The 72,089-nt window shown below is 42.4% G+C and overlaps 1 protein-coding gene across 1 annotated transcript; it reads left to right on the plus strand.

The window, feature by feature from the left end:
- The first annotated feature begins 208 nt into the window (after nucleotides 1-208).
- On the plus strand, nucleotides 209-39,559 carry kcnk3a (potassium channel, subfamily K, member 3a). The gene is made up of 2 exons (XM_067242074.1): nucleotides 209-500; nucleotides 38,652-39,559. Exons 1-2 carry the CDS (start codon nucleotides 218-220, stop codon nucleotides 39,557-39,559), a joined length of 1,191 nt encoding a protein of 396 aa, XP_067098175.1. The 5' UTR covers nucleotides 209-217.
- The last annotated feature ends 32,530 nt before the right edge of the window (nucleotides 39,560-72,089 follow it).

The following is a 72,089-nucleotide window of genomic DNA, read 5'->3' on the forward strand; positions in this document are numbered from 1 at the left end:
CACGCGTGGCGGAAGATGGGGGCTGCCACATGAAAGGGGGTGGTGCTGAACGAACAGCTCCAAGAGAAAAATTTACGCCTCGACGAATAAAGTCATCAGATATCTCTCGGCGTGCCACTGTCCCTCTCAGTAGAGCCAGCCTAGCCATGAACCAGCCAAGTTCTCCATCCTCCAGATCTGCGTTTAAACTTTTGGAAAACATCTACTCACCCTGACCATGAAGAGACAAAACGTGAGGACCCTTGCCCTCATCATCTGTACGTTCACGTATTTGTTAGTTGGCGCGGCTGTTTTCGATGCTTTGGAATCTCAAAAAGAGAAGGCTCAGAAGATTAAACTGGATGAAAGAAAACTCGATCTTATGGACAAGTACAATCTGACTAAAGAAAACTTCACTGAACTTGAGGGGGTTGTATTGCAGCTTAAGCCCCACAAAGGCGGGGTACAGTGGAAATTTGCTGGGTCTTTTTACTTCGCTATCACAGTGATCACGACAATAGGTAAGGTCATCCTATGTGACACAACTCTTTATGAATGTTGTTGTTTATAACATATCCTACACCGATGCTGTTGTGTAGGTAAGGATAATAATAATAATAATGGTTGTGTAAGCCTTCAGTCAATATAGTAGGAAGCTTTATCTTAATTTCCTTGGTTTAAGATCGGACTTTTCGGAAAATTCTATATTCTTTTGCGAAACAGTTTATAGAGCATGGATGGAGTTCACACACGTAAATAACTAGAACAACCCGTTTTATAAAGAGACAGAAGCACAAACATTCATCTTGATTGGACTAACTCTTGCTGGACAAACAGTTTAGACAAAGTAAATATGAACATGAGCAGGTCATCATAATAATTTCCAAGCGACAACAGGAACAATTGCTGCAGGGTTTTGTTCCATAAAATGACTCAGCTGAAGCAGCACAAACTTATTTTCTTATTCTAAATATTACTATAGTTTAACCAGGGGAACACGTTATGAAAATTCCAGTAATGCCACAAGTAGAATTATAAAAGAGATTCACATTTTGGGTCATTTACATTTTCGTTTGCCAGTAGCCCTATGTGAGATAAATGTTGCTGAACGATATTTAGGTGGATTTTCAGTTTCCTGTCAGCTGTAAATTTGCACTTCAGAAGTGCAGAGCAGGCGGTCTGGAAGATGACAGCTCCATGGGGGACTGGAGGAGGCTATCCTCGTCATTTGCATAGCATTTTTAGCCTTTCTATTCTGGCCATGAAGGTAGGCAGAGGGTAGGAATACACAGCATCATCAAGATGCACCACGTTCGCAACTTCTCCTGTAATCTTTAGTCGTCCTTTATTCGTTCATACCCTCGCCCCCTAAAACTGCCTTTTAATCCCATAGTCTATCCTCAGTCGTTCCCTCAAACCCCAACCTAGTGCCTTACTGGCACGCGATCACACCCCCATTCTCACACCTGTCCCCACCTCCCATCTGGATTGGGGACTGGTGACAGTTGTTGCTGATGACCTGAGGTGTAACCCTATCACATGCAGGCCACTAATTGCACTCTAACCTGATCTGGGTGGCTGTAACCACATTCTGTAATTGTGAGCCCACAGGTTGGGAGCGACACTGTGTTTGGCTTTTCACTCTACCATTAACTATTGATGACACCAAACACCAGACCTGTTCTGTTTCACTGGCCTCCCTGCACACACAGGCAGCACTCAGGATGATGTAAACATGTACACACACACACATCAACACACACATGCACATATACACACACAGTCCTGATTTCCTGAGCAACACAGCTATAAAACACTTGCAAACCAGAAGACCTCCTAAACCTCTGCTCATCATAAAAGGATGGTCTACAATTCAAGTCTAATTCCAGCTAACATACTTCGTCCAGAAACTTGACTCAGCTTTCAATATGACCATCTAGTGTTTGGTAAAAGAACGCAGCCTGTGTGCACTTTTGAAACATGATTCCTTAGACAGAATTATATGATGTTTCAGCAAAGCCTTTGACAGGAACACAGATGGATTTAGCGATACCAAAAATCTAGGAGGAAACTGGCCTAAACTAGGAGTGTTAAACTACTCAGTAAACCTTTGTGATGTCTCCAAAGACATTTTTAGGGAAAGACTCAATTTGTGTGAAAAATGTATTAACCTGTGTGATCTATGGTATTTCACCACTGCATGAAAACGGCCTCGACAGCCTGAATACAACTGATCCCAGTGAGCACTAATAACTCAGCCTAAATGGCTGTCTAAAGAAGAGGAGGGAGAGAAGGTTGCAATCAGCAATCACTCTCCACATACTGAGAGGGGGAGGTGTCCATTTACTTACCATCTCCTGGGAAAGATTGTTTCGTTCATGGAAGGAATGTCGCAAAGGGAGAATAAATAAGCATAAAGCTTAAAAGTGCCTTACAAGTTGCTGGATCACTGGGGCTTTTGGCATGGGGGTCGTTGTGATAAACTCTGGGAGAACTTTCACATCTGAGCTTCCCTCGTTCAAGGGCCCTACCAGCCTGCTGTTCCCATGTCACTAAGCACCATCTTAGCACTGACCGTATTGGGGCCTATAGTCCATCATGTCAGGCTGTAGACTTAACACATGGTGTCCGTTTGCACTGAACATTGAAAGAGACAGATGGTGACAAGAGCTCTGCTGCTTTTTCTCCCCTTGTTTATGTTTTGGATGATAGGTCTCACCTGCGACTATGTCTATGACATCATTCAAAACAGGATTCAAGGCGAGAACAAATCAAATTTTAGCCTGGTTGTCTGGTCAAGGCAGCTGGCTTGTTTTATTTATTTGGTGTATAGAGAACTGTTAGACCAAAGTGTTATGGCTAATTGCATTAGCTTAATTTGAAGAGAAAGAATTGACCTAAAACATAAGGCGCATCTCTCCAAAATAAGCCTTAGTTAGCTTAACCCCTGACCTTTTATGTAGTCTTCAAAGCAAATACCATGCACAACACACTAATTACTCATGTACACATCTTAAAGGGTCATTTATCTTCACAGAGCACAGTATGCCAGGAGATTCTTTTCACCTGAAAATTTCTGTAATTGCATATATAGTAATTCTTCTGTAAGTGTGTACAGTAATACCTCTGTAAAATCTGGACTCATACTGTACTAACTCTCCCATCCAGGTACCTTTTCCATGGAATAATTCATTTCCATTGTACCATGGAAAATATTTATTCAGGACTATACTGTATGTATTAGTTGCGTGTACACACTGAGTATAAATGCAAGTGTTGTTTTAATACATACTGGAGCTCCTTTTGTGTTGTTGGTTTACATAAATACTTGTGCCTGTATGAACACTGTTGATCTTGGCAGCATAAGGCAACTCAATATGTGGATATGAGAGCTGTGCAAATGTGATGGCGCTGTTAATGGCTGATATTCATCAGTATCCATCTGCCGTGGAGATGACAAAGAGAGACAGACTGTGTTCAGGTGCTGTGGAGAGAGAAGGATGACTGTCCAGTTTTAACCACTACAAATTGTCCAGTTTCAGCCTACTTTATATGCAGACATTCTACATTCTAACTGTGTTTTGTACTGTGAAACAAATAGGTATTGAAAGTAATCCACACTTGTGCTATATTAATAGTGGTTAATATGCCTGGATAAATATGTGTGCATCTAACTCTATAACCACACCTGAAGACAAATAGCCACGATTGTTACGCTAATATATATTTATTGGAATTGCTAAAAAGCACCTACTGTTTAACTGTTTAGTTAAGAACAAGAAGTTAGACTGTAGTTGAGTGGATAAAAAATTTAACTCTTAACGCAGTCTACTTTCCCATGTGGGTAGCGCCACCTCAATCTCCTGAGGCAAGTCTCACGGAAGTTCCCTACTCTGTACCCATGTAAGGTCCCTGCGAGTGTTATGAAGGTTAGTAGCAGTGTGAGGGAGAAAGATCGCGATAATGGCCTCCTCTGGCGCTTACATAAAAGGGAAAAATAGAAAATAAACAAAAACTTGCATAACCCGATGTGGTGTGCCGTAGCGAGGCACTTCTCTCCTCGCACATGATCAGGACGCTCTCTGATGAGGAGTTACAGGAGGCCTCGTATGACTGGTACTGTACTGTCACACATTTACATTTACATTTATTCATTTAGCAGACGCTTTTATCCAAAGCGACTTCCAAGAGAGAGCTTTACAAAGTGCATCTGGTCACTGATCATAACAACAAGATAGCCACAAAACATCGCGAGTAGCCAAAACATGAAGCACACATTGTGAACAACCAAAGTAAGTGCCAAAGGGAAGAACCATAAGAGCATTTAGTTAAACAAGTTACAATTAAACAACATGAACCGCTATAAGTGCAAGTGTACCTGTGGAAAAAAGCAAGCAACAGTAATAAAAACAATATATCACAGCGAGAACAAGAATTTAAAACAATTACCACTAACCACAAGAGCAACAAGTCTCTAAGCACACCAGTCAACACCAGTCCCACTGTACTGTCACACACCAGTCCACACCAGCCCTCACTGTACCAGCTAACAAGGCTGGCACAGGAAACAGAGACATCATCAGGGAGTGGAAACACACACACACACACACACAAAAACATGCATGCACACACACTGCCTCACTCACACACCTTTAATATGACTCTCCAAAAGCTGATTAATCAATCCATGTCATCTAGTGAGTGGGATTTGTCAAAATATGTCATGTATTTTGAGCATGGACTAGCTCCTTTTCCTCCGGTTGACAGAGAGTGAACTAATGCAACAGACTGTATGAAGCTACCACAGCTTGATGTCATGTTGTCATGTCCTGCAGACAAAGCTACATGTGAAAAGGGATGTAGGGAGATGTGGGTCTTTCTCTTTCTTTCCGAATGCTGAAGCCTTCAACTGTACTGACTAACATGGTCATTGATTCACTTCTTACTAGTTACTTACACACTTTCAGCTACTGGTTGCACTATCAGTAATATTGCACTATTGTACTTCACTGTACTTCACTTAGTTTAGAATAGGTTTATAGGGTTATCAATAGGTTATTATGTGTATTTAGGGTTTAGTATATTGTATTTTTATATTTATCTGTATATTTAGGAGGTTTACTAAGCTCAGCCTAGATGTAATTTATGTTCTGTGTACTTATATGTTATGCCAGGTGTTTGCGTTGTCTTGTCTTGAGAATTTCAGTTCCCAGTCTGACCTTGTGTTGTTCTGTGCATCTGACAATAAAAGACTTGAACTTGAACTAACTGACAGGGGACAAATATTTTCCACACCAAAACAGGACACTGTCCCTCCTAGGCCAAACAAGCAGTGGGATCAGATGAAACTAAAACTAAAAAGCTACAAAATCTCCTGCCTAGTAGTTTGTGATTTCAAGATTATTTTAGTGGATAAATATAGAGCCCCAGCTGAATGAAGGAGTCATGCAAATCAAATGAACGACCTAACACAGTTTTCCAACCCACTAGTTTGTTTTAATCGGATTTCAGAACTCATTTTTCTTCGCTGTGTTTTCTTTTTTTCTGAACAATGGCCATAATTTCGTGGCCCAGAATATTTAATTATGGCCCTCTCACCTACCCTGAGTTTTTAGTGACTTGTGGACAGGTAATATAGCAATGTGATTTATGCCATAATCCATGGACTGGAAAGTAGAAACTAAAAGAGCTGAGTACCAGCCCTTGAAGAAACAAGACATGTCTTAAAACTGAATGCCAGAACTTTGTAAAGTACACCATGCTTTGAATTGGTTCTGGAAAAAGAGTAAGGTGCGACATCACAAAATATGTTCAACGTTAATTGATTTAATTTTCTAACACAATGCTTAAGGCATATTTAAAATCATTAAATGAAAGTTAAAATTGGGATAAGACTGGTCATAAGATAAGGTTTGGTCTTGGAATGAGGTTTGGTCTTGGGATAACTGTTCTAGGGATAACAGGTCTTGTAATAACTGGTCTTGGGATGAAGTTTGGTAAGGTCTCTCTCCGCTGACCTTAAGAGTGAAGGAGTGGAAACAACTGTAAAGATGACAAACTATTATTGCAGTATGCAAGGACCAAGAAAGATAGAGATTGGGGAATATTTCAGCTCAATAAATATCTGTATTTCTAGGGGGAAATGCATAGCTGTGTTTAGCTGTGCATGCCACCCAAAACCACAGGCAATATCAGTGTCACTATCAACCTAGTCAACTAGTTATGCCTGGAAAAGGGAATGAAGCTTACAATGTATTTTTCATCTCAAATGCTGTTGGTGATTATTTTGTTCTGACATACTCAGCTGTTATGATCTGAAATATGTGGTGATTCAAGAACCCCATTTTGTTATTCTAAAATGCAGTGTGTGTGTGTGTCCACTCTGCTAACTTAACTCATGGCAGGGAATCTGTGACGTCTTTCCTGCAGCTGGAGAAGGGACAGTTTGTGTGTGCGCGTGTGTTCTTTTGTGCATGTGTGTCTTTGGTAGAGCAGTGTACTATAATCCCAATGCACATCATCATCCTTCTCTGTTAACCGAGTGTGGCATAGTCTGTTAAACTGAAACAAAGGACAGTAGAATACCAGACTTAGTTTTTTCACAAAAACAGTCAATTTAAAAGCTCTTATCAACACATGCGTGATACACGCGTGCACACTTTGTCACACACACACACACACATACAGGCACACTTAGCTCTTTCACAACTCCATCGTTTAGATTGTATCAGCTCTTCTACTCTCCTAGTGTTTGAATGTGGTGTGCCTCAAGCGTGTCCTCTGTCACCCTGTCGCAGGCATAGCAGGTTACTCATCACTGTGTAAAAAACAGCAAAAAATTTACATGAAAAGTGAGAAGTTCCAGTGATATATTTATGACTCACATAAATGAATTTCCACTGTTGCTTCCTTTATCATAACAACCTGGAATCACTGACTCACTACTTACCTCAAAAGACAGCTGCAACCTTCTAAAGATCCTGGAAGGTCAGAAAATGTTGAACATGAGGTTCAGAGGCCCAGTGATGACAACAGAGCCACTGCTGTCACTAAACTTGCTACAAGCATATGAATGGTTTGCGGGATGGTGCCAAAATTGTATTTGCATTTTGCGTCTGTCTCTAGTGACTGTGTTTTCCAATTTGTCTGCATCTGCATTATCTACATTGGATAAAATAGATTGTTGTGCACACAGACGCACACACACATTGTACACATGTCTATGCAACAGCATCAGAAGATTCCTGTTGCTAATTGAATTATGCCCATGGACAATAGAATGAACCATGTGCTTGTACCCTTTTCACATATTTACATTCAGTCATTTAGCAGATGCTTTTATCTAGAGCGACTTACAGTAAGTACAGGGACATTTTCCCCGAGGCAAGTAGGGTGAAGTGCCTTGCCCAAGGACACAACGTCATTTTTCACAGCCGGAATCGAACCAGCAACCTTCAGATAACTAGCCCAATTCCCTAACCGCTCAGCCACCTGACTCCCGCACCTTCAATGAAGTATGATAACAGGGACAAAAGGGGTGCAGGCATCTCTTGTCCAGTGTTATGTAGGACAAGAGCTAGCGTGATACAGCTCCTTTTTCTTACCGTCCCTATGTGGCATATGGGCAGCCCAAGGGCACTGGCTAGCGTGCTCACCAAGGTGAGAAAGACACTTTGGACTCAGCTCGGTTCATGGCCACCCATCCAATCACTGACTCTTTAACACACATAATTGTGCTCTGAACGCGCACTTGATAAAACCCTGTCCTCACCACAATTGGGGGAGTGTGTTTTGTGAGGGAGCATGTTTTGATCAGCATTTCCAAGAGTAAGGGATGGGGGTCGGAGACTAAAAGAGAGAGAGACAGAAAGAGAGCGAGGGGATGAAATAGGCATGAGAAAAACACCATTTGATCTTTTGCTAACATGTTGTCATTGAGCCTCACAGATACTGTAAGTGGACAAAGGAGGAGCTGACAGTGAATTGAAGGTTTAGAGGAAACCCATCCTTAAGTTCATCCTAAGTAAGATCTATTACCCAGTTTAATTGCATTTGACGTCTCTGGTCATCTTAGTGGATGCAATGGCATTGGATATCTTTACATGATGGCTCTCAGCCCACAGAAAACTTAGCCAGAGTGGGGTTTGGGTATCCATGCCGTTTGGGTTGGTGATCTTGCAATATCCTTTGATGCCAAGTGTCATGGCTGAGTGTGTGTGTGTGTTTTTAGGGGGTGCTTCTGTGGTACTGTGTGGGAGTGTAAATGGCACGTATGTGCTTGTGTCGTACCCATGCAGCACAGCCAGCTGCCTTCTGCTGATACACCTTCTCACTGACCCCAGAGGGTTCTGCCTCACCCCACACTGTTCTGAAAAGACCTGGCGCCGGTCCAAACAGCTCACGTCCCCAACCCTACACCCCACTGGACACTTCATCCAGGTGAGGAGGGGTTGTGGGTAGCATGGTGTCAGGTGTCTAGTGGGCCAGGACACCATATCCCACCTCTGTTCCATGCCATGGGACTCTGCACTGGGTCCTCTTGCTTGTGTAGTGATGGGAAGGCGATAGGAGGAATGGACCGTGCGTCTGTCTGTCTTCTGTCTGCCAGGGCGTCCTCTTCATCAGTGGCTCCTGTCGATGGAGCAGATGTCAGTCTGGAACAGCATCGGTTTCCTGAAAGCCACTGGTTGGCTGAGCCCATGCCAGGGCACGTCCCCTTATCTCCCATGTTGGAGTGTCTTAGTGGAATCAGGTGCTGCGGCCGGATGACTGTGTTAGACATGCGGCTGTAAAGTGGGGAAACCAATCTCTCCAAATAGGAGAAAGGGAAAGAGATGAGAGAGGGTGGGAGGGAGTTGATAAAAGGATAAAGAGTTAATGGAACGAGAGAGAGAGAAACAGAGAGAGAGAAAGAGAGGGGATAAAATAAGGCGTTAGAAGGGAAGAAGGTTGGGGAATTGTCGGAAAAAGGGAGAGCTAGGGAGAGAAGCAGCAGCTATTTAAAAAAAAGAGCATTCAACTGAATAAAACATTAACTGTCTGCAGTGGAAATAACTAGAAGTCATCGGCAGGAATGAAATAGCCACGTCATTCTCCAGCAGGCGTCAACATGTAGGTCTTCATTTTAATGTAACTCTGACATATTTGCCACCCTTTGTGTCAGGCGTGTTTTCACAGGTGGACAGCAGCCACAAATAGAGGTTTTGATGCTGCCCAGAGAAGTGCATCATCATCACTCTTTTTGGCATATTGTTAGTAACAAGGCTTTGCAGATACATTTACTTACTAGCAAGCAGTGGCAAGTTTGGACTATGGAGACAAAAAGTACAAAAGTTGGCACTGCAGGTTGTGTAGCACAAACATTTTTAGCTTGGTAGGAGATTTGGCAGCTGTTTCCCTATGCTAAATTCAAACTCTAACTAAAATTACTTCATCGTTAAATATTTTAATGCAAGTCTTTGCTATTAAATTATGTGTCCTAAGGTTCTTTTTTTTGTTGAAAACTCAGTGAAACATTTACATGTTCCCCTCTCCTTTTTTAGTTTCCCTCTCTTTTTTACATGCTCTCTTACAGGCACACACTCATACATTACACACACACATACATACAGTCTGGATGGCACCAGTGGAACACTGAAAAGGATGGTCATTTAAGTGGACTGCCTAAAACCCTGTAAAGAAACCGTCTCACAGAGTTGGTAAATAATCAATGACAACAAATTTGAGCCTTCCTCTACATTGGAATGAGCTACATACCCTTTAAAGATATCCTACATGGTTGTTTTTATTACTGCAATCTGACAAATACTGAAACAAAATACAGTTAAACTATGTTATTATTGTGTACACAGAGAATAGTTTAGGTAAAATCTATACTTTTTTGGGGGGGCTTTTTATCCTTTTGGCACCTTATTTTACCTCATTATTCTATCGTTCCTCTGTGCTCTTGTCTGTATACCTGGAGCTTTCACTCACACCCAACAGTGTTTTAGATACAGTATGTAAATTAGTCCTATCCTGTGTATCAGGTACATACGGTAAGGAAAGTGATTAACAAGTTGTAATTCCTCCAGGGATCTTACACTCTGGAATGTCTCTCTCGCTGATCTCATGGAAAAAAACAGTCCTGCCAAGGCTTACTTTCTGTCCCCAAAAAAGGAACCTCAGTCAGAGTCTGAAAATAGCCCACTCTGTTCATAACAAAATAAATACTTGTTTCTTTTTACGTCAGTCATGAGAACTGATACAGGTAATAGCTAATATAAGTCCTCACCTTTGATGTTGACTTTATGATTGCCTTAGTTCACTTGGGGTGTATGGAGGTTATTTTGGGGACCAAGTCAGGCTCTTTGTTTTTTGTAAATGTAATGTTTGGGCTGGTGATGTCAGTGGCCGGGGCCTCAGCTGTGTTTGGATGAGAGCTCTTGCCCCTCAGGGGGAGTGGAGGAGCCCACGGAAGAGCTAACCGAGTTAAACCCAGCCCAGACGGACACTGTGCTGCCTCCCCTTTTAGCAGCACATCAGTTTGCTGATGAAAAATGGCCCTCTCTCTCTCTTTCTCTCTCTCCCTCTCTCTCTCTTTCTCTCACTCTCTCTTTGCGCTCTCTGTTTGAGAATCGTCCTCTGGAACTGTGGTGCCCCCTGGTCATGGATCACTGGCTGGCATCAACATGAGAGCTGGCCCTTGGCTCCTATCAACTGAGGTCACTTGAGTGGAAAATAAGCGAGATTACATCAAACAGTACAGATGCTTTATTTCTGTTGTTATTAGGAAATAATCACACTTTCCTCCATGACTACTCCGGTGGATACTTTTATTAACCCTTTGACGACTGTATCTGTGATCTTTGCGAGTGGTCCCTGCAGCAAATGCATGTGATTGGAACCCAAGTAATGTCTACAAATGACACCACTTGTGTACAGTACAGTCTATAGAACTGTCTCATGTTGGGCGATAACTGTATTGTTCAATTCTACTTTATTGCACAATTCTTGTGCAGTTTATCCTATTGTATTATTCATGAAGACATTCCCATGACATCAAACAGATACATAGAATACCAACCAGACTAAATCACTTGTGCTAGGGTGGCTGGTGGAAAGTTTATACCCTCAAAGGAGTTTACATTTACATTTAGTCATTTAGCAGACGCTCTTATCCAGAGCGACTTACAGTAAGTACAGGGACACCCCCCCGAAGCAAGTAGGGTGAAGTGCCTTGCCCAAAGACACAACATCAATCGACACGGCCGGGAATCGAACTGGCAACCTTCAGATTACTAGCCCGACTCCCTCACCGCTCAGCCATCTGACCCCCAGTTTATCGAGAATTATTAGAACAAGTGATTAATATTACCATAGTTTTGGTACAAAATCTTTATGTCCCTTTATAGCTACTAGACTGCTGTAAATGTAAATTACACCAAATAATTAATCCACGTTTATTATATCACCCCTCCTTAAAATCATTTTAGCCTCCAGAAGTTTTTTCTCTCTCTAGCTCATGGAACATTAATGAAGTCTTAGGATGCATTTTTTTCCACACTCCTATATACATATACTATACCAGTAATGATTTATTATCATCATATAATGCAATCCCAGGATTCTTAAGTCTCTCAGAGCAGATGTGGGCCACACAGAGCCTGAGAGCAGCTGTGTGCGAGGCGTTGAGGGTCAAAGCTTGGCTGGGCTAATGGAGACCGTCGGAGCAGCCAAGGCCATGGTAAAATGTGTAGATAAACCTCCAGAGGGTCGCTGGGGGTTTGAGGTGTCCGTGACGGAGGAATGATGGTAGTCAGCAAGTTCAGAATGGTGGAGGGGGGCCTTCGCCCTGGGAAAACGACACCCAGCTGTTTATGTGCTTGTGCTGGGTCCAGAGAAGTTGTGCATGTGTAGGGTGGAGGAGTGGTGCTAAGGGGCCCAGAGAAGGTTTATGTGTGTGTAGGGGGGAAGAGGGCGGCTGGAGGGCCAAGGGAAGGGGCTGAGGAGGGAGGGTTGTCCGGTGTTCTTGCAAAGATGTGACACAAGTGTTCAGAACAAATGCTGTGGAGTTTATGCAAACAGATTGGTGTGGGAAGAGGAACAATTATATTTCTGGTCGGGTACATTCTGTGATGTTTTAAAGCCTATTCAATGCAATTTGACATGGCTCCAAACAAATCAGTTTGGTGGTAAACTAGGTAGATGTTTGTGGTTCTTTCTTAAGTTGACCATAGTTCATATAAATAATAAATATTATTTCCTGTGACTTGATGAGAAATAGCCCTGGAGGAGAAACTTCTGACTTGGCCATCAATGGCAGCTGGGACAGATATGATCAGACGTTGATCAGAGGTGCTTTGTATAAGACCCACAAAGCAGGTACAGTAGAGTACTGGACCTCCAGTCCACCACTACTTTAATGACTCGTTCAGCCTCACTTGTGCAGCTGCTGACTTGGAACATAGCCAGTCAAATTTCTCCAGGGATTCAGATGTCTGATGACATCAGCCAGGGTTGGAGACCTGAGTCCATGACCCCTGTCATGGACAGCATGACCGCTGTCATGGCCCCATCCTATGGCACTGTTACAGTCTTGTTGCAGCTTGATGGCTTTGCAGTTTGGTAATGGACAGCCTTTAGTCTGACCATCTATGGAGGACTAAATGTGCCATCATTAAATAATAAATACATAATTAAATAGACATCTCTTAAGTGATTTGAAGTTACATGTTTTTCAAAAGAAATACACATTTCATTTAAATGAGGTGACACATTTCAATTTAAATGCGAAGGGGCGGGACATAACCCATTACATGGAGCTGTCCTCATGTGCTTGGAGCATTGTGATTGGACACTTGAGAGCAAACAGTCAGACCTGAGCTGTCAATCAAGTAGCAGACATACAAGTTTCCGTCTTATTGAAACACAATTGGGCCACTTTGAAAACTATTTAACCAGATATGTTATTGTTAACATGTGGCCTGTTCTCAGTCACGTTCATTGAAGCAAGTGCATGATCAGGTAGAGGGTGTGTCTTGGTTGTGCCAGGCTGCCAGCACCGTTCTACAGCTCAATACCAGGCATAAACCTTTACAGGTTACATTTTAGGGCCATTTAAAAAAAAATCAGGAAACGACAATGTTTTATAAAGCATAAAACACTGCAGATCAATGAGGACAGCGCTATCAAATGGCTTATGTCCCGCCCCTTTGCTTACCGTTTTTTTGGAAGCGAATTCACTTTTTATAACCAATGTGGTCAGGTTAGCAGTGCTGACTGCTGGCATATAAATCAGCTGCTTTCAAAGGGTTTTTCTTTATGGATTGAAATTCTGGCTAGCTAACAGAACGGCAATATAAAGTGTATACTTTAAGTGGTTTGAAAAAATCTATTTAAAAGATATTCTAAGTATTTCCAAATAATTAACCAGACCCATGCTTCTGTCAGACACACTGTCTGGACACCTTAGCCTTTTCACAAATTCCTGCTAAATTAGTTTCTGATAGATTCATCACCCCTTTGAGAATCCTTGTTCTATTATGTGTGATTTTGTGTTCCAGAGTTGATAAATGGCCCATGTTCCTCGTCTCTTTGGTGAGAACAAAATGTGCTTGGTAATCAATGGAAATTTAATAGAGTGACGGGGGGCTGGGGCCCTAACAGGCACATTATGCCATGCTTTGATGTATTTTCAAAGACTCTTTTTATCTCAACCCAATTAATCAGCGTAATCAAGATGGTTAGATGCATCAAATGATGCCTCTGAAGCAGGCGTAGTAGTTAGGGGACCACACTCCTATCTGTGGACAGACAACCCAACACCAGACAGTCCACCGACTGACAGTTCACAGAAAGGTTTCCATTGTTTATATTACTGTGCTGCTTCAGTTTTGAGGAGCACTATTTAAAAAATATGGGGAATTTTATTTAGAAAATCTGAATGAAGGTTAATGTGGCTCAATACTGAACAAAGCTGAGCACAAATTAATGTGAAGGATTTAAAGTTTAGATTTTTTTTATTTATTTGCGTATTGCAGCAAATCCCTGGGTTCAGTGAGGCACGGTTTAGGCCTGTGGATATAAAAGCTACAACACTGCGAAGACTTAGATGGCAAGCACCTTTAAAACTAGAAAGAACGTTAAGGATAGCTTCCTATGTAAAGAGTAAATCATGGTCATTGAATTTCTTAGAAACAACAAGAAATATTTTTTTATGAGTGCGAGTGTGGACTACATCACTACAGGCTGCTTTGACTTGTTTTATATAATTCCCCTCAAACAATCTCCACAAATGAGATGTATATGTATTTGTGGTTATGAGCGTGGGGTGTGTGCACATCTGTGTGCTGTGACATTTATTAAGTCCTCTCCCCTCGTTACTCATCGTCCTAATGAGTCTTTTGAAGGGCCAGATTGCTTTCATTAGGTTTTATTTATATCATTCGTTTTTTTGCTGTTTTCATTACTATTTTCTTTCACATGGTATTTGTGGGAATTGTTTTGCGTGACAATCAGCTGTGGCTTGCAAAGCCATCTTTGATGTGCTTTTCTGTGTTACCATACAGAGATAGTGTTCATTTCAGTTGAAATTACCTTTTTGCTTGTGAAGGTTTACTCACTACTTTCCCTTTTCAAAATATGACTAGATCATTGTATCCAGTCCTTCATGTTGGCCACAGGTAATGAAACAAATATCCACAAACCCAATCATCGCAGCTAGTGGAAGGCATCGCAGGAATCTAAATGTTTTTTTCCAATCATACTGCTGGTTAAAGGGTTGTGTCTAGTGTTGTTTTTGGCAGCCTGTTTTAATTTTAGTTTTAGTCTAGTCTTTGTGTCAAGCTGTCATTTTAGTTTTTATTAGTTTTAGTCACGTTCATACTCTTTTTAGTCTAGTCAAGTTTTAGTCGACTAAAAGTCTGAGCATTTTAGTCTTATTTTAGTCAGACTTATCCATGACTATTTTCGTCTAGTTTTAGTCGACGAAAACTGATGAAATTTTTGTCTAGTTTTAGTCTACGAAAACTGATGACATTTAGTCTAGTTTAAGTCAATGAAAATTGTATTGTAGTGTCTTTTTAATCAAAACATAAGTAGTCTAAGCAGTAGTCTCAGGAGGCATGTTTATGCCAAAACCATTTGTTTAATGTATTGGTCTAGATAGAATAAGGTATTCAAAGTCATGTTGTTGACGCCAAATTCAGTTCAGTGTAGTGTTGCTTTCGTCTAATTATGACTAAATATCGTCGTCAACGAACCTTTATCAAGTGACAAAAACGAGACGAGACGCAACGTAAATGCTGGTCATGTGACGATGACTATAATTAAATGTATAATGCAATATCGTTGACGAATAAAAACGAGACGAAATGTAGTTTACAAAATAAAATTGAGACGAAATGTTATAACGTTATTTCATCTCGTCTAGTCGCGTTATTATTAATAGCTAACTCATGAGTCTGTGCTTAATGTGTCTCATTTTAACGTTAGCTTTAGACGTTTTAGACGTTAGCTACTGAGCTGAAACCGACTGAGATTCTGAGACAAACGTGTGTGACTAGCGTATGTGTGTTTGTTTGTGAGAGTGTAAAGTGGGTTCCCATGTGTGACTAGTGTGTGTACTGTGTGTGTGCGTGTGTATTTGTATGAGACAGTGTAAAGTGGGTTCTTAGTTCCTACCTGACTGACTGCATGTGTACTAAGCATCCCTTGTTGGCCAAATACTGTAGCTAGTTTTGTAATTCACATAGCAATCACACTGAACTGAATTTGGCATCAACAACATGACTTTGAATACCTTATTCTATCTAGACCAATACATTAAACAAATGGTTTTGGCATTAACATGCCTCCTGAGACTACTGCTTAGACTATTTATGTTTTGATTAAAAAGACACTAAAATAAAATTTTCATTGACTTAAACTAGACTAAATGTCATCAGTTTTCGTCGACTAAAACTAGACTAAAATTTCATCAGTTTTCGTCGACTAAAACTAGACGAAAATAGTCATGGATAAGTCTGACTAAAATAAGACTAAAATGCTCAGACTTTTAGTCAACTAAAACTTGACTAGACTAAAAAGAGTATGAACGTGACTAAAACTAATAAAAACTAAAATGACAGCTTGACACAAAGACTAGACTAAAACTAAAATTAAAACAGGTCGCCAAAAACAACACTAGTTCAGTGTGATTGCTACGTGAATGACAAAACTAGCTACAGTATTTGGCCAACAAGGGATGCTTAGTACACATGCAGTCAGTCAGGTAGGAACTAAGAACCCACTTTACACTGTCTCATACAAATACACACGCACACACACAGTACACACACTAGTCACACATGGTAACCCACTTTACACTCTCACAAACAAACACACATACGCTATTCACACACGTTTGTCTCAGACTCTCAGTCGGTTTCAGCTCAGTAACTAACGTCTAAAACGTCTAAAGCTAACGTTAAAATGAGACACATTAAGCACAGCCTCATGAGTTAGCTAATAATAATAACGCGACTAGACGAGATGAAATAACGTTATAACATTTCGTCTCGTTTTTATTTTGTAAACTACATTTCGTCTCGTTTTTATTCGTCAACGATATTGCATTATACATTCAATTATAGTCATCGTCACATGACCAGCATTTACGTTGCGTCTCGTCTCGTTTTCGTCACTTGATAAAGGTTCGTTGACGACGATATTTAGTCATAATTTTCGTTTACGAAAGCAACACTAGTTGTGTCCCACTTTAAAATGTCTATAGACAATTGACTCTTTGCTGTACCTGCTACTGAGGTGGTCCAGCTACAGACCCTAGGATGATAACCCATTTGGACAGTTGGAGTGGGCCGTAGGGGCAGACCTTGCATGCCCAGCAGAGCATGAGAGACATCCATTCTGACGCACGATGACAAAGTCACCATGGGGAGAGAGGAGGAGAGAGTGAGAAGTGGAGGGGAGGGGGGGCAGGACGAGCTTGTCATAATGGACCTCTACAAGTCCCAGGCTCACGCGAGGGGAATTCCAGCTCTGCTCCCTTCCAGCTCTGCTCCCTTCAGCTTCTGACTGTACTAGGACCCAGCCCTGCCTCAATGTGTACCTGGGAACTGAAACTGGGGCTGGGACTGGTGATGAAGATGGGGATGTGACTGTGATTGTGACTGAATAGACTGGGCTGGGTTGGGCTGGAATAGAATAGAATAGACTGGACCGGGCCTGGTTGGAATAGAATAGACTCGGCTATGCTGGGCTGAGCTGGAATAGAATAGACTGGGCTGGAATTGGATTTAATTGAACTGACTAGATTGGACTTGGCTGGAATTGGATGGGAAAAGTTCTAAGTAGGACTAAGACTGGGGCTGGGACTGCTCTAATGACTACCCACAGTACCCACAATAGTGCCACCCACAATCGCTGGAGTACATTTACAAAGACAATCTGTGTTTACTCAGGCTCTTGGGTTGAGGGCCCAGAGGACTTGTATGCAATATTCATAACACTATGTTATCCAGTTGGTGCTAAGGTATAAGCAGCACATTAACATTCAACGACTTGGACCGGGATGGAGGGAAGAGCAGAGAGCTTGGGCATGTTAAACAGCAGTCTGACGGACAAGCTGCACTCGGAGTGGTTAAATTGTGCATATTGGAAAATGGTATCAAGTGGGATGTGTGGTCTTTATAAGGCATAATGTTAAAGGAGCTTGAAGTGGATTAAAGAAGAAACATGAGCTGTCTTGAGAAGTAGGAACGTATGGATGGTGGGTGAGAAATGCCACACACAATCTTTAGAAAGAGGATGGTAATGCTGGTGCTCTTGAGAGCCACCGCCAAGGTCATACCTGAATTCAGCAGTTGAACCAAACCGGTTGATGTAATTCAACCATCATCTTCTTGTATTACCCTGTAGGATTACAGGACGGAGTATCAATGCAGAGTGTGTCATATGAGGCCTGCAGGACAGGACTGGGACCGCCAGAGCTGAAGGGATTAGGTGGCAGTAGAACATCTGTCAGATGAGGATGTTGACTGTCTCAGATGATCTGGTTTGTCAAGACACACAATCCAAACATTCTCCAACCACAATTCTAACATTCCCACCAAAAGAGACTGAATTGAAATGGAGTTTTTGAGACTTTTCCCTCTCTTATTTCTTTATTCCTTCTCTATAAACTAGCATTAAACAGCATGAATAAATGTGAAGAGTTAGGAGCCTCTCCGCAGAAGAACAGTGAATGAGGAAATAATTAATAGAAGTGCAGTAGTAGGATATAAACAAAATCAGAATGAAATTCAGATGCCAGAGAACCGGGCGATAAATTCTGCCAATGTACACCAGATAAAACCAAAAATAGCAAATGTGGTTCCAGAAGTAAATGTGTCTTTGCTTCTGAGAACCCACCCAAAGCCCTTGACAGTTCTGTTTTCCAAGAAGAGATGCATCACTTGTAATGACTTGTTTTGGAGGCGGAGTGACAAGCTTGTTCACCAGCAGACAGACAGATGTCTTAACCACACAATTTACTGGTGACAATAAAGCCAGAGCCCTTGATATTCAATCAGTCCACAAAACAATTATGTTGAAAGAGTTGGGCCCTCTTCCACATGCCATGGTTATCTGAAGAGCTGGTTCTAGGCTGGCCTGCAATTGCTAGGGCAGGTGGAAAGACAAGTCTCATCTGGGATGAGACTTTTCTGTTACACTGTCTGTTTTATTAACAATATATTTCTCATAAAACTTGGAGAAAAATGTATAAGGGTTCCTCTGCTACAACAGATGTGCATTCAAATAATTGTAGCCTGCTGAACTGAGACCAACACAGGACACAACTACTTTTCCGGGTTCATTTGGCAATTTTCGCAGAAAGGCCATCCCAAGAAATTATTTAAAACAAAATAATACTAGAGAGGGTACAATTTCTGGGGAAATTGTAGGGTGTTCTTGCTTGCGTCGGTTGCACAGGGGTCAGTTTTTGAATGACATTTTTACAACTGATATTTCTGTATATTTTATATAAAAATGAATACTTATTATTTATAAAGATTACATAGATTTAAAAGCATTTTTTTTTGCTGCGCATTTACAACTGAAAATACGAGTGAAGTGTAGAATGAAATAGATGTCTTCTCATTCCCCTGCAAGAGGCAGCCTTAACGTTGAATCAAAACGAATAAATTTGGCAGACCGGTGTAAAAATTGACCTAATCTCTATGACTTAAACGTCATCTTAAGTTTTTCCCTTCTCATGATATTTTCAGGCATTTAGCCTACTCATTGCATTCATTCATTAATAAAGAAACCCCTTTGGAGATTATTCTACGACGTTACCCGGCAGTAGAAGATGGAATCGCGATTCAAACAGTACCATCTGCTAACTGACAATATGCCCCCCAAAACGTAAATAAGCTTGACATTTATTTAGTGGAAAATTGCTCATTCATAAAAAGCTCACTGGTAGCGATCATTGTCAGTAACAACGCAAAATGCGATATAGCCCTGTGTGGAGAAGCTGCCCCGGTAAATTGTACTACTACGGTACAGTACTAGACTACTGCTGTGTTCGTCTTGGTAGCTATTGCGTTGGTTGAATTGGATTTAACGTTCCGTTGTACGGTTTAGGCTGAAATTAATTATTTTCATGAACAGATTGACAACGTTTAGGCTGTGGCAATGAAGTTCAGGTTAGTAGTTAGATAGACTTTTGATTTAAGTAAGGGGAGTGCCGAACATTTTCTGTCGCCGTTTGACTTCCTAAACAGCTGTGTACTGTAGCTAGATGTTTTTGTAGTGTGTCTCGCGTAAGCTACAGCGTTGCAGTGAGCTACACTGGTTTGAAACCACAGGTAATGGTAATTTCACCAACAAATCGTTTACTAATGTCAGAATAAATCCTACAACGAAAATGTATGTGAGGAATGTTTATTTTAACGATTGAAAACAGATACATCATAGACCACTGTAGTATGTGTTGCCCGGGCAACACAGGCTAATGTCATGATGCTAATATTTCAGTGAAATAGTAGACTACTGTTTCCGAAAGTAGATGTACTTCCTGAATAATATCAGCTTATATTGTACATTACACAACACAATTGTGTGTCATATCACAAAGTAAAATGAGTAAATATTTATCACCCTGGCCTCTTTGCTTGTGGCGTTTCTGCAGCTGCCTTGCAGTAAAGCTATAGTTAGCCTAGCTATCCCCCAAGTTAACAGATGCGAAACGAATGTTCTGCCAAAGGTAGTCACGCGTGTTTTCGTGACGTTAGTGACGTAGTGACGTTAGTAACGTCAGTGACTGTGGCTAGCAAATTAGCCACCGTTAGCTTCACTTTTCGCCACAAAAACTTAATCTAAGCCCAAACCATGCAACGGAACGTAAATTCCAATAGAAGCAACTCAATCACTACCAAGACGAAACTTTTGACACCTACGTTGTCTATGTAGGCCAAATATTGACTGAGTTTTAGGGGGGCAAAAAGAAAAAAATAAAATAATAATAACTAGAGAGTATACAATTTCTGGGGAAATTGTAGGGTGTGCTTGCTTGCGTCGGTTGCACAGGGGTCTGTATATTTTATATAAAAATGCATCGGGCCTACTTATTATTTATAAAGATTACATAGATTTAAAAGCATCTTTTTTTTGCTGCTCATTTACAACTGAAAATACGAGTGAAGTGTAGAATGAAATATGATGTCTTCTCATTTCCCCTGCAAGAGGCAGCTGACAGGCTGAATCAAAACGAATACATTTGGCAGACCGGTGTACAAATGGACCTAATCTCTATGACTTAAACGTCCTTTTAAGTTGTCCCTTCTCGTGATATTTTCAGGCATTTAGCCTACTCATATTGCATTCATTCATTAATAAAGAACCCCCTTTGAAGATTATTCTACGACTTTACCGGCAGAAGATAGAATCGCGATTCAAACAGTACCATCTGCTAACTGAAAATATGCCCCCAAAAACGTAAATAAGCTTGACATTTATTTAGTGGAAAATAGCTCATTCATAAAAAGCTCACTGGTAGCGATCATTGTCAGTAACAACTCAAAATGCGATATAGCCCTGTGTGGAGAAGCTGCCCCGGTAAATTCTACTACTACAGTACAGTACTAGACTACTGCTGTGTTCGTCTTGATAGCGATTGCGTTGGTTGAATTCGATTAAACGTTCCGTTGTACGGTTTAGGCTGAAATTAATTATTTTCATGAACAGATTGACAAAGTTTAGGCTGTGGCAATGAAGTTCAGGTTAGTAGTCAGATAGTTTCCCTACTGAAAGACTTTTGAGTAAGGGGAGTGCCGAACATGTTCTGTTGCCGTTTGACTTAAACAGCTGAGGAGTTGTTGTTAGCTACTCACACTAGTGTCTCGGGTACAGTAGGCTACAGCGTTGCAGTGAGCTACACTGGTTTGAAACCACAGGTAATGGTAATTTCACCAACAAATCGTTTACTAATGTCAGAATAAATCCTACAACGAAAATGTATTTGTGAGGAATGTTTATTTTAACGATTGAAAACAGATACATCATAGACCACTGTAGTATGTGTTGCCCGGGAAACACAGGCTAATGTCATGATGCTAATACTTCAGTGAAATAGTAGACTACTGTTTCCGAAAGTAGATGTACTTCCTGAATAATATCAGCTTATATTGTACATTACACAACACAATTGTGTGTCATATCACAAAGTAAAATGAGTAAATAGTTATCACCCTGGCCTCTTTTCTTGTGGCGTTTCTGCAGCTGCCTTGCAGTAAAGCTATAGTTAGCCTAGCTATCCCCCAAGTTAACAGATGCTAAACGAATGTTCTGGCAAAGGTAGTCACGCGTGTTTTCGTGACGTTAGTGACGCAGTGACGTTAGTAACGTCAGTGACTGTGGCTAGCAAATTAGCCACCGTTAGCTTCACTTTTCGCCACAAAAACTTAATTTAAGCTTAAACCATGCAACGGAACGTAAATTCCAATAGAAGCAACTCAATCGCTACCAAGACGAAACTTTTGACACCTACGTTGTCTATGTAGGCCAAGTATTTACTGAGTTTTAGGGGGGCAAAAAGAAATAAAAATAAAAATAATAATAATATATATGTGAGAGAACAAAGGTTGTGCTCTCGCCGAAGGCTTGAGCACACCCAATAATATATATGTGAGAGAACAAAGGTTGTGCTCTTGCCGAAGGCTTGAGCACACCCAATAATATATATGTGAGAGAACAAAGGTTGTGCCCTTGCCGAAGGCAAAGCACACCCAACTAGAAACGGCTGTTCCTGCGAACCAGCAGTGAGAATGCTGAAAACCTGAATGGGGATAGCTGACCATGCTAAAAAAGCGGAAAATTGTGAAAATTTAGTAGAAAGTTATAAGCTGAAGCTTCAAAGCAACCGAAAGGTATTTTTGATAGGGGCTGGAGCAGCATTCCAACAATGATTTGAAAGGATTTACCATTACTTTTAAAGGGAGAATAATTTGCACAAAAACCTTAATATTTAAAAAAGTATAAAAGTGATAAATGAGAAAATACCCGCAAGCTGAAAGCTGAAATTAATTTAAAAAATGTGTGAGTCACACAAAAGAGGCAGTGTGGAATCTGAACTGAATCATCTAACAACGCTAACAGCTAAAATAGCCTACAATGCAGGAGAAGCTGAAAGCTGAACTGTTAAACAGAAGAAGTAGGCTAGCTAGTCGTAACAAGAATATTATCGTTTTAACAGCTGAAATTATAGTTGGGATAGTAATAGCAGTAGCAGATGTATACCATTGAGTGTGTTTACTCGGCTTTCTTAGTAGGATTCAATGTGTTGATGGAATGAAACATACAGCAGTAGAGCCGATACAGGAAGACACGGCGACACTTTGTTGCAGAAGGATGATGGTGCAAGTTTTGGCCGTGGAGCATACAACGATTAATAAAAAAGAATCATGTAGACGCGTTTATTGAGTAATCGCATAACTAATTACAAATGTAAACGACTCTACCTTCCTTTTGCTTTCCTGGTGCGTGTTTGTTTGGTTGCCACGGCGATGGAGCAGCTGTGATGGCTAACGAGCTAGGCAGAGAGAAAAACGAACATTTACCTAGCATCCACACCTCAAACAAGTTGACCTAGACGCAAAACTACACGTCCAATCAATAAAATGAGGATATTTTCCGAGACCCAAGACTCTGCCGAAACTAGAGATGTCCTTTATATGTATGTGCGGTCAGAAATATGTCTCTACCGGCAGTTTCGAAATCGTCTTCCTTCCTGCTTTCTCTGACGGATTTTACCCACCTCTCCATTGAAGTTAGTGAGAGAATTTGAAAGGCTGCTCTCGCTTCAAGGCCCATAGCTGAAAATCTGTAAATGTGAGCTCTTTAGTAGTTACATTGGCTGAAAGAGGACAATTTCTGGGGAAATTGTAGGGTGTGCTTGCTTGCGTCGGTTGCACAGGGGTCCGTTTTTGAATGACATTTTTACAACTGATTTCTGTATATTTTATATGAAAATGCATACTTATTATTTATAAAGATTAAATAGATTTAAAAGCATTTTTTTTTGCTGCTCATTTACAACTGAAAATACGAGTGAAGTGTAGAATGAAATAGATGTCTTCTCATTTCCCCTGCAAGAGGCAGCCTCATCGTTGAATCAAAAGGAATAAATTTGGCAGACCGGTGTAAAAATGGATCTAATCTCTATGACTTAAACGTCATTTTAAGTTTTTCCCTTCTAGTGATATTTTCAGGCATGTAGCCTACTCATTGCATTCATTCATTAATAAAGAACCCCCTTTGAAGATTATTCTACGACGTTACCCGGCAGTAGAAGATGGAATCGCGATTCAGACAGTCCCATCTGCTAACTGAAAATATGCCCCCCAAAACGTAAATAAGATTGACATTTATTTAGTGGAAAATCGCTCATTCATAAAAAGCTCACTGGTAGCGATCATTGTCAGTAACAACGCAAAATGTGATATAGCCCTGTGTGGAGAAGCTGCCCCGGTAAATTGTACTACTACGGTACAGTACTAGTAGACTACTGCTGTGTTCGTCTTGGTAGCGATTGCGATTGCGTTGGTTGAATTGGATTTAACGTGCCGTTGTATGGTTTAGGCTGAAATTAATTATTTTCATGAACAGATTGACAACGTTTAGGCTGTGGCAATGAAGTTCAGGTTAGTAGTTAGATAGACTTTTGATTTAAGTAAGGGGAGTGCCGAACATGTTCTGTAGCCGTTTGACTTCCTACAGCTGTGTAGATGTTTTGGTAGTGTCTTGCGTAGGCTACAGCGTTGCAGTGAGCAACACTGGTTTGAAACCACAGGTAATGGTAATTTCACCCACAAATCGTTTACTTGTAATGTAATGTCATAATAAATCCTACAACGAAAATGTATTTGTGAGGAATGTTTATTTTAAAGATTGAAAACAGATGCATCATAGACCACTGTAGTATGTGTTGCCCGGGCAACAGAGGCTAATGTCATGATGCTAATGCTTCAGTGAAATAGTAGACTACCGTTTCCAAAAGTAGATGTGGGCCTACTTCCTTAATAATATCAGCTAATATTGTACATTACATTTCATAATTGTGTTTCACATCACAAAGTAAAATGAGTAAATAGTTATCACCCTGGCCTCTTTGCTTGTGGCGTTCCTGCAGCTGCCTTGCAGTAAAGCCATAGTTAGCCTAGCTATCCCCCAAGTTAACAGATGTGAAACGAATGTTCTGCTACAGGTAGTCACGCGTGTTTTTGTGACGTTAGTGACGTTGGTAACGTCAGTGACTGTGGCTAGCAAATTAGCCACCGTTAGCTTCACTTTTAACCACAAAAACGCAATTTCTACTTAAACCATGCAACGTAACTTAAATAAAAATACAACCAACGCAATCGCTACCAAGACGAAACTTTTGACACCGCCGTGTATGTATGTGTGTATGTGTGTGTGTAGTCCAAATATTGACTGATCCTTAGGGGGGTGAAAATAAATATTAAATAAATATATATGTGAGAGAACAAAGGTTGTGCTCTCGCCGAAGGCTTGAGCACACCCAATAATATATATGTGAGAGAACAAAGGTTGTGCCCTTGCCGAAGGCAAAGCACACCCAATAAGACAATACGGCAGTGGACTTAGGACACTGACATAGAAAAAAAATTTAAACAATATAAATATTCAGTTACGGAAACCACTGCCGTTAGCCGCCACACACAAATCCATAGACATCCATCCAAAATCAGTAATAAACAAAACATCATCCAGTCAAAAGATTAACAGGTATAATTCGAACCTTTTACATTTATGCATTTAGCAGACACTTTTCTCCAAAGCGACTTCCACGAGAGAGGAACATACATGTTTTAAAACCTACATGTTTTACAAGATTTACCTATATATTTACAAGCTGTACTCAAGCTGGCATTTTTCGAAGGTGCTGCTTCCATGCTCGGACAGAAAGAAAAAGAGAATGACCAAGATGCACTGTGTTACTACTTGGCTCGTGACACCGCCACCTAGTGGCTGAAATAAATAACTCAGTGATGGGAAGTAACACGTTAAAAGCAACGCAATAACTGAATTTACTGTCAGAGTCACGTAACCGCTCATCTCACATCCCATTCTCTGTTCACCTCGCTAGTCAATCTACTGTAGCTACTTCAGACAGGCTGCGGCCAACACGATACACCGATTATTTTCTTCGTAAAAATCTTGATTTGATTTGGGGACAATGACATAGCTCGATAGCTGGCTACTCTTCTTGTCAAACATACTGTAAAATTATATTTACGGTTTGTCAACCGTACACAATGTTATTGCCTTTGAATCTTGCCAGCATAACGTTAGCTTTTGGGCTAATCGTTCAGCCAAAGGAAACCGGTGTTGGTTCTATGAGCTGAGCGGACTAGAAATATCAGAGTAGGCTAACGTTGAAAAACGTTAGATTTCTTTGGCAAAACGCATTAAAACATGAATTACTGTTTGTAAAAAAAATGGTTGGCAAGTGACCATGGTATAAGCGGGATAATGCACTTCGAGGTGTACATTATCACCTGTCATGGACTCCGTGGAAGCAACCATCCGACGTGCAGCGGAGGACGGTTCACGCCTCCGCGTCGTCCATTATCAGGTGATAATGTACACCTCGTCGGGCATTATCCCTTACATATAAGGCAAGATAACGCAACGTGATGCAAACGTTACAAGCTGATGCAGCACATTATTGGAGACACAAGTGGATTTTTTTTTTTACTATTCACAGGGCATTTGTCATTATATCCATTATTTCAAAAAGTCACGTTAAAGTGGAATGGTTTTCCCTCTCGAGCTTCACTCACAGTGCACCGGCGTGAGAATACAAACAATAGATGCGTTCGACATGAACTGACTTCATGCAGCCGGCTGCAGGCGGCTGACTTGAAACAGTGAATTCTGGTTAGACTTTTTGTCCGACTTGAGACGGCGCCGAGGCTAGGTCACTGTGACGTAGCCATCAAAGTACCGTGAGATCGATTGGTGAACTGCCGGCTGTGTATCCGAGCGCATTTTCTCAAGAGCAACTGCAAGGGTTCTAATGACGACACAGCTATTTCATGACTGGCCAGACTCACACACGACAACTTTGACGCGTGTTTTGTAATTATTCTGACACATTCAGTTTCGCCAACGCTCAAATCCGGACTAAACAGTTTAATTGAATTGAAAATGTGTTGAAGAAAGGGTTTTAGTCCGCCTCTTCACTAACGGAAAGAGTAAGTTTAATTATAAATAACGTAAAGTAAGCAAACAGTGCTTGATCGGCCATGACTGACGTCAACGCAGCAAACCACGAGAAGTTGGAATGTCCGACTTTACAGATCCCAGAACTCCTCCCCGACTGCAAGCGGCTACTTTCGCCGGTCGTTTCATGCAGCCGCAGTCCATGTCGAACGCACCTAATGTCATGTGACTGGGGGCAGAGGGCAACGCTATGGAAGCGCATTTCCGTCAGTAAAATAAAAAAAAGTTGACAAATTGTCATAATTATGAGATACTAAATCGAAATTATGAGATACTAAATCATAATTATGAGATACTAGGTTAACTGTTTCAGACACATCATTTGTTAATTTCAGATTATACTCCGACATTAGGTCCACACAGACATTGAACACATCTTCATCACACGGGAAGTCCTTGAACACACACTCTTCGAGGCAGACTTGAACCTTCTCTGTGTCTAGGTGGTGTAAACACTCTCTGCCGCCGTAAAGGTGAGGGACTGCATGTAATATGGAAGGACGTCCATTGGGTGATCGTGAGTTGTGGACTTGACGGACTCTGTGGTTGTTCCAAGTCAATACAACTAAATAATAAATAATATTTAGTCAAATGGTGAATACAAATTTTGGGGATTGGCATATTTTATTTGAGAGATTTGTTTTCTGGTCGTAAAAAAGGGTGGCCGAGACGTGTCAACGCTTTGCAAAAAGCCAAAACACAAATGTCAACACAAATGCAAAAATCACAACAGAGCGGGGCCCCGTTCGTCGTAAGGGTTGAAGCTAAGTTAATCGTCCCTTTAGCCCGTTAACTTTAGCGAGCTGATTGAGAACAGCAAATATCGGTTCGTCAACGGCTAATCCGCATCCAAATCATGTGGTTAATTTCAATCAGGCTAAACTTATCAGGGAAATTGCACGTGCACATCCTACTTCAAAAGGCAGGAAAGGTCGATCACCAAAACCGTGATTTTCTAACGGTATGATGGCGGAAAAGACGAAAGAGAGAGCGGTGATATTCTCGCCATCCGAGCAAACTATTATAATGAGTCTCTACGAAGACAATAAGCATATTATCATGGCTAAGTCAAACACCGCTGCCAGAGCAAGACAAGCAGCTTGGCAAAAAATTTACGATAAGCTAAATGCGTAAGTCTTGGGAAAATGTATAGGCTCATCTTAAGTGCCTCATTACCCCAATCAATCAGATCTCCTTTTTTTTTTTATGTGCCTGCTGGCAGTAGGCTTAATGGAAATTAATAATCGAATGAGATCTTGCTAGCGAAAATAATGATCTCAACTCTTTCAGAATAAGTAGATAAAAACAAGGCCAAAGAGTATCTAATTGATACGAATTCATAGACACTTATGAGGATATACAGTATGTACTGAAAGCGCTTATATAATGTACTATATATGTGTATATGCATGGAGGCCTATGTGTAAATCCCTCTATGATTTCATTGACTGGGACATGGCAGGGAATATGATGAATTGATTCATAAGCTGGTTAAGACCCAAGTACACTTTTCTTACAGCAACGCATGCTGCGGCTTTGCCAATGTTTTCTGCATCGCCTATAGGCCTACTGTATAAAAATGTACCTGACGCAAAAAAACTCAAGGCTATGCAGAGAGTCTGAAGCACAATTAAAGTTTCAAGTAGCTTTATTGTCAATTTCTTCACATGTCAAGACATAAAAAGGAATCGATATGACATTTCCCACTCTCCCACAGTGAAACATATAAAAAGCACAGGCACAACAGATAAGACAAGACATTTCCTAAAACATAGCGTTACATATTCACATACATCAGCATAAGCTCATAATAAAGCATAAAGCTTGCTGCGGCGTGTGATATTTGCAATGTACGGCCCGAGAAGGTCTTGCAAATAAATGAGGCTGAATCGATATCGTTCAAACAAGAACAAGGGGAGTCAGGTGGCTGAGAGGTTAGAGAATCGGGCTAGTAATCAGAAGGTCGCTGGTTCGATTCCAGGCCGTGTCAAATGACGTTGTGTCCTTGGGCAAGGCACTTCACCCTACTTGCCTCGGGGGAATGTCCCTGTACTTACTGTAAGTCGCTCTGGATAAGAGCGTCTGCTAAATGACTAAATGTAAATGTAAGAACTCATCCGTGTGAAATAAAAGATCTTGGCGATCGCGAAGAACTCTATTGGTATGGAAAGGTAATATAACTAGAATATAGCTCCTTGGTCAACTGGGTCTCTCAAAAAGGGAGCTGCCATGTTATTTTCCGGGGGTGTGGCAAGCTTATCCAGCTACACTTACGTTAGCCTGCTCTGGAGCAGGTTAGTGTTAATTGATATGTTACTATGGTGATTTATCGAAAGTTGCTTCCACGAACCAAAAAGAGGGGCGTTTCTGATCTTAGCCTGAAAATTAGCTCGCTAAACCGCTTAGCGAGCTACGACGAATTCCCCCCGGGGAAGTGAGCAAAAATGGATGTTGACAATAAAGCAATTTATATATTTTATCTTCGTGTGGTACTGTCGGACTCCCTGTTGTGACACGGTGTAATGCTAAGGTTACTAGAGCTAGCAACGTCTAGCTAAAGTTACATGACTATGAACATTTAGGCTAAAGACAATGAACAACATTGCTCATTTTGCAAAGTTAGCTGGTGAACAAAGCTGGATTTATCACATACTCAAACGGACAATAAGTTTACTTTTCCACATGTATGTATCTAGCCAATAGTCCAGTTTATAATCCCGCTGGCCAAAATAGTTGGCAAATGCCTTGTGTCATTGTCAACATCCGTTGTTGCTCACTTCTGCTGTGTTCTGATTAGTGATGTGTCGTTCGTGAATGATTCGTTCATTTTGAACGAATCCTTACAAGGACTCGGGAGTAACGAGTCCTCTCAAAGAGTGATTCGTTCATTTTCTCGTGGCCGCGCATCGGGACTGTTGCATAGGCTCGTCCAAGTAAACAGAAATGATTCGTTCATTTCCAGACTCGGTCTTCGGGTACGAGTCTTTGGATCATTTTTCACGTGACTTGCATAGGCTCTGTACTGGTAGCTAGAGGAAACAAACGATTCGTTAATTTCCTGACTCGGTCTTTCTACGAGTCTTTGGATCTTTTTTCATGTGACCTGCATAGGCTCTGTACTGGTAGCTAGAGGAAACAAACGATTCGTTCATTTCCCGACTTGGTCTTTGTACGAGTCTTTGGATCCTTTTTTCACGTGACCCGCATTGTATTTTTTATAGTGATGGGAAGTTCGGATCATTTTACTGATTCGGTTCTTTGAATCTCGTTCAGTAAAATGAACGAATCTTTTTTCGAGTCATTCGTTCATTTCAACAGGGGGGGGGCTATCCATCTACTGCAAACACGTATCATATTCTCATGTAGGTTAGTGCATGACATGTGCACCAGCAGATACTATTTTAAAAGAAATTCCTGCATTAAAATAATGTATCATGACAGTTTGCTACGCTGACGACACGCAGCTGTACCTGTCGTTCCCCCCGACCGATCCGGGGATCTCAGCTAGGATTGAGGCCTGCCTCACAGACATCTCCGCCTGGATGACCGAGCACCACCTCCAGCTGAACCTCGCCAAAACAGAACTTCTCATCATCCCGGCTAAACCCTCCATCTCCCACGATCTCTCAATCACCCTGGGATCTGCGACGGTGACCCCTTCATCCTCTGCCAGGAACCTTGGGGTTACCTTGGACGACGAGCTCTCCCTCACGGCCCACATTGCTGCGGTCTCCCGGTCGTGTAGATTCACCCTCTACAACATCCGGAAGATCAGGAGATACTTGTCTGAGCACTCCACCCAGCTGCTAGTCCAAGCACTTGTCCTCTCCAAGTTGGACTATTGCAACTCGCTGCTCTCCCAGCATGTGCAACCCGCCCTCTTCAGAGGATTCAGAACGCAGCGGCCCGCCTGGTCTACAATCTACCCAGACGCTCCCATGTTACCCCGCTCCTCATCTCTCTCCACTGGCTACCTATCATGGCCCGTATCAGATTCAAGACCCTGGTATTGACCTTCCGAGCAGTGAACGGGACTGCACCCGTCTACATCAAGTCTCTCCTGCAGCCTTACACCCCCACCCGTCACCTACGGTCTTCTTCAGACAACCGCCTGGTGGTCCCACCGCTCAAGACCGCCCGGTCCCAACACAAGCTCTTCTCCTGTCTGGCCCCCCAGTGGTGGAATCAACTCCCCACCTCCATCAGAGATACTGTCTCTCCACCTTCAAGAAAAGGCTCAAGACGCACTTGTTCCGGGAGTACAACGGTACTTAGGAATGGTTCGCTTGACCCGATGTCAGTTTCCTCAAGGATCACAATGACTCTTGCTTAGAGACTTGTTGCTCTTGTGGTTAGTGGTAATTGTTTTAAATTTTTGTTCTCGCTGTGATATATAGTTTTTACTACTGTTGCTTGCTTTTTTCCACAGGTACACTTGCACTTATAGCGGTTAATGTTGTTTAATTGTAACTTGTTTAACTACATGCTCTTATGGTTCTTCCCTTTGGCACTTACTTTGGTTGTTCACAATGTGTGCTTCATGTTTTGGCTACTCGCGATGTTTTTTGGCTATCTTGTTGTTATGATCAGTGACCTATGCACTTTGTAAAGCTCTCTCTTGGAAGTTGCTTTGGATAAAAGCGTCTGCTAAATGAGTAAATGTAAATGTAAATGTTTGTATGATTTGGTCATTTATTATCACACTAGCATTTAATTATCATGGCAAACAATTACACTGCACTAAACTGTAAGTGTAAATGTAAAGTGAAAATAACAAAACCAGTCAGCATGATGACTGGAGCGAATATCATTCACGTCTTACTAAAACAGCGGCCACGCGAAAAGGAATGAGGAAACTGTTTCCTCTACTAAAAAATACAATGCGGGTCACGTGAAAAAAGGATCCAAAGACTCATAGAAAGACCGAGTCGGGAAATGAACGAATCGTTCGTTTCCTCCAGTACAGAGCCTATGCAGTTCACGTGAAAAATGATCCAAAGACTCGTAGAAAGGCCGAGTCGGGAAATGAACGAATCGTTCGTTTCCTCTAGTTCGTTTCCATTCCCCCCCACCCCCCTCTACAGTGACGACTCTCTCCATTCAGGAGGGTGAAGTTAACAGACTTTTCAAGAGGCAGAATCCCCGCAAAGCAGCTGGGCCGGATTCTGTCTCTCCAGCCACCCTCAAGCACTGCGCTGACCAGCTGTCTCCGGTGTTTACCTACATCTTTAACACCTCCCTTGAGACATGCCATGTGCCAGCCTGTCTCAAGTCCTCCACCATCATCCCTGTGCCCAAAAAGCCAAGGCCAACAGGACATAATGACTACAGACCCGCCGCCCTGACCTCTGTGGTAATGAAGTCTTTCGAGCGCCTGGTGCTGGCACACCTTAAATCCATCACTGACCCTCTACTGGACCCCCTGCAGTTTGGCTACAGAGCCAACAGGTCTGTGGACGATGCAGTTAACATGGCCCTCCACTTCACCCTACAGCACCTGGACTCCCCAGCATCCTATGCCAGGATCCTGTTTGTGGACTTCAGCTCTGCCATCATCCCCGCCAGGATGATGGTATTGAAGGCAGGACAAGCTCTCCCAGCTGAACGTGCCTGATTCCACCTGCAGGTGGATCACAGACTTCCTGTCTGACAGGAAGCAGTGCTTTAAGCTGGGAACACAAGTCTCTGACTCCCGGTCCATCAGCACCGGATCACCTCAGGGCTGCGTCCTTTCTCCTCTGCTCTTCTCCCTGTACACCAACAGTTGCACCTCCAGTCATCCGTCCGTCAAACTCCTGAAGTTTGCGGATGACACCACCCTTATTGGGCTCATCTCTGGTGGAGACGAGTCTGATTATAGGTGGGAAGCGGCCAACCTGGTGACCTCGTGCAGCCAGAACAACTTAGAGCTCAATGCTCTTAAGACAGTGGAGATGGTTGTGGACTTCAGGAAGAACACAGCCCCACTCACCCCCATCACCCTGTGTGACTCCCCAGTCAACACTGTGGAGTCCTTCCGCTTTCTGGGCACTATCCTCTCCCAGGACCTCAAATGGGAACTGAACATCAGCTCCCTCATCAAGAAAGCACAACAGAGGATGTACTTCCTTCGGCAGCTGAAGAAGTTCAACCTGCCAAAGACAATGATGGTGCACTTCTACTCAGCCATCATTGAGTCCATCCTCACCTCCTCCATCACCGTCTGGTACGCTGCTGCCACTGCCAAGGACAAGAGCAGGCTGCAGCGTATCATCCGCACTGCTGAGAAGGTGATTGGCTGCAATCTGCCTACCCTCGAGGACCTGCACACCTCGAGGACCCTGAGGCGAGCGAGGAAGATTGTGGCCGACTCCTCCCACCCTGGACACTCCCTGTTTCAGTCACTCCCCTCCGGCAGAAGGCTGCGGTCCATCAGGACCAATACCTCATGCCACAAAAACAGTTTCTTCCCTTCCGCTGTTGGCCTCTTCAACAAGGCCAAGGGACCACACTGCCTCTAATGACTTCCTGCTTAAAACACACTGCTTTTTGCACTGCATTACAAAATTGTATCTTGTACATTTGTATTTTTTGTAATATTTGTATTTTTGTATTTCTATATTGTAATTTACGGCAACTTATATTTTATTTTATTGTATATTTAATTCAATTCTAATCCCACTTAGTACTGCTAGTTTATGTACCCTTAGTATAGATAGTCCACATATTTAAATTTTAGGTCCCTATATGTTTATTGTATGCACCTTCCTGCCAAAGCAAATTCCTTGTCTGTGCAAACTTTCATGGCGAATAAATCCCATTCTGATTCTACCAATACAGAGCCTATGCAGGTCACGTGAAAAATGATCCAAAGACTCGTAGAAAGACCGAGTCGGGAAATGAACGAATCGTTCGTTTCCTCTAGCTACCACTACAGAGCCTATGCAGGTCACGTGAAAAATGATCCAAAGACTCGTAGAAAGACCGAGTCGGGAAATGAACAAATCGTTCCCTCTAGCGTTTCCTCTAGCTACCACTACAGAGCCTATACAGGTCACGTGAAAAATGATCCAAATACTCGTACCCGAAGACCGAGTCTGGAAATGAACGAATCATTTATGTTTACTTGGACGAGGCTATGCAACAGTCCCGATGTGCGGCCACGAGAAAATGAACGAATCACTCTTTGAGAGGACTCGTTACTCCCGAGTCCTTGTAAGGATTCGTTCAAAATGAACGAATCGTTCACGAACGACACATCACTAATTTTTTTGTAGAGGAAACAGTTTCCTCATTCCGTTTCGCGTGGCCGCTGTTTTAGTAAGACGTGAATGATATTCGCTCCAGTCATCATACTGCAGTATGATGACTGGAGCGAATAATAACAAAACCAATCATGATTGGTTTTGTTATTTTCACTTTACATTTACACTTACAGTTTAGTGCAGTGTAATTGTTTGCCGTGATAATTAAATGCTAGTGTGATAATAAATGACCAAATCATACAAACTGTCATGATACATTATTTTAATGCTGGAATTTCTTTTAAAATAGTATCTGCTGGTGCACATGTCATGCACTAACCTACATGAGAATATGATACGTGTTTGCAGTGGACGGATAGCAACCCCCCCCCCCCCCCCCCCGTTGAAATGAACGAATGACCCGAAAAAAGATCAGTTCATTTTACTGAACGAGATTCAAAGAACCGAATCAGTAAATTGATCCGAACTTCCCATCACTCGTTGTGATCATACTAGACTGGTTGTGACTTTTGCAAAGCGTTGATGTGTCTCGGCCACCGTAGACATATGATGTGTTGGCAAAATGTAATTTGCTGCAGTGCAACTAATGTAACAATTATTATTTTCCAAACGCACATAATTTTTTGGGACAAACAATAGTTAATATCCGCATATAACACAGGTAATGACTTTTATCACATGGTCATTACGGCTCTTAAATATATAGACTATTAAGCAATACTTGAACTCAAAATGTGTAATTACCTGTATTGTTTGAAGAAAACAAAACTGGATCAAGGACTTGTCCAAGAAGTTGTCTGAAAAGTAGCCATCCTCTCTTAATTTGTCAAACAGGTCCATCCAAAACTGGACACACTCACTTCGCAAGGTCAGCCACCATCGTTCAATCCGCTGGTTTCCAGTGCTTGGACCAATGGTTACACTGTCTGTTCCTGCTTGGTTCTCCGAAAAATGCAAAAACCACTGCATTTCAGCCATATCACCATTTTCTGTTCCTAAATCAAATCTGAGTCTGGCAGGGCATCCACAAATGTTGATCACAGCATCCATAAAGTAGCCAGCGATGATCTTTGGAACATTGTTTGTTTTGTAAGCTTCAAGCCATCATTTTTCTGGAAAACCCATCAATTCCACTGATAGCAATTCCAAATGGCTTAAATTTGTCATAGCCATCAATGTGCCAGACATAGTTTGGACCACAACTGTGGTAAACACACCTTCGCAGTTTCTGGACCTCAGATCAACATCTTCACCATCCAATAACTGTAGCAATATTCAAATTGTTTCTCTGTCAGTCACAATTCCATGTAACCAACATTTTTGGTGCATCCATCTGTAACCATGACACTGACCAGAGGTTTCCAATTGCTGTTCGATAAAGGTTGCCACCTCAGCCACATCGGTTTTATTCTTCCTACGCCAGAGCTTCTTCTTGCTCAAAATTCTTTCAAGGGTGCGCTTGCTTAATACAGTCCCATGTGAATTAGCAAGCAATTGAAGTATTTCATCCGTTGTAAAACCACGTTTATAGTAGTCCTCGATGTACTGACAATCCATGTCCATTTTGAAATTGAATATATGCTCTATAATTATTTTTGTCTCATAATGTTGTCTTGGTATCTCATAATTTCGACTTAGTATCTCATAATTATGACTTATGTATCTCATAATAATGACTTACGTATCTCATAATTTCGACTTAGTATCTCATAATTATGACTTAGACATCTCCTAATTTCAACTTATTATCTCATAATTATGACTTAGTATCTCATAATTATGACTTATGTATCTCATAATTTCGACTTAGTATCTCATAATTATGACTTAAGTATCTCATAATTATGACTTAATTTGTCCAAAAAATTTTTTTTTCACTGGCGGAAATGGGCTTCCATACAAAGCTGACGTTATGGTGGCTAAACAAATTAACACAGAACTGGATGATATCGCATTTAAATTGTATTTAACTTTACTAATGATGGGCTTATCGTATTGATGCAGCCACAAAAAAAAACACGTTTATTTAGGCTCTTTCTCCAGAGGGGCAGATCAGCCAACCAGGGCAAACAGGCTGTTGCCCGGGCAACAATAGCCCGTACCTGTGCATGTCCCTGTATGGAGTGCGGGAGAGAGCAGGACCATGCAGTGTTTAATGCTTGGAAGTACCGACATTACTTTGAGTTTGACTCGGTAAAAAGTGACAAAAACATTACTGTCCACTGTACACCCTGCGTGGGAAGAAAACCTTTGTGTACAGTGAAAAATTACACTTTAAATCAATGTGCATAAAGTTAAAAGATTGAAACTAATATAACACGTTTTGAAAAAGAGAGTTTCATTTGATTCCATTTCATATGATGGAATATGCAGAAAAAATAGAATTAGGCTGAAAGGTCTATTGCTTTATTGCGTATTCAGGTTGTGCATCATGTTTTTGAAAAGTACTAAGTAAAGTCATTATTAAAGTAACAAAAAAAATTTTTAACACAAAAATACACTAAACAGTACACCATGTCTACCAAAACAATAACACACGTTCTCTTTCAACAGGAACATTTCGTCAATCATAGCACAATGTCATAAAAACACTAACATCAGATGGAATTACAGAAACTGCATTCTTTTATATATGGGTCTCACAGTATATGGATCATAGATTGTTTTTTTGCAATGCAGTTTCTTTTGAAGCCTCTACATTTTTATTTTTTTTGGGGGGGGGGGGGGGGTTAGTAAATGCATGCATTTTGTTTCTTTTGCTGCAGAAATTCAGAACAAAAAATGATTGACCCATCTCAGAGTAGCTTTATAGAGTGTACCGTTACTGTATTGAAAAAAAGAAGACAGAAACATAATTGCTGCAGTAAAGGCTTCATTTTCAACAGGACATTACTGCAAGAAATATGCAACATAGCTGCCATTTACAGTATGTCATCAGTTGCCCTAGCTTTGGCCCTTCTCTGAGCGCCACCACACATTCTGACAGATGTGGTCAGATGGCTGAGCGGTTAGGGAGTCGGGCTATTAATCAGAAGGTTGCCGGTTCGATTTCAGGCCGTGCATATGACGTTGTGTCCTTGGGCAAGGCACTTGACCCTACTTGCCTCTGGGAGAATGTCCCTGTACTTACTGTAAGTCGCTCTGGATAAGAATGTCTGCTAAATGTAAATTCTAACTCCTTGTCCCACTCCTCTTTAGCCTGACGTTGTCTTACTTATAATTCTAGTCAGAATATGAGTCTGATACCGCTCCGTTGGGCTGTGAGTATGGGGGCGTGTTTCAACCGAACCTGGAAAAAAATGCTTCTTCACTCAATTGGATAGACCTACAACCAATCAGAGCAACGTAGTATGTTGTTTGTTGAAAACGAATTCAACCGAAGCGCTCTTTGATGATGTGGTTGATTACGTTACTGTTGATCATCTGTCCATCATCGTATAAAGCCCGCCATGACAATTTGGGCTAAGTTTGGCTGGCACCCAGGCTAACTCCTCTCCCTTGTCCTGGTACTTGTCTCCCTCGTGCAGGCATTATTCTTACTTTCTTTGTGTTGCTCTATATTGTTCTTTTTCCACACAAGATCAGCCCAAAGAGGTCCTCTTTATATACCATATGGTCATTACATTTACATTTAGTCATTTAGCAGACGCTCTTATCCAGAGCGACTTACAGTAAGTCATGCGATTGAAAGAACCTCAACACTTGAGTGTTTCTTAGTTGGGAATCAGCTGTGATTTACTGTATTTGCATAACTTCAACCAGCAGTTTCTCAGTAGCAATGGAATAAAATACAAGGGATATATTTGTGTTTCAATTCACAATATGAACAGCTGTTCACTTTGACTTAAGCCAATAAGTTAGGTTTTGAACATGATGTTATCTGTTCTGACATACAGTGTGAAAGCATTGGTAAATTGGGCAGTAAAAATCAATTGTTTTGGTCTTGGTTGAGCTTGTGTGTAAAAGAAGTTCAAGCATTATACATTTGTGTTTACTCTATGCATTTTGTGTCAAAGCAACAAGAAATGTGTTAATTGTATAGCAAACACAGACGGATGTTGTGCTAACTGTGTCAAGAGTTTAGGAAACTTGTTAGGAAAATCCATTGTCATAGCGATTGTAAAATACTGTAAGACCGAAACGTCCTCAGTGATCCATCCATGCAAATCCAAAGAGAACAACTCACTATGAATAATATAAAGCCTCTCTCTCGTCCATACATGATATCAACGATTCTCAAAACACCAGTGGGACTGTATTGTATTTTATTTGTCCTAATCGGTCGCTATGTATTTCTTCTGTGTCATGTTAAATTTGTTTGTGTTTGATTGCTTGAATTGATTGCTTGATGCTTTTTACATTTACTGTTTGTCCATGTTTTTGTTTCATTGTACTGTATTACTATTGTAAAGCGTCCTTGAGCTTGGGAGAGATGCTATAAAAATGTAACATAATATGTTTGTGTATTTTTTTTCCTGAACTGAGTGCTCAGTCACAGCTATGAATCCTTGAATCCCTCCATTCTGCATGAGTTTGACCAGATCCACTTGTTGGTCCTTGTCCATGATTACTGAGATCCCCTCAACCCCATGTGTTTCCCCATCTCCTATAAAATCAGTGAACGCTACTAACGCTGCTCTCCCTGTCTGTCTCCCCCAGGATATGGCCATGCAGCGCCCAGCACTGATGGGGGGAAGGTATTCTGCATGCTCTATGCCCTCCTGGGCATTCCCCTCACCCTGGTCATGTTCCAAAGTCTGGGTGAACGCATCAACACCCTGGTGAGGTACCTGCTGCACCGCCTCAAGAAGTGCCTTGGCATGCGCCGCACGGAGGTGTCCATGGTCAATATGGTGATAATCGGTTTCATCTCCTGCATGAGCACGCTGTGCGTGGGCGCCCTGGCCTTCTCCCACTTCGAGGGCTGGAGCTTCTTCCATGCCTACTACTACTGCTTCATCACTCTGACCACCATCGGCTTCGGAGACTACGTAGCATTGCAGAGGGGCGACGCGCTGCAGAACAAGCCGGAGTACGTGGCCTTCAGCTTCATCTACATCCTGACGGGCCTCACCGTCATTGGAGCCTTCCTCAACCTGGTGGTGCTGCGCTTCATGACCATGAATGCAGAGGACGAGAAGCGCGATGCCGAGCAAAGGGCCCTACTCTCCCGCAACGGCCAGGCGAGCGGCAGACACCCCTGCTGCGCGCCTGACCCGCCCTCCTCCACGGCCTCAGGCTGTGTGGGAGGGGGCGGGAGCGGGGTGGGGGGGGCGGGGCGGGGCCTGCGCAGTGTTTATGCTGAGGTGCTCCATTTCCAGTCCATGTGCTCGTGCCTGTGGTACAAGAGCCGGGAGAAGCTGCAGTACTCCATCCCCATGATCATCCCACGTGACCTCTCCACCTCAGACACCTACATGGAGCAGGGTGAGGCCTTCTCCGATCCCCTCCACTCCAACGGCTGCATCTGCAGCCTGCAGCATCACTCCGCCATAAGCTCTGTGTCCACAGGCCTGCACAGCCTCAACACCTACAGGGGACTCACCAAGCGCCGCAGCTCCATCTAGGGGCCAGGAGGCCTCTGGCCTTCCACCAGAAACTCACTTTTGTCGAGAAAGTGAGAGGACTCTCACTGTGGCATTACTTTAAAGGAAAGATGCCCAGACCCAAGGAGTCTGAAGTTGTTTCACTGCTGTTCCCACTGGTTTTAGTTACTCCAGGACCTCCATAGATAAAGGTATGAATCAAAGGCACAACTGGTGCGCTTGTTTTCAAAGCAGAACAAAATCTGTGGTACTTTATAGACATATATTTTGCTTTGCATCAACCTTTGCCGTATCTTAGATTGATGTTTAATTTGAAGAGATATAAATAGGACTCTACACTGTGAAAGACTGCAAAAGAACATTTGACAGACCTAGGGATTGTGAATAACATGAATTGTGTTTGTGATGAAATAACCACAAACTCAGATTTTGGGAGGCTGATCTCTACAAAACAAGAAAAAAGGCATACAGTAGGCTACTCCAAGATAGTAAAGGGGTACTTCTACAGTACATCTTGAAAGATAAATGTACAGCAGATTTGTGCTATGCTTATTGTCTTAAAGAAAAGGCTTGGTTTAACCCTTGTGTTATCTTTGGGTCATTCTGACCCATCAGTCATTGTGACCCACCGTCGTATTGCGACAAATTTACCTCATACAAAAACAAAGTGAAGCATTTTCTTTTAACTGTCGGGCTGTTTCAGACCCCCCACATTGGAATGGTTAAAAGAAAATTAGTTTTATTTGTTTTTGTATTGGGTAAAATTGGGTAAACACAACGATGGTTCGTTATGAACCTTTGAGTCATGTGACCCGAAGGCAGCACGAGGGTTAAGGAAAGAGATCAGTTTTTCAAATGAAGTCTTCTCAAATTTCTAATCTCTCCTGTGTCTGTAATTTCAGGTTCAAGCCAAACACACCTACTCTACCAAACACATCTACTAAATCACTTTTATAAAACCTCACTATTTTGTTCAAAATATTCTTATTTAAATTTAATTTCTTGTCTATAATTATTCCTTTATTTTATGGACTGTATGTTTGTTTTTTGTTTTGTTTTCTAAAAACAAAGTAATGTTACTATGTAGGGTTTTACTCTGAACAGGGGAGCTCACATTGTGTTATAGACTCTAATTCACTGCTGCACTTTAGAACATTGTTGTATGCTTAGGGCACTGGATATCTGTGCATATTATCTAATTTAATACTTTGATTTATATATATGTATATATACTAGAATCACCTTACATTTTCTTTCCCTGAATATTATATTTAAGATTGATATTGTGCTCAGAAATGTTTTCAAACATAGATCTTAAATTTAAATCATCAGTTGTTGAGCATATTTGGATGTGGGTTTCCTGCATGCTAGATATGAGAGGTGTTCTTTAGAGTTGTAGGGTGTGCAGCTTGTTTGTCGCAGCACTATCAGATATCCTTCTGGAACCATCCTGAGCTCACAAGTTCACAGTCTGTACAGAATGACTAGTGCTAGATGCAAAGAAACAGTAGTGCTGTGGCCTCTGGTTGGTCAGGCAGGCTCACCATGGCATGTTTGAGATTAATTCTGTTTCCCTTCAGCACATTTTTGTTGTTGAAATAACAATATGTTTATTTAAGTTAGACAAATGATTTAAAATGCATTTTTTGCATGAAAACGGTAAAGCGTTTTATATTAATTCCTTATTGGCTGAACTGTTGCAGATGCAGATGACCCAAGCCTTATCTGTTTAGCTGTAGTATCAGACCTATCACAGGACGGGACATCTAAACCCTGCATGCCTTTGACCTCCACAGAAACATGATACACATTTTGATCGAGGTTCCCACTCAGATGTTAAAAGGGATCTCAAAACGTTCACCAAGTTGAAATAATTTTGTATTGCATAACCTCATATTGATTTAAAGACTGTCATGCATTATTTCTTGGAATTGTTTATCATTCTGACATTGATTCATTTTCTTAATAAAACCAGAAACTGGTCATTGAGGCACGAAAATGATTTGGTCTCATATTGATTGGTGGTGATCATGTAGTAAATATAAAATAACAATAAACTGTATGCTAATATACATACCTTCAGAACAGACAGTCAAAAGATGGTGCTGCATAACAACATGATGTGTACAGTTTATCTAGGCCTTCCACATTAGCAGTTAGTTCACCTCAATTCTCTGACATGGCTCCTGTGCCATTACATATCAGAGCTGAGATTACTTTAAACCCATCTTGAATTTTGGAGCCAGAGGTTGTCTTTTCAGTGTTTCCACTGTCTTTAAAAATCAGAAGGCCATCAACATAGCATAATATATTTTGTTCACAGTTTTTCAGATTGCTAAGACACATTTCTTGAAACGGTCACCAATTTTATCAAAACTGTAAACACAAAATAAAATCTTCAAACTCAATTTCCAAAACCTCTGACTTTTCTGGCAAAATCAAACACTCGCCCCTACCATTAAACCTGTGCTCAAAATCAAACAGTGTTTTCAGATCAAAAACACAACCAATCAATATATAAACACTATGGAGCAATCATTAGACACAACACAAATATGACAACATCCACATCGAAGGAATGCAGGCCGTCGACTTCATGTCTTTCCTGACTTCGTTCGACCTGATGCTGCTGAACTCACCGGCGACCTACAAGGCAGGAAAAGAGCTCGACCTCATCCTGACACGTAACTGTATCACTGACTTACGTAACCTCTGTAACCTCACTACACATTTCTGATCACTTCTTTATCCAGTTCTCTGTCTCTCTCTCCACCTCCTCCTGCCTCCCCACCCCTCGTAACTTTCCGCCGCAATCTCCGCTCCCTATCCCCCTCCCATTTCTCCTTCATTGTAACATCCTTCCTCCCTCCCATTAACGAGTTCACGACTTACCCCACCGACACTGCCACCAACACCCTGATATCCACATTAACCGCGTCACTTGACACTTTCTGTCCCCTGTTAACCAGGCCTGCACGATCTTCTCTCTCCTGCCCGTGGCTCACGGATGTTATTCGTGAAGAACGATCCACCCTTCGGGCAGCTGAGAGGATATGGTGCAAGTCTAAAGACGGACTGGACCTTGATAAGTGTCACTCCCTCCTTAAAACCTTTTCTGTTGTTACTAAACTGTTACTAAAATCCACTATTTCCTGAACAAAATTAACTCTGCCTCAAACCCTCACCACCCTCCTCCCTGACAGCGATGACTTCTCCTTCTTTGAGAAGAAAGTTGTTGATATTAGCAGTCAGTTCCCTGAACTGATCTTTCCTACTCACTCACCCTCCATGACTGACTCAACTAAATGTCTAATCTCTTTTGCTCCCCTCTCCGAGGCAGAGATCTCTGACCTCATCCTCTCTCACCGCCCCACCTCCTGTCCCCTTGATCCAGTCCCCTCTCCTCTCTTTCAATCCATCTCTCCCTGCATCATAACTTTTCTTCTCCATGTCCTTAACCCTTGTGCTGCCTTTGGGTCACATGACCCTTCTTTTCTAAAACAATTAAACTCACTTTATCTAACCAACTGTCAAACTTTCTCTCTCAGAACAACCTGCTTGACCCCAACCAATTGGGCTTCAAGACTGGCCACTCCACTTCAAGACTGGTCCAGATGTTAGTTTATCTCCTCCGGGAAAACTATGACACTTATTGAGGGACTCGCTGCACTGGTTAGTTGTAACTGATTTACAGTTTTTCTCAATTGCTAAGACACATTTCTTGAATGTGTACTGTGTTTTCTCCAAACTCTAAATACACATCTTCATACAAGTTCAAGTCTTTTATTGTCAGATGCACAGAACAACACAGGGTCAGACTGGGCACTGAAATTCTTAGGACAAGACAACGCAAAGCAACCTGGCATAACATAACATATAAGTACACAGAACATAGATTACATCTATGATAAGCTAAAATATAGTAAACCTCCTCATATACAAATAATATACAATATTCAATACAGTATACTAAACCTCTAAATACACATAATACACATAATAACCTATACTAACCTTATAAACCTATACTAACCTAAGAAAAGTGAAGTACAATAGTGCAATATTGCTGATAGTGCAACCAGTAGCTGAAATAACCTATACTAACCTTATAAAGCTATGCTAACCTAAGACAAGTTGTTACGTCCCTCGCCCTGCTTGTATGTGTGTTCTGTATTGTTGTGTGCTTGTCTTTCCTTCTATTTCTCCTCATTCTCGTTGCTGCAACCAGGTGCCCCTCAGTGATTGGCTGCCGCCTCCATTCCCCGTCACCGGTGCACCTACGCCCATCCATCTCCGTCCATGATTGGCTGTCGTCACCACTCCCCCGCCGCCAATGCACTACACTCCTCCAATCAACTGTCTGTCCGTCCACATTTAAACCCTGTCCTGTCCTCTGTTCAGTAGTCTCTAGCCTTGTGTGTGTTTGTCATTGGCGTTGTATGCGTTTGTGCCATTTGTGTTTGCCGATACTTCTGAGACTCTTGTTAAGTGTTATACGTTGTTATCCTCCTGTTTGTTTGTCTAGTTATCGCCGATACTCGGTATCGTGCTTTTCGTTGTTTTATTATTAGTTCAGTCGCTCAAGGGCTTTGGAACAGGTAAGCTGCCCATGGGCATACACCCCATCACATAGCTAACCCCTGTTAAACACCCTAGGTAAGGAGCGTGTGCCATCCATGTATGTTTTTAGTATAGGGACGTCTTTTGGTTAGGTAGATAGGATACTTTTGTTACTTACTTTTCTTTGGCACTGCTCATAGTTACATTTAGTCATTTAGCAGACGGTCATATCCAGAGCGACTAACAGTAAGGACAGGGACATTCCCCCTGAGGCAAGTAGGGTGAAGTGCCTTGCCCAAGGACACAACGTCATCTGGCATGAAACTGGCAACCTTCTGATTACTAGCCCGCTTCCTTAACCGCTCAGCCACCTGAGTTCCACTGTACCCTGTCGGCTGTGTTTTTCCCTTTTGTGTAATACAATAAACGTTTTGTTCGCTTGTACCTCAGTGTGTCTTAGTGTCATAGGTTCATTGAGCAGTGTTACAGCCTTTCCCCCTGGACAAGGTGCATAACACAAGTGAAGTACAATAGTGCAATATTGCAACCAGTAGCTGAAAATTACAGTGTGTAAAGTGACTAGTGAGAAGTGTATCAGTGACCATATCAATGTCCACTCAGAAGCCTGATGGCCCTTGGAAAGAAACTGAATGCTATCGCCTGCCAGAAGGCAACGGGGTAAAAAGACTGAAGGATGGTTGGTAACAGTCTCTTAGAATCCTGACAGCTTTCTTTAGGCATCGTGTGTGGTAGATGTCCTGTAGGGCTGGGAACTTCCTGCCGATGATGAACTCAGCAGACCGGACCACACTACGTAGGGCCTTGCGGTCCCTGTCTGTGCAGCTCCCATACCACACTGTGATGCAACTAGTCAGTATGCTCTCTATAGTGCATCTGTAAAAGTTAGTGAGGATGACTGAGTCCATGCCAAACTTCTTCAGTCTCCTCAAGTTGAAGAGCTGTTTCCGGGCCGCTTTGACCACCTTGTCCGTGTGAGCAGACCAGTACATACTTACACCGTTTGGCCAACCTTTGACTTTTGACCCAATTTCAAACACTGTAGTCAAAAACACATTACATTTTTTTCCGATTGCTTGCACACAAAAATGTCAAATTACACACAGTTAGTGAAACCTGACACTCAAGGAGCAAAACAGCAGCCCAGATCTGCACAACTATAAGCACATTCTCAGCCTCACACTATTTGCAAAATTCTACACACAGTGTTTTGCAAATCAATAAACACATTTTTCTACATTAGACACAGAATTTACATTTTTTGGGTGTGCTCAAGCCTTCGGCGAGAGCACAACCTTTGTTCTCTCACATATATATTTATTTATTATTTATTTTCGCCCCCCTAAGGATCAGTCAATATTTGGACTACATACACAACGGCGGTGTCAAAAGGTTCGTCTTGGTAGCGATTGCGTTGGTTGTATTTTTATTTACGTTCCGTTGCATGGATTAAGTAGAAATTGCGTTTTTGTGGTGAAAAGTGAAGCTAACAGTGGCTAATTTGCTAGCCACAGTCACTGACGTTACTAACGTCACTAACGTCACGAAAACACGCGTGACTACCTGTAGCAGAACATTCGTTTCACATCTGTTAACTTGGGGGATAGCTAGGCTAACTATAGCTTTACTGCAAGGCAGCTGCAGGAACGCCACAAGCAAAGAGGCCAGGGTGATAACTATTTACTCATTTTACTTTGTGATGTGAAACACAATTATGAAATGTAATGTACAATATTAGCTGATATTATTAAGGAAGTAGGCCCACATCTACTTTTGGAAACGGTAGTCTACTATTTCACTGAAGCATTAGCATCATGACATTAGCCTCTGTTGCCCGGGCAACACATACTACAGTGGTCTATGATGCATCTGTTTTCAATCTTTAAAATAAACATTCCTCACAAATACATTTTCGTTGTAGGATTTATTATGACATTACATTACAAGTAAACGATTTGTGGGTGAAATTACCATTACCTGTGGTTTCAAACCAGTGTTGCTCACTGAAACGCTGTAGCCTACGCGAGACACAAGACAACAAAAACATTACACAGCTGTAGGAAGTCAAACGGCGACAGAACATGTTCGGCACTCCCCTTACTTAAATCAAAAGTCTATCTAACTACTAACCTGAACTTCATTGCCACAGCCTAAACGTTGTCAATCTGTTCATGAAAATAATTAATTTCAGCCTAAACCGTACAACGGAACGTTAAATCCAATTCAACCAACGCAATCGCTACCAAGACGAACACAGCAGTAGTCTACTAGTACTGTACCGTAATAGTACAATTTACCGGGGCAGCTTCTCCACACAGGGCTATATCGCATTTTGCGTTGTTACTGACAATGATCGCTACCAGTGAGCTTTTTATGAATGAGCGATTTTCCACTAAATAAATGTCGAGCTTATTTACGTTTTGGGGGGCATATTTTCAGTTAGCAGATGGGACTGTCTGAATCGCGATTCCATCTTCTACTGCCGGGTAACGTCGTAGAATAATCTTCAAAGGGGGTTCTTTATTAATGAATGAATGCAATGAGTAGGCTACATGCCTGAAAATATCACGAGAAGGGAAAAACTTAAAATGACGTTTAAGTCATAGAGATTAGGTCCATTTTTACACCGGTCTGCCAAATTTATTCGTTTTGATTCAACGATGAGGCCGCCTCTTGCAGGGGAAATGAGTAGACATCTATTTCATTCTACACTTCACTCTTATTTTCAGTTGTAAATGAGCAGCAAAAAAAATGCTTTTAAATCTATTTAATCTTTATAAATAATAAGTATGCATTTTCATATAAAATATACAGAAATCAGTTGTAAAAATGTCATTCAAAAACGGACCCCTGTGCAACCGACGCAAGCAAGTACACCCTACAATTTCCCCAGAAATTGTACCCTCTCTAGTTTTCAATTGCTTTACATACAAACCCAAGAATTCCACACACAAAATGCAAAATGCCTTGCATCTCTTGCAAAATTAAGCACTGCATTCAAAATATCACAAACACGTTTCAAAAGCGAACATTTGTCTTACGTTGCAAACACCTTTGCCATAATATTACATTTTTGGATATATCATACACAGTCATTAAAAACTTAAAACTGTTCTTTCATGACCTACTATGTACATTTTTGTAATGGCAGAGATGTTGAAAAATTCATGGTAAACACGAAAACAAGATTGATACCAAACTTTTTTTTTTTGTACTGTAAGCATTTGTGTTTGTGAATACAGTATTACACAGTACAAAAGAAAGAGTTTAGTAGGACAGAAACCAAACCTAATTTTGAAAAAGGTGATTACGGAATGGTGTGTGTGTGCCATGAACTGTTGAATTCAGTAATATATACTATTTTCTACAATATTTTCAGAATGACTTTTTTACAGTCACTGTACTGTTCCACAGTATGATACAGTAATCCACCAGACTGTGACCAATCATGCAGTGCACTGCAGTCAATGGATGCATGGGTGCTAAAATATATGTTTGTTTATTGTATACCGTGTGTTGTGCTGGAACAGCTATTATGTGTACATTAAAACATGTGTACATTACAGTACATTGTTACATACCTGTTATCATTTCTACAGTAAAGGTTCAAATCATACCGACCACTGTAAATTGACACATTAGGCTATTTATAGGCCTATTCCAAAGCCATGATTGGTTGGTGTTGAGTAAAGCAATGAGTGTTTGCACATGTGTGACGGGTATGAGTAGGATAAGTCAGGGAGTCACCTGGTTCACGTGACCAAGCCTAATGAGTCACCTGATACGCCCATTTCAATTACAGTTATTCACAATTGTTAACACACGTTTCTCAAAACAATAACGGCTTTCTCAAAACTGCACACACAAAACTGAAAACCTCACACACAACGTTAAACCTTACACTCCCTTTGCAAGATGACTCTTTGCCATCAAATCTCTTACCTGTTCACAAAATGCAACTCGTGTTCTCATTTGGTACACACAGCCATATTTTCAAATGACACACACATACCATTCATAACAGTACACACAATAAGCATTTGCTGCACACTACCAAGCATTCAAAGCACACAGTAATGCAAAATTGAAAACACAATTTTATAAATGGAACGCACCATATGAATGACAATGACTCAGAATGAGCCATTTCAACTTTTGTAAAATGTCTCAGTGTAGGCCTAATTTTTTCATAGTCAAACATAAAACAGCACACATATGCAGCAAAAAAAAGTTTTATTTCTGAACAGTACAGTACTGTCAATGGGCCTGCTCAACCCATTGCAGCACACAAAGTGATGTTCCCATCATGCTGGCCGGGGACCTCAACAATGTTGCGCTGGCCAATGACATTTCTGCCCCGGCGCCTCCTCTTCACCAGGTTGAATCCAATCTCATCAATGAATATGTATTCATATAGCTCATTAGCTTTGTCATGCTCCTGGATCCACTGGAACAGACAGCATGATAATGCAAGTTATAGTATGGACACAGATGGGTCAACACAGTGGGCTACAGTGAGACACTGTAGATAAGGAACACTATTGGATTACAGGTACAATACATATGTGTCAGTGCTGAATGTATGGGACTTACAAGCACAAACTCTTGCCGTAACTCCTTGATGTGGACCCTGTACACTTGTTTCATCCGCATGGCATTCCTGCGGAGAACACGGTCCAGTGTAGAGAGGCTGACGGTCTGGATGTTTCTGAATGAGGCATGGACAGCCAGGATCCTGGTTTGTATCTGTCGGAGTGTGATAGTATTGTTTTCACAAACCATTTTCACAATGTCAGTCTCCTGTTCGGTTGTGAAAGTGCATGTTCCTCCTCCATGGTGTGGTTCTCTTTCAGTCCTGCAAAATACAAATACAGTGAGCACACTGTATTCTATAGATATGCAGTATTTCATTACACAAGGCAAATATAATTCATACCTGTACTCCATTCTAAAGGTTCTAATGATGGCAGCAACTGTGAAGCGGCTGAGATTTGCTTGGACCCTCTGGCCAGCCTCCCTAATGCTCAAACCATGGTTGAGCACATGGTCAACCACGGTGCCCCGAATCTCATTAGAGATCACCGTTCTCCTTCTTCTTTCTCCTCCTCCTCCTTCTCCTCTTCCTCCTCCTCCTCCTCCTTCTTGTCGTCTTCCTCCTCCTCCTTGTCATCCTTTCCCTCCTCTTCCTTGTCCTCTTCTCACTCTTACCCCTCTTCTTTTCTGGTTGTTGATATGTTCTAAGTTCTCCATTGGTTACCAAACAAAACAGGCTTAAGGCCCTTTTTAGGCTGCAGTCCTGATCGCAAAATGCTCACCAGACCAGAGTGTTTAGAGATTTGAATATTTGTGTGTTGTAGGTTGATGCTTTGAGACTTTACTTGAGAAGTGTGTGCAACAACTGAACATTGTGTGTAGTGTTTTGACAACAAGGTGATGTGTAATTGACATCAGTATGTAAACAAGGAAAGTCAGAGTCTAATGCAGATAAGGGAGTGTGAAGTAGTGCCAAATTGGGTCGAGCAATTGGTACATGAAGTTAAGGTTGTGAAAATTGTGCCAAATTTTTGCTTTTTGTGTGTTACCAATTGTGAAAAACTGTAAGCACCCATGCATCCATTGACTACAGTGCAATGCATGATTGGTCACAGTCTGGTGGATTACTGTATCATACTGTGCAACAGTACAGTGACTGTAAGAACACATTCTGACAATATTGTAGAAAATAGTATATATTACTGTATGCTACAGTTCATGGCACACACACACACCATTCCGTAATCACCTTTTTCTAAATTAGGTTTGGTTTCTGTCCTACTACACTCTTTCTTTTGTACTGTGTAATACTGTATTAACAAACACAAATGCTTACAGTAAAAATATAATTCAGACCTGTTCTCCATTCTAAATGTTCTAATGATGGCAGCAACTGTGAAGCGGGTGAGATTTGGCTGGACCCTCTGGCCAGCCTCCCTCATGCTCAAACCATGGTTGAGCACATGGTCAACCACGGTGCCCCAAATCTCATTAGAGATCACCGTTCTCCTTCTTCTTTCTCCTCTTCCTCCTCCTCATCCTCCTTCTTCCTCTTCCTCTTCCACATCCTCCTTCTTCTAGTCGTTCTCCTCTTCCTCCTCCTTATCATCCTCCTCCTCCTCCTTGTCATCCTCTCCCTCCTCTCCTTCTCTGGTTGTTGATATGTTCTAATCCAGAGCGACTTACAGTAAGTACAGGGACATTCCCCCGAGGCAAGTAGGGTGAAGTGCCTTGCCCAAGGACACAACGTCATTTGAACGACCAGGAATCGAACCAGCAACCTTCTGATTACCAGCCCGATTCTCTAACCGCTCAGCCACCTGACTCCCCCCATTTACTTTCAATCTTGTACAGAAATGTATACAAAGGAGCTCATGAAAGAAGAGCTTTAGGTTTTGAATAACTGTGTGTATATGATATATCCAAAAATGTAATATAATGGCAAAAGTGTTTGCAACATGAGACAAATGTGTGCTTTTGAGACGTGTTTGTGATATTTTGAATGCAGTGCTTCACTTTGCAAGAGAAGCGAGGCATTTTGCATTGTGTGTGCAGTTGTTGGATTTGTGCATATTGACAACCAGAGAAGGAGAGGGTAAGAGTGAGAGGAGGAGGACAAGAAGGAGGGGGACATGGGGAGGAGGAATAGGAGGACAGAGAGAGGGAAAAGGAGGAGGAAGACTAGGAGGAGGAGGACAAAGATTAAGAGGAGGACAAGGATGAGGAGAAGGACAAGGAGAAGAAGGAGAACGGTCGTCTCTAATGAGATTCGGGCCACTGGTAGAACATGTGCTCAACCATGGTTTGAGCATGAGGGAGGCTGGCCAGAGGGTCCAACCAAATCTCAGCCGCTTCACAGTTGCTGCCATCATTAGAATCTTCAGGATGGAGAACAGGTACGAAATCTATTTGCCTTGTGTACTGTAATACTGCATATCAATAGAATAAAGTGTGCTCACAGTATTTGTATTTTGCAGGACTGAAAGAGAACCACACCGTGGAGGAAGACCACACACTTTCACAGCCGAACAGGAGACTGAAATTGTAAATATGGTTCGTGAGAACAACGCTATCACACTCCTGGCTGACCATGCTACATTCAGGAACGTCCAGACCGTCGGCCTGTTCTCTGTGTGTACCGAAATAACACTATTTTTGCTGCATATTTGTGTGCTGTTTTATGTTAGCCTATGAAAAAGTAGGCCTACACTGAGACATTTTACAAAAGGAGAAATGGTTCATTCTCCAGAGTCATTGTCATTCGTATGGTCCCCCCTATTTTGACGATCTGAAACACAACTTTGTGGGCGGGACTCCGGCTCAGTTGCTATTTTGCCGGCAGGATAAATGACTTTGCGCCTGGCGCAAATCTAAAATGGGTAGGTCCGAAGTAGCTACATTACCAATGGGTGTGGTTTGGGCGTAACGTGCAATAAACCAATCAGAGCGTCATCTCACATTCCCTTAAAGAGCAGCGCTTGTTCCATGGCGGATTGCTATTATAACGGCGGATTTGCCAGGCGCACGCCAGGAGCCGTTCACAGCCAAGGAGACCGACGTTCTAGTCAGGGCCGTAACAGATAGATAAGTGACATTGTATGGGAACGGCAGAGCAGTTTTCTCATTGCACTAAATTGCCCGCTCATGCTGCTCATTCAAATTCGTATTCTTATTTTTATATAGCCTACCCTACATTTTATTTTTTTAATTGTTTAGTTCTTGGAATTAGTTTAACTATTGTACTTTTTTACTTAATTTAAGACCCGTATATGTTTATTGTTTGCACCTTCCTGCCACAGTAAATTCCGTGTTTGTGTAACATAGGCTACATGGCGAATAAACCGAATTCTGATTCTGATGGGAGAAGAAACCCACCCAAATTAGCTTAGGTTAAACAGGCGTGGGAGAAAATTGCCACAATTGTTACAAATCATGTTCACATACATAGAGATTTCTCATGAAAATCTTTTTATAAACATTGAAGAAATGTAACACGCCATAAATCAAAACAATGTAACGTAGCTTCGCAGAAAGAAGACCCTGGCCTCGCCAGCAGTGTGCACGGACCAAGCTTGCGCCCTTAAAATAGCATCTGAATAATGCGCCACACTTTAGACCAATTGTTTTTCGGAAACTGCAAAATAGCACCAGGGAACGTTTGCGCCGGAACACGTCTCCTTTTTCGCTGAACCGCCCACGGGAGCGCAAGGTCATTTCGACGTGCGTCTGTGGAGGGAAAAGTCCGTTTTGCAAACTAGGAATGTTACTTGCTTCGTTGACAAAGTCAATTGCGCTGGGTGCAAGATCGGGCCCGGTGTGTTCCATTTCTATAATTGTGTTTTCAATTTTTCACTTCAGTGTGCTGTAAATACTTAGTTGTGTGTACTGTAATGAATGGTATGTGTGTGTCATTTGAAAATATGTCTGTGCGTACCAAATGAAAACACGAGAAAAGGGCTGTACGGTGGAATTTACATTCAAAGTAAAAAATGGTGGTTGATGTTGAACTATCTCGTTTATGGACACCACGGTGAATGCTGACATTGTCCCAAACGACCATTAGAAACAAGTGTGAACGATTTTGAGTCATTGTGTTTTACAGATGACAACTGTGTTGTAGTTGTGTTTACTGTTTGCCGCCTATGTTTACCATTTTGCAGCACAAGTGCATCACAGTGCAAAATGTTTTTAGTGAATGAGAATGTGTTTGGAGTTTTGCCAAAAGAGTGTCTCATTCGACAAATGGGTTTAGGCCACTGAACATTTGATTCAGAGAATGGGATTTAGTGTTTTTGCAATTGTGAAAAACTGTAAGACATGGCTATAATGTTACGTTAACAATGTCTGCAAAGCGCAATTTGGAAGCAAGTTTACATAACTCCTTCTCTGATTCACCCCTGTCAAGATAACAGTTATGCCTCCCAGCATCACAGTCTCACCTTGATCACTGCTGCACTCACTCCCTTACTCCTCTCCTCTGCTTGACTGCACATACAGACTTGACAGGGTAGAGTCCCAGTGGACCCAGCCTGTACTTAAAATCCCTCACTCAGGGTGGCCCAGCACACCAGACTCTCTCACGCCTCAATTCTTTCATCAATGTTTTTTTATCATCTGCAGAATGGCTTTTAAAGACTGCTAAGACAATACCACAATACCGTTACTGGTGTTTGTACTGATTTTTTTTTTTCATTGTGCAGTGCTCATTGGTCAGTTTATGGCTGGACACACTGTTCTTCATTTGGAATAACAATAGCACAAGCAGTCTCCAGCCGACATGGTAACACATTCACGTGAACTTGCCAGACAATAATATCAAAAGATTAAGATTTTACCAGAATCCGTTGCTAAATGACAACATCATTAACCATCACTGATGGTCTAGCTGTAGATGAATCAAACACTGACAGGAAATCCCTCTGTTTGCATGTTTTGCTAATTCTTCTTTTTATGGAAGTGAAACTTCAAGACATCCTTATTTGAAAGAAAGCACATCCATGGCCGGACATGTCAAATTCCAAAAGACAATTAATCTTTTCTAACGATCACAACTGACCTCAAGAATGGGATCTAGCAATACCAAGAAATGTTTTCTTCTTGTTTAGTGATGTTGAAACCAGCTGGAGGACATACGTTCTCCTTATAGGAACAACCCTAAATCAGAATCAAATCACAACTCAAATCAAATCAAATGTATTTGTATAGCCCTTTTTACACGCAAGCATGTCACAGAGGGCTTCACATATGCCCATAGAACTGCCCCTCAACCAACCTAAACCCTCAAGAAAGACAAGGAAAAACTCCCAAAAAACTCTCAACAGGAGAAAAATGGAAGAAACCTTGGGAGGAGCAATTCAGAGAGGGATCCCCTCCTCCAGAGACGGTTGGTGAGAGAGAGGAGCAGAACACAGGCTAAACATAGTCATACAGTGTCGGTGGGTTTTTAAAACACCAAAATCCATTGTTCAACTTTATAGATGTAGGACAGGACCGGGAGACTCGCGACCAGGTCCAGCGTTGGCTGACCGACGACCAGGCAGGTGCTGACAACTCAAACCCCCCACACCACAAGGGATGTGTGTGGGGGGGGACAGAGAGAGGAGAGCAGGGATTAGAGGATGCCAGGAGCAGATAACAGTTACAGTCATAATAGAATGAGATCCCCACCGGTCAAGTGTGGACTGGTGCAGCAATTTAACAGAGCAAAAAAGGGGAATTTGATGCAACCCCACACACCAAGACAGCGACATCCCCCCCCATTTGGAACATGAAATCTGTTCCAGGGGAAGAGAACTCTAAAATAAGTTATACTTATAGAATAAGGATGGAAGCAACCCGTCCCCCATTGCCTCCAACTAGTAACATACTTACCTTTAACAGTCGTAGAATTGACTAAACAATAACGTTTTTAACCTAATTTTAAATGTCGAAACAGTATCAGACTCCTTAATTGAGACGGGTAATTTGTTCCAGAGAAGAGGTGCTCTATATGAGAACACCCTACCTCCAGCTGTTTTTTTCTTAACTTTGGGAACCGCCAGATAGCCGGCATCTTGAGATCTAAGTGTCTTTGCGGGGCAATAGGGTGCAAGGAGACCGGAGAGGTACAGTGGTGCCAATCCATGCAGAGATTTGTATGTTAGTAGTAGAACTTTGAAGTCAGCTCTGGCTTGGATAGGGAGCCAGTGTAGAGAGATAAGAGTAGATGTTATGTGATCAAACTTTCTTGATCTGGTCAATAGTCTAGCAGCAGCATTTTGCACCCGCTGTAAATTTTTTAGGTGGGTAATTGGGAGGCCAGAGAACAACACATTGCAATAGTCCAATCGGGACGTAACAAATGCATGTATTAGTTTTTTGGCATCATCCTTTGAGAGAAATTTTCGTATTTTGGCAATATTACGTAGATGGAAAAATGCAGTTCTGGTAATTTGCTTAATATGGTACTCAAACGAAAGGTCTGGGTCCATTGTGACTCCAAAAATTTTTACTAGCTGGCTTTGAGAGACTGACGCCGTCTAGGTCTAAGGTCAGATTGGGAAAATTATTTCTATATTTTTTAGGACCGAAAATTTGAACCTCGGTTTTATCCGAATTTAGAAGAAGGAAATTTGCAGTCATCCAAGCTCTCAACCTAGAAACACATTTTTCCATAGCATGTGGAAATTCTCCAGACTTTATAGACATATATAGCTGAGTATCATCTGCATAACAGTGAAAATTTACCCCAGAGCTTCTAATTATGTTTCCTAAAGGCAGCATATAGAGAGAGAATAACAGAGGGCCTAGAACTGAACCCTGTGGTACTCCGTATTTTACAGTGGAGCTCCTGGATGAGCAGCCATCATAGTGGACATATTGTGATCTATCAAGATAGATACGATCTAAACCACTGAAGTGACGTACCAGAAATCCCAACATAGTTCTCCATACGTTCCAAGAGAATCTCATGATCCACCGTGTCAAAAGCTGCACTTAGGTCTAAAAGAACCAGGACAGAGATAGAACCCGCGTCAGAGGCTAACAGTAGATCATTGACTACCCTGGCTAATGCAGTTTCAGTGCTGTGGTGGAGACGAAATCCAGACTGGAGAGGTTCATAAAGCTGATTTGAGGAGAGGTGCTCAGTGAGCTGTTGTGCCACAGCCTTCTCAAAAATTTTGGAGAGAAATGGCAAATTTGAAATTGGCCTGTAGTTGCTAAGACAACCTGGATCCAGGTTTTTTTTTTTTTAGAAGGGGCTTAATAATAGCTTGTTTGAAATCGATGGGGACTTGGCCAATTACAATAGATTCATTAATAATACTAAGCATGGGTGGTCCAATAATAGGGAGAAGTTCCCTACAGAGTTTAGCAGGGAGGGGATCGAGAAGGCACCTAGTGGGTTTCGAGGAGTCTATCAGCTTGATGAACGCTTCCATAGAAATAGGGTTAAAGTGAGTGAGAGCCTCAACATGCAGCATGCTTGGTATAGGGGAAAGTTCAGTGTTGATGGCCACTCCTCCAGGACTAGTCTGTAGTTTGTCCCTTATTGCATAGATTTTTTGGTCAAAGAAATCTAAGAAATCATTGGGAGAGAAATCTGAACTAACACAGAGTGCACTTTTCTTAGTGAGACTTGCAACAGTATCAAATAGGAACTTAGTGTTGTGTTTGTTCTTACTAATCAACCTAGAGAAATAATCCGATCGGGACCTGATGAGGACATGCTTGTACTCCATTAGGCTGTCCTTCCAGGCCAGGCGGAAAACCTCCAATTTAGTGGTACGCCACTTATGTTCTAGTTTTCTAGTGGACCTCTTAAGAGTGCGGGTTTCCTCTGAATACCATGGAGCCAGTTTCTTGTCCTTTCTTTTCCTTGGTTTGAGAGGGGCAACAGAGTCTAGGGATAGCTGAAGAACCAAATTCAGATCCCTCGTTTTAGTATTTAATGATTTATTTGGGACGTCAAGGACTTCTAGTGCAGCGGGTAGAATATTAGCCAGTTCCAGAGCTGTGTTTGGGGTTATGCAGCGGCAAGTAAAAATATTCTTAGTGCCTTAAGGCTCTGGCAGAGGTCCATTTTGAAGGTGACCAGGCAATGGTCTGATAATATAGGATTGTGGGGGTGGACAATGACGTCACTAATCTTAATTCCCCGCGTGAGAACTAAATCCAATGTATGCGAGTGAAGATGGGTAGGTTTGGAAACCACCTGAGTGAGACCTGTGGAATACATTAAAGCAGTAAAGGCCTTACTTAAAGGATCTTTTGGGTCATCCACATGAATGTTAAAATCACCCATAATCCAGACGTTATCAGTATATGTCACAAGATCAGCACTAAAATCTGCAAATTCCTCCAGGAAGAGGGAATACGGGCCGGGGGGCCGGTATAGAGTAACTATACAAAATGAGGGAGGGGGGCCAGGAGTAGTAGCATTATTCCTTTTTAAAATTGTTGGTGGTTTCATGCAAATTATTTCGAATGATTTAAAGGTATTTACAGATTTTAGGTTGAAGTTTTGAGGTTGAAGCTAGCTTTATATATCATAGCAACACCACCACCTTTCTTTGATACACGAGGGATGTGTGAGTACGCAAAATCCGGAGGTGATGCTTCATTCAGGGGGGAATATTCATCAGGTTTTAACCAGGTTTCGGTGAGTCCAATCAAGTCCAGGCTGTATTCAGACATTAGATCATTAATCAAAACGGCCTTTGTGGATAGAGATCTGATGTTTAGGAGCCCAACATTCCAGTATGGGTTTTTGGCAGATTTAGACGTAGATAATTCTTCTGAGAAGGTGGCACTGTCATCAGAAAACTTAGTAGGAAGCGCAACGGGGGAGCAAGGCTGAATACATATTAAATTGGTATAATTCCTAATACTTGAAGGCCGAAATTTAGAGAAAGGGCGGGGGACCGACACCGTCTCAATGGGAGAAACGACATCAGCAACCCCACTGACTACACTACAAGCTAGGCTATCGGGCCCCCAACAGCTCACAGCATACCTATCAGACTCTCTAAGAGACTGTAGCCCGGCTTGTTCTAGTGAGTGTCAGGCCTGCTCTAAAATAGCTTCAATATTCCTAGACAATAGGAAAGCACCTCTCCAGCTCGGATGGAGCCTGTCACTTTTCAACAAGCCAGGTTTGGCCCAGAAACGAGACCAATTATCTACAAATCCTAAACCCTGTTCTGAACAGAAGCGAGCCAACCAGCGGTTAAGAGAGACAAGTCTGCTGTAGATCTCGTCAGTCCCCCTAACAGGTAGTGGGCCAGAGACTATTACTCGACAACTGAGATGGATTGACAATGATGAGGGATCATACCATGAAGCATTAACTATGAATAAGTCAGATCATCTAACCTTTTCTCTCAAACCCTCAAAATTCCTATAGGGAGGGGGATGGGAGTTCAGCAGGGATTTAATGTTCTCGAGAGCGAGAAAAAAAAGAAAAAGAAAATCTCTACACAGTGTCTCTTTAAAAGGTATCAGAGCCATATTCACGCTGATAGATGAAGGTTTGAGGGTGAGGAGGGACTTGATGGTGACAGTGGGTTTAGCTGCAGCGAGCACTGGTCCATTATGTCTGTCAAGTTATCAGGGGATTCTTAGCTTCTGCCCAAACTTGAAAAAGGCCTTGGCCATCAACAGGGTTAAAATGGAAACGACTCAGACGGTTTCTTCAGTCTTCTTCGATCTGGTAATGAAGTCTTTCGAGCGCCTGGTGCTGGCACACCTTAAATCCATCACTGACCCTCTACTGGACCCCCTGCAGTTTGCCTACAGAGCCAACAGGTCTGTGGACGATGCAGTTAACATGGCCCTCCACTTCACCCTACAGCACCTGGACTCCCCAGCATCCTATGCCAGGATCCTGTTTGTGGACTTCAGCTCTGCCTTCAACACCATCATCCCCGCCCTGCTTCAGGACAAGCTCTCCCAGCTGAACGTGCCTGATTCCACCTGCAGGTGGATCACAGACTTCCTGTCTGACAGGAAGCAGTGCGTTAAGCTGGGAACACAAGTCTCTGACTCCCGGTCCATCAGCACCGGATCACCTCAGGGCTGCGTCCTTTCTCCTCTACTCTTCTCCCTGTACACCAACAGTTGCACCTCCAGTCATCCGTCCGTCAAACTCCTGAAGTTTGCGGACGACACCACCCTTATTGGGCTCATCTCTGGTGGAGACGAGTCTGATTATAGGTGGGAAGCGGCCAACCTGGTGACCTGGTGCAGCCAGAACAACTTAGAGCTCAATGCTCTTAAGACAGTGGAGATGGTTGTGGACTTCAGGAGGAACACAGCCCCACTCACCCCCATCACCCTGTGTGACTCCCCAGTCAACACTGTGGAGTCCTTCCGCTTCCTGGGCACTATCCTCTCCCAGGACCTCAAGTGGGAACTGAACATCAGCTCCCTCATCAAGAAAGCACAACAGAGGATGTACTTCCTTCGGCAGCTGAAGAAGTTCAACCTGCCAAAGACAATGATGGTGCACTTCTACTCAGCCATCATTGAGTCCATCCTCACCTCCTCCATCACCGTCTGGTACGCTGCTGCCACTGCCAAGGACAAGAGCAGACTGCAGCGTATCATCCGTACTGCTGAGAAGGTGATTGGCTGCAATCTGCCTACCCTCGAGGACCTGCACACCTCGAGGACCCTGAGGCGAGCGAGGAAGATTGTGGCCGACTCCTCCCACCCTGGACACTCCCTGTTTCAGTCACTCCCCTCCGGCAGAAGGCTGCGGTCTATCAGGACCAATACCTCACGCCACAAAAACAGTTTCTTCCCTTCCGCTGTTGGCCTCTTCAACAAGGCCAAGGGACCACACTGACTCAAATGACTTATTGCTTAAAACACACTGCTTTTGCACTGCACCACAACATGGTATCTTGTACATTTGTATTTTTTGTAATATTTGTATTTTTGTATTTTTATATTGTAATTTACGGCAACTTATATTTATCCCACTTAGTACTGCTAGTTTATGTACCCTTAGTATAGTTAGTCCACATATTTAAATTTTAGGTATATGTTTATTGTATGCACCTTCCTGCCAAAGCAAATTCCTTGTCTGTGCAAACTTTCATGGCGAATAAATCCCTTTCTGATTCTGATTCTGATTCTGATTTATTTTAGTTAGTCATTGATTAAATACTTTTTTTCAGGCCAGAGCAAGAACAAGTTTTGCTGAGTTTTGTGGGTGGCCATGATGTTGTGGCCCTCCTCCCCACGGGGTTCGGGAACAGTTTGATTTTCCAGCTACGGCAGCTAGCTCTGTTACAGTAGTGGTGAAGGAATTGGCTAAGGCGAACGCTAGCGATTGGTTATGGCAGTTCAGAGTGGCTCTGGGCAGATCCAATAGTTTTAAACTTCAACAGAGTACTCGCCTACAAGGAAGTCAACGCTTGTCAATGGAGCGAGGCCAGACTCTCTGTACAAATGCAATGTATAAGAGTCTGGTTAGGACCAGGCTAATGCAGATATGTCCACCGCCCCCTACTGAACAAGATGGGTAGCTCGGTCAGCAGGGAGCTGAAGAAGAGCGGCTACTGACGTCACTCTGCTGCGCCGCTCAGAATGCATTTTCGTTTTCGAATTATGGGCAGTTCTTTGCGGGCAGAACCATAGAGTTAATGGCTGTTTATCAATCCACGTTTTTCTCCGTTCTTGTGTTCTTGCAAACTCGTTTGACGTCATCTTTCATTGCCCAAGTACGGTTCCAATCCAAAGAACACAAGTCACCAACGGCAAAAATACCCGGAAATGTTCTTGATCCGCCCCTTTTATCGAGGATGCATCGAATGGTGACTTGGCCAGTGAGAACGCACATCATTTCCCACAAGTCATTGCCAGATGTCAGGAGAGGCGGACAAACTTCATAACTTTAAGTTTTTACTATTCATATTTCAGCTAAACGCTACGTGAAAATCAGCATCTGAATTAAAATGTGACAAAAAATGGGCAGTGTATTCGTTGAAAATGTGTTTATTTTATTGATGAAATTTGCTCAGACTTTTCGATAACCTAGCGAGTCCAGGGTATTGCACAGTAACCAAGGAAACCCGCGCATCTCAATTCATTCTCCGTCCTTGCGGTCTTGCAAGACCATTCTCGCATGGACGCTTGCAAGAACGTTCTTAAAAAGATTGTACTTGCGTTCTTAGCGTTCTTCGGATTAATAAACTGCAAATATTACTAGAGGAAGCAACTTTTGTCTTCCAAGATGGCGTCCCCATTCATTTCTATGAAAAGTGCTCAGTGGCGCAGTGAGGCAAGCGAGAGCACGAAACTGGACCGCGCCATCTTTCCACTTCCGACTCTTCCGGTCTAGCTTTAAACAGTGGCTCTTTTTTTCCCTAGCTCCGAGACCTCGTGCACGCTTGCAGCTAGCTGTACACGTCATACTTTGCGACAACCAGTCTCGAGCATAGATTTATATGGTTGCGAGTGTGTGAGCTAAGGCATTGCAGTGGCAGAATGGGGTACTGATAAGAATCAGACATGATGCAAACTTTACGGAAATGTATGCTGTCACTGTATAGTATTCCTTTCACTTGGTTTTTAGAAATAGGCTATAGGGCCAAATAGGCTATAGGGCTATTCTAGATGGAACTCATCACATATGTTGCTTTTTTTCTTTGTGATACGAGTATGATTTCCAACGCGTTGTATCGGATTAAATAAACTGTTAACATGAGCACTTAGTCGTTGTTCTCGCCAGGCAAAGAAAGCTTAATAGTTATTTTTGTAACAGAAATATTCCATAATGCAGACTAACCATAGCTTACTGTCAACTTTATATTCAAACGAAATGCCATGAAATTCACACTGCCTTCAATTTAACATCAGTGTAGAAATGTGGCCTGCGTTTTATATGTTCAACCTACAAAACCAAACGCCTATTAATGGATATAACGTGATCTAACAAGACTTGGTAATAATGTAATAAATTGAGAAGTGTGTCTAAAATATAGTCTACTTTATTGAACATGTGCCTTTGAAAGGGGCATATTAACAGAACTATATACATGACGTTTCCATCAGATATAAGTGGGGGTGAAACATAGTCACTGAGGACCTTCATTGTCCCACAAAATCTGTCTGGCTTGATGACACGATCAAAAAAAGAATAATAAGTGTGTTTAACAAAAGCTTCTGAAGGCAAGACTAATATTATTTAAATATATATCATTTCCTATTGTGGTTATCAGTTAAAGTATTCAACTTTGTCTTTGCTCCAGATAGACATGTCAACAATCTATGCTCACGCTTAACATAATATAATATTTGCCATCATGTCATGAACGTTTTTACGAAAAATCAAATCTGTTTTAAAATAACGGGAATAAACTATATTAACAACATTTCATGTATGTGTGACAACCATTTGCTAAACTTGCTACAACAGGGCAGGCAACTCAAGCCATTTCTTTCAGCTCCAGGTAAATCGGCTATCAGCCAATGTGAACTTTTGTGCTTGTTCCCTGTTAGTATCCGCGAGCACATTTGCATGCAACTTTTATTGACGTAAGCAAATACATGGGGTGCTAGTTTACCCATTTCGGATTGGTTTCAAACTTCGAACAAAAATTATTGGGGGAGATAGTTTTGTAAATGTTGACTGGAGTTAATAGAATAAAAACGACCGGAAGAGCCGGAAGTCTAACAAGAAATGCAATACCACCTACATCCACCAGGGCCGTTGCTTCAAGCCGAGGGGCGAGGGGTGGGGGCTTGGGCAGAATACGAAAACGCAATGTCCGCTCTGTTTTCTTTTTGATTATGGCATAAAATGTGCAGTCTTGAAGAAAATGCAAATGCAAATAGGATGATTGATTACTAATTTCATTTATGAGTCAAATAATGCAGCCACATTCTTAAAATGAAAAAGCATTTCTGGAAATGCATTTTAATTTTCAAATTTGAGTCCAATAATGCAGCCACATTCTTAAAATGAAAAAGCATTTCTGGAAATGCATTTTAATTTTCAAATTTGAGTCCAATAATGCAGCCACATTCTTAAAATGAAAAAGCATTTCTGGAAATGCATTTTAATTTTAGTCACGATTTGCTTCCATAATTCTCACCCTTACACCAAACAACATACTTCAAACAAGCATTACTCCCACTCTACAATAAACATGCCATTACATGAACTAACACGAGCACCCAGCAGTCAGATATAAATTACTAACTAAAAACACTTAAGCACACTTTTACAATAGATTACCATTAAACAGATCAACAGATAACATCATCAAACCATTGTCCTACCAGTAGCATCCCTGGAAATGCCCAGCAAGCTAAATCCCCAATTCACCATCCATTAGCAGTCACCATATGCTTTACCAACACTCACACACTACATGTGCTCAAGTGACTCTGCACTTCCTATTTCCTGGCATGAGGACCACTTTCTGTTTCAGAATAAAAGTTGTAATTTCCTCAAAACAAAAGTCCCTTTCCAGTTACGATCTGACAGCACAATGTCCTTTCATGCTTTCCTCTAATCCAATGACTCAGCTCCTTTTTCATATCACCAAAACCTTCTGCATTTAGCGAACACATTCTCCTCAGAAAAAACAGACTGACAGAACAACACCACTGCATTTCATTAAGGGGTTGCTCTCTGGAGTTAATCACAACATGTCCATATTGGCTGTTGAAACTCATGGCAGGGTTGTGCAAGGTGTGATAACTGCCCTCTCAAATCATATCTGCCTCAGACATGCTGCCATTTGCTTTTGTGTATAATTCTTTTGTGTTCTCTCAAATATAAAGGAACCCATTTATGGTTAGAAGTGGGACAAACCACACAGAGATACAAATGATACAAATGATGACTCAATGCCTTTGGCCATTCATTCACCTAAACACGGTTTTTATTACTTGAATAACAGCAGACTTCCAGGGCATTGAAATACTCAGAGAAGCTGGAGGTAGAACAAAAGGTGTGCAGTGAGGTGGCAGAAGAGGTGGCCTGGGAGTACTATCCAACCCCTTTACCCCTCCTTGACATACAGCAAACACACACAAACACACACGCACACATGCACACGCCACTGTCTCACTACACCAATCCCTTCGTTTGTTCTGACTCTCCCTCCTTTCTCTCTCATGTTTATTTTGTATATGTGTGTGTACACGTGTAATTGCATGTGTGTGTGTGTGTTCATGTATGTGTATCTGTCTTTGTATGTGTGTGTGTGTTCATGTGTGTCTGTGTGTGTGTTAATGTGTGTATATGTGTGTCTATATCTATGTGTGTGTAAAAGAGAGTGTGGGTGTGTGTATGTGTGTGTTGTGACAATCATTGAGTCAGAGTGCTGAGATGCAGGCAGTTTCGGAGGTGGGAGACAGAAAACTGTGAACTTGCACTGCCGTATGTTTACTGAAGTAAAGGAAAGGTATTGAAATTTGAAGACAGAAGAGCTCCTCTCAGGGTTCCCCTCAGGGAGCCTCGCTTCCCCTGTTTGCTGCTTTGCCTGGATGTAAAGCATCTCACACCTTACATGACCGGCCTGGGGCGTTGGTGCAGGCGATCTGCTCTCTGTGTCTGAAGGCGTTTTCCTCTCCCAGCGTCCCTCTGATTCCTGTCAGCTCTGTGTTTGTACAGGAGGGTTTTGACTGGGGAACGAGTTACAGCCCCACTGTTAGAGGAGTAGGGAACAAGAGACACATCAGGTTCTTATCGTCTCCCATGACTGGGCGGCTTGGGTCGCTCTTCCTGGTGCTGAGGGTGGAAGGCTCTGACTCTCTTCCTGGTGCTGGGAGAGGAAGACTGACTCTCTTCCTGGAGCTGTTATGATCAGTGACCTATGCTCTTTTGTAAAGCTCTCTCTTGGAAGTCGCTTTGGATAAAAGCGTCTGCTAAATGCATAAATGTAAATGTACAATGGGAAGGGAAGACTCTGACTCTCCGGGAATGTCACAACGTGTATGAGTGAATCTGTATGTATGTACATTTGTGTATGTGTGTTGATATGTGTGTTGTGGTAACCAGGAGCTCGCTCAGGCTAGGACCATGTATGACCAAAGAAGGAGAGCATAACCAGGGACAGTTTAACCCAGGTAGGGCATTTATTCAACAAACATAAAAAAAAAAAAATACTTCCCAGTGGGAGGGAGAGGACCGCTGACAAGCCCCGGCTCGCATGTATGTGTGGCCGCGCCCCCGTCGGAGGCACACTCGGCCAACGTTCGCCAGCACTAGGGATCGAACCCGCCACCTCTGACATCTCATGCACGACTACTGCCAGCTACGCCAATGAAAAGCTAGATAGTTTGCGGGTGCGGTTGGCCTGTATACATACCTGAGGAGTGAATTTTACTGATCCTCATTGGCTACACTAGTGCACAGTGTCTGTGATGCAGTCTGTGATTAAGATGTCAGTGCAACACTCAAATACAGATTCCTTGAACTATGGATTGGGCACAGTGCCCGTGATTAGGTTGTACACAATTATAGATAGTGCAGTGCCTGCAACGCTGCTATTGGCTGCTCACATAAGTCTATGGCTGCTCACCATGGCCAAAAAGAGCGCCACGTTTTTTCCGCAACAGAGCCAACAGAGCAACAGCTTGCTCGAAGGTTACTCCGAATTTGAAGATTTAATCAGAATGCCAGGGAACACCTCAGTCTGCAAAATTCAAGAAAGAGGGCTGGCAAAAAGTAGCAGACCAAATTAAATGTATAGTAGTGACCACGTTAGATGTTTTATCGCTTATTACAGTAAGCTAGGCTTATGTTTTTTTATTTTCATACTTTGTTTATCATCTTTAATGTCATAATGTGGTTTTAACAAATTTATGATGTAAATGACACCCTCACAAAAAAACGATAGGCTATATCTCTCAAAAAGTATAGGCTACTAGCAAATCGCGCTGTGCTTCGATCTATCTATCACGCAATGAGCAATTAATTCGGTTTCATGTTAAATTCTGCTAATTATTCTTGCACCTTCCGCAACAGATTGTTGTCGTAAAAACGGACAAGACATGTCTGTGACAGACTTCCTGTATCACCTCTGCTTATATAGTCGCAATCAAATCTTGTTTACATAAAATAAACCTGCTCCCGAGCAGGTTTAAGCTAAAGGACTTGTTGCTATGACAGCAAGTCCAGAATGAGCTTCGAAGAACCGAACAATCCAAGATAATAACAAGTCGTCAACAATCAAATCCAGCGAACTGAGTTATACATACACAGTATATAGACATATATATGTCTATGGAGTTAGCGACGTACAGAGAACGGGCCCTTGTTGTCATAATTGTAGGCCTAATTCACAATACAGCACTTGTATACATTTACATTTAGTCATTTAGCAGACGCTCTTATCCAGAGCGACTTACAGTAAGTACAGGAACATTCCCCCGAGGCAAGTAGGGTGAAGTGCCTTGCCCAAGGACACAACGTCAGTTGGCATGACCGGGAATCGAACTGGCAACCTTCGGATTACTAGCCCGACTCCCTCACCGCTCAGCCACCTGACTCCACCGCACATTTGCAATGTGCTGGCAGTTTTGACATCAGTAAACACAGTAATTTATGTAACAGAATTTACTGATCTATGCTGAAAGTATATCCACTTTATATTGTCGTTCTGTTAGCTAGCCAGCTCTTTTGGAAGCAGCTGAATTTCGGTCGTAAAAGCAAACATTTTCCTTATGTAACCGGGTCATATTTTGGGCTTGTTCATATCTTCACAGTTGTGATGGGACATGTCTCCTTTAGATGCCAGAGAACTACATTGACATCAATAGGTAGTTCCTTGATTGGTTTTGTGGGGAATTCTGGGTAGTTGGACAGGAGTGAGAATGTGGTGCTTAGGAGAGAGTGGCTGACTTGAGGGAGAGTTGGTGGTTCTTGTTTAATATAGCTTGTAAGTGGGACATTTGTCTTGAAAAACTGTAATAGCAATGCAATAGTGTATATATTTGATTACTATGAATGGAGGAGTTTGTTTTGGAAAGAATGTTTAATGTAGAATGTGAATGTAGATTTTGGCCACGTGAATTAGCCCAGTCGCTTTGTCAATCGTGGGTGTCGCTAATTTAAGTGTACATTTGTAAAATGCAATCCCGTTTTGGTTTATGGAGGGAATTATGTGAGGTGATGTATTAAATGTATAAGTTCATGTATTTTGCTAGGAAATTAAGTTGTATACAGGCTGTATTAAAGTGAATTGTGTCATGTTTCACATAACAGATTTAGCCATACTGGTATCCTGGGAGCACACGTGTTGACGATCGAGATGTGTGTTAAGAGCATGTAAGTGTTGGTATTATTTCTTTGAACATATTGGTGTATATATTGGTTTTATGTATTTGATGTTAGTGGTGTACTAATGATGTTTTTGTATTTGTCTACTCAGTATCACCACTACCGTTTTGTACTGCTGAAAACTTACTATTCATTTTATTTTCTGATACGGCTATTTGGGTTATCATATAAATCTATGAGATAAAGAACCTTTGCTCTTTAGTTAGTTGGTCTTGTGTGTTTTTATTCCCTGCCAACACTTACTACGCTTAGTTTCATTCATTGAGAATGCCTTTGTTAATCGCATTAGTGCCCGGTATGCCAGATAGCCAGTCCAGCTCTGCATCCACCCCATTGTCTGTTACTGCCAAATCATTTGAACACCATTATGTGATGCTAACTGATCTTTTTTCTGACTTTATGGAGAAGCTGGACATGCTCCTCAGCATCCTCCCGGATGATGGAACACCGCGGATAGTCCTTGGGGACTTCAACATCCACCTCGAAGGAACGCAGGCCGTCGACTTCAAGTCTCTTCTGACTTCCTTCGACAAGACGCTGCTGAACACACCGGCGACCCACCAGGCAGGAAAACAGCTCGACCTCATCCTGACACGTAACTGTATCACTGACTTAACCTCTGTAACCCCACTACACATCTCTGATCACTCCTTTATCCAATTATCTGTCTCTCTCCCTCCAACTCCTCCTACCTCCCCTCTTAACTTTCCGCCGCAACCTCCGCTCCCTATCCCCCTCCCATTTCTCCTCCATTGTAACATCCTCCCTCCCTCCCATTAATGAGTTCATGTCCCATCCCACTGACATTGCCACCAACACCCTGTTATCCACTTTAACTGCATCACTGGACACTCTCTGTCCCCTGTCATCCAGGCCTGCACAATCTTCTCCCTCCTGCCCGTGGCTCACGGATGTTGTTTGTGAAGAACGGTCCATCCTTCGGGCAGCTGAGAGGAGATGGCACAAGTCCAAAGACGGTCTGGACCTTGATAAGTATCACTCCCTCCTTAAATCCTTCTCTGCCCACCTAACTGATGCTAGGTCCCACTACTTTATGAACAAAATTAACTCAAACCCTCACAAACTTTTCTCTACCTTCTCCACCCTTCTTAACCCACCTCACCCAACACCCCCCCCCCTCCACCCTGACAGCAGACGACTTCTCCTTCTTTGAGAAAAAGGTTTGACATTAGCAGTCGGTTCCCTGAACCCACCTTTCCTATCCACTCACCCTCTATGACTGACCCTACTAAATGTCTAAACTCTTTCTCTCCCCTGTCCGAGGCAGAGACCTCTGACCTCATTCTCTCTCATCGCCCCACCTCCTGTCCCCTTGATCCAGTCCCCTCCCCTCTCTTTCAAACCATCTCTCCCTCCATCATAACTTTTCTTCTCCATGTCCTTAACTCTTCTCTTACTTCCGGCCCTTTCCCCTCTGCCTTCAAAGAGTTAGCCCTCTACTCAAAAAAACCTCCCTTAACCCAACCGTCCTCCAGAACTACAGACCGGTATCACTGCTACCCTTCTTTTCTAAACTCTCTCTTTACTTTCTCTCTCAGAACAGCCTGCTTGACCCCAACCAATCGGGCTTCAAGACTGGCCACTCCACAGAAACTGCCCTCCTGTCAGTCACCACTGCCCTCCAGTCTGCCAGAGCGGCTTCAAGGTCATCCGTCATCATTCTGCTGGACCTTTCTGCAGCGTTTGATACAGTTAACCATCAAATCCTGCTCGCCAGACTTTCTGAGAAGGGCATCACTGGCACTGCACTTCAGTGGATCTCATCCTACCTGTCGGGAAGATCCTACCAGGTCTCCTGGGGAGGCAAAGTGTCAGGCCCCCGCCAGCTCTCCACTGGTGTCCCACAGGGCTCAGTCCTTGGACCCCTCCTCTTCTCCCTATACACCACCTCGCTTGGACCAATCATCACCTCCCATGGCTTCTCCTACCACTGCTACGCTGACGAAACGCAGCTGTACCTGTCGTTCCCCCCGACTGATCCGGGGATCTCAGCTAAGATCGAGGCCTGCCTCACAGACATCTCCGCCTGGATGACCGAGCACCACCTCCAGCTGAACCTCGCCAAAACAGAACTCCTCATCATCCCGGCCAAACCCTCCATCTCCCACGATCTCTCAATCACCCTGGGATCTGCGATGGTGACCCCTTCATCCTGTGCCAGGAACCTCGGGGTGACCATGGATGACGAGCTCTCCCTCACGGCCAGTGATGCCGGTACTAGTAACGCGTTACTCTAATCTGACCACTTTTTTCAGTAACGAGTAATCTAACGCGTTACTATTTCCAAACCAATAATCAGATTAAAGTTACTTGTCCAAGTCAATGTGCGTTACTATTTTGTCATTAATAGTAAAATATATATTTGATTTCTTCTTGCGTCTCTGGGAGTTAAGCCTATGCGACAATTAAGTCACGTTTTCAGCACGAGGGTCACGTCACGTGTATATACATAGAGCTACCGCTCAGCGACACAAACAACAATGTAGCAGGAGAGAGAGAGATGCGCATTTTCAAGTTGGAAATACAATCACTATTTTGAGTATTTGTAAGCTAAAGATGGAAATATTAAGGTTCGTTGTACACTCGGCTGCAGCCTGCTGCCTTGAAGTTGAGAATGCCATTGGCTGCTTCAAGTCAGCCGGGCCGCAGGCGGCTGCAGGCGGCTGCGGGCGACGCCGGCGCTGCATGAAGTCGAACGCAGCTATTTTTATGTTGAGGCGGCGGGGGTGTTGTCGGCAGCTGCTGAATGTAACTAATAAAGTAACTTGTAATCTAACTTAGTTACTTTTAAAATCAAGTAACTTGTAAAGTAACTAAGTTACTTTTAAAATCAAGTAGCTTGTAACGTAACTAAGTTACTTTTTCAAAGTAACTGTGGCAACACTGCTCACGGCCCACATTGTTGGGGTCTCCCGGTCGTGTAGATTCACCTTCTACAACATCCGGAAGATCAGGAGATACCTGTCTGAACATTTCACCTAGCTGCTAGTCCAAGCACTTGTCCTCTCAAAGTTGGACTACTGCAACTCGCTGCTCGCCGGTTTCCCAGCATGCGCAACCCGTCCTCTACAGAGGATTCAGAACGCGGCAGCCCGTCTGGTCTTCAATCTACCCAGATGCTCCCATGTTACCCCGCTCCTCATCTCCCTCCCCTGGCTTCCCATCCAGCCCGTATCAGATTCAAGACCCTGGTACTGACCTTCCAAGCGGTGAACGGGACTGCACCCGACTACATCAAGTCTCTCCTTCAGCCTTACACCCCCACCCGCCACCTACGGTCTTCTTCTGACAAGTTTGGTGGTCCCACCGCTCAAGAGCGCCTGGTCCCAACACAAGCTCTTCTCCTGTGTGGCCCCCCAATGGTGGAATCAACTCCCCACCTCCATCAGGGACACTGACTGTCTCCCCACCTTCAAGAAAAGGCTCAAGACGCACTTGTTCCGGGAGTACAACGGCACTTAGGAATGATTGGCTGGACCTCATGTTAGTTTCCTCCAGGATCACAATGTCTCTTATTGAGAGTCTTGTTGCTTTTGTTGGTTTGTTGTAACTGTCTTAAAATTATTGTACTCGCCGTGAAATATATTATTATTGCTTGCTTTTTTTCCACAGGTACACTCTTGCACTTTTGAGGTTCTTGCTGTTTAATTGTAACTTGTCTAACTACATGTTCTTATTATTCTTCCCAGGACTTATTTGCTTTTCACAATGTATGCATCATGTTAGGCTACCCGCAATGTTTGGGGCTATCTCGTTGTTATGATCAGTGACCTATGCACTTTTGTAAAACTCTCTCTTGGAAGTCGCTTTGGATAAAAGCGTCTGCTAAATGCATAAATGTAAAATAATTTTTTCATTCTTTTTCATTATTTGTTTTTCAAAATGCTTATCCTTTTCGGGTTGTAAAGAGGACACATGCGGAATATGAACTTTGCAGAGTGCCTGTTTCTTGAGCTGATTGTGGGAAACTAAACCCTTTTTAATTTGTACACACACACACACAGATTCCTGGCATTATTAGAGAGATTTGTATATAGTATATGTGTGTGGATGTGTGTGTGTGTGTGTGTGTGTGTATGCATGTACACGTGTGTGTGTGAGCCGTAACAGATTTTAACTGATTTCCCACTGGTGCCTCATGACAGGGGATCCGATGGCCTCAGAGCAGAGGAGGAATTGCATGAAAATCCCTCTAGATAATTCACGTACTATTTATGTGTGTGCCTGTGTTTGTGGGCGCTTGTGTGTGTGTGTGAGAGAGACAGACACAGAGGGGGTAGTACAAGAGAAACAGGAAGAGAGATGGAGAGACAGATCTGTGTGCCTGTTATTGTACGTGACGAGGGGACAGGATTGCTTGGGTAAACATATAACATGTAACATGAACCTGAACACATCGACCCCATTCAATCATATCCTGAACAACCATTTACTTTGTTTCACAACCATACAACTGATCAGGGGAATCTGGAGACAGAGCAGATTAATTCAAAGATGTTACAGATCAACCTTACTGCAGGACTACCAGATCACCACAGACATAAAATGGCATCCAGCAACACAGATCCAAGCGAGGGTCCCATCTCATAACGCTGACATTAGCAGTATTTGGTGATGGTAGTGTCTAGTTCCTCCACCACAGCCTCTCTCCAGCCCAACTCTCACCCCATTACCTTCTCACAAGCCTTCCGCTCCTGTGGTTTCAGACCCACTCAATTATGTTGCAAGCATTTGGCACTAGCCCAAAAAGAGGACTTCTGAATGCATCTCGCTCTGATGAATGAGGGGGGGGACATGTGCATACAGTCTGTGTACGAGAGAGAGGACGACTGTCTCACAGCATCAAAAAGAGGGATTTTTATACATGCAGTCAATCCATGTCAAATTGACGTGTTAGGAACGTTATTTTATTAGTATGTCTGTGTTTGCTCAGCGGCAGCAGATGTACACTTAAAGGAGAGAGTTATCAGGTTGATTTATTAAAGCAGTGTTTGCAATGGGAGAATAAAGGCCCATCAGGACTCAGACTCATCACAGCACACTGAGGCCTGTCTGCTTGAGACTGGTTCTGGGTAACTGCTGCCGAATGATATAGAGTTCTCTGCATCAGTGTGTTAAAGTGTATGTATTGTACGG

The sequence above is a fragment of the Osmerus mordax genome, chromosome 8 (assembly GCF_038355195.1).
Source record: "Osmerus mordax isolate fOsmMor3 chromosome 8, fOsmMor3.pri, whole genome shotgun sequence".
Classification (NCBI taxonomy): Eukaryota; Metazoa; Chordata; class Actinopteri; order Osmeriformes; family Osmeridae; genus Osmerus; species Osmerus mordax.

What these genes read in the sequence shown, in the direction of transcription:
- kcnk3a (XM_067242074.1), top strand. Translation starts at nt 218, where the DNA reads ATGAAGAGACAAAACGTGAGGACCCTTGCCCTCATCATCTGTACGTTC. An exon ending in CACAGTGATCACGACAATAG is followed by an intron (nt 501 to 38,651) that starts GTAAGGTCATCC and finishes TGTCTCCCCCAG; the next exon opens with GATATGGCCATGCAGCGCCC.